At 46.9% G+C, this 57,097-nt stretch overlaps 1 protein-coding gene across 1 annotated transcript; it reads left to right on the top strand.

Moving 5' to 3' along the window:
• The first annotated feature begins 2,071 nt into the window (after positions 1–2,071).
• Positions 2,072–32,154, top strand: LOC144101801 (cytochrome P450 3A5-like). Its single transcript, XM_077635017.1, has 14 exons — positions 2,072–2,388; positions 7,890–7,986; positions 8,472–8,524; positions 8,646–8,742; positions 10,326–10,451; positions 11,103–11,340; positions 13,294–13,424; positions 15,203–15,287; positions 17,618–17,690; positions 18,471–18,579; positions 19,802–19,893; positions 20,717–20,857; positions 23,488–23,650; positions 26,889–32,154. The coding sequence occupies exons 1-14, from the start codon at positions 2,300–2,302 to the stop codon at positions 26,964–26,966; spliced, it is 1,572 nt and encodes a 523-aa protein (XP_077491143.1). The 5' UTR covers positions 2,072–2,299; the 3' UTR covers positions 26,967–32,154.
• The last annotated feature ends 24,943 nt before the right edge of the window (positions 32,155–57,097 follow it).

Raw genomic sequence — 57,097 nt, forward strand, 5'->3', positions numbered from 1 at the left:
CTATGCCAACAATGTCTTGATTCACAACTTCAAGAGCCACTCATAGGGGTGACAGAAACGGAGAGGGCCGATAGTGCCTAAAGTAGCACAGAGGGGAGGATTTCTGGAGGTGGGTGTCACCCCCCTCCCAAAGCATGAAATCAAGTAGCTCCTCTCCCAGGGCTTTGTGCCAGTGGTTTTTGATGAGGAAGATGCTGAGCCTGGTTCTTCAATTGGAAAAGCATCTATACCTTCGTCTCCATTGACCTTGGGACAGGCACTGCATGGGCCTTTTCCCCTTGTTAATCCCTGGGGAGGAGATGCTGGTTCTGTGGATGTCGAGATTACGTTGGAACAAAAATACACTCCTTTAAAAACGCCTGTGTCTAGAGCAAGATCAGAAAGTTTGTGCTTGACGACTTGTGACAGATTTGTGCTTTTTTTTATGTTTTATAGCTAATATAGTAAAGATTTAGGTCTCCTTTACTGCTATTTTCTCTTTGTTGCATTGCAGAAAATAACGTACTTTCTGACCAATGTAATGACCATGCTTTATTGACTGTGACTCGTGTGCCACTAGCAGGTTTTTCTCACCATTCAAACCTGCATTCTAATTAGGCTGCAACGAGCAGATGCAGAACAAACTTAGGTTTCGTGCACCTTGAAGAAATTTACAAACTTAAAAGTGGTACCTAATGATCAACCTCTTGAGAAAACGAAATGCAACTTACCAATTGGCTAGCATCACCCAACATGCCAGAATATTTCAGAGAACTCTACTCACCAGCCACGGTGGATCAGTGGTGAGGGCGCTCGGCTACTGAGCCGGAGTTCCTGGGTTCTAACCCGACCGCGGAGGCCGCTTTCCAATGGTGGCAAAATGCAAAGGCGCCCATGTGCTGTGCAATGCCAGTACACATTAAAAATCCCCAGGTGGTTTAAATTATTCTGGAGCCCCCCACTATGGCACCTCTTTCTTCCTTTCTTCTTTCACTCCCACCTTCCTCCCTTCCTTTATGGCGCGGTTCGGGTGCTCATTGAAATGTGAGCCAATTACTGCGCCATTTTCTTTAGCTCAAAAACCAATTTTATTTTTTTGCAACGAAAAAGTCCAAGAAAAACATGTTTCGAATGGGAATGCCTTACCCTTTAAGAAGTATCCATAAATACAACCATGTAGCACTGAAAAGTGGCATGTTTTAGATCTAGTTTAGTGCATAATAACTGATATACATGACCGCAGCTTTTCAGACTGCTTCTAGTTTAGGAGTACCCAGTGGCAGCTGCATAGGTTTCACAGAAGAGGCATAGAAAGCAACCGTGGCAGGAGTGGCAGATAGCTTGTTGGCCGAATGAGATTAAGAAGTTTGCTGGCATACGGTGCACGGCCGCAGCTGGCAGAGGACCGGGATAATTGGGGAGATATGGGAGAGGCCTTTACCCTGCAGTGGGCGTAGTCAGGCTGATGATCATATTTACTATACCCATTTCGACGGTGGCACTGGATTCACACCACCAGCCATCGTGTTTTGAACATATAGGCTTCTATGCAAGCCGCGCTACGACTTTATATCTACCTTGCACCTATTGTCTGAGCCTGTTCTGTGACCCCGCCAAGTAAAGCTCTCCCTTAAAAGCTGTGCCGGTTGCCAGTGACAACCCTGAAGATGTCTTTTGATAGAAACAATACGCAAACAGTTTTTGTGCAACTTTGAATCGAAGTTCCTAGTTGGTCGTAAACCTGAATTACAACGCAAACAGAGAAATGGCTCTACAGCAATGACTTGGAAGGGACCGACGCCCGCAGCGACAAGGTACGAAACAGGACAATAGGCGCACGTGATTATGGAAATGAGGGGGGAGGGCAGAATTTCTTCGCTTTATTCTGCCGTGTTGCTTCACGTGCTGTACCACCGACCAACCTTTTCTGTTATCACCCATTATCTGAGCCATTCTGTCAGCGGCGAGTCGACGGAGCAACTAGAGCCCGATAAGAGAAAAGACGCAACATCATCAAGAGAATCGAACAGTACAGTGACCGGCGTGTAGCTGTGTCGAATGAGCTATTATGCTCTGCCGGGTCTAATTCGTCTTGAACTTGACGTGAACTCCGCTCTCGATTATCGGCCTGCTGAGGCGACAAAACCCGATAGCCCCGCGTTTACTAAGTACTGTTTTGCTTTCTGTTCTGCCCACAGAACAGATGAGCCAGCGCAGAAGGGTGATTAGATATGACGTGAAAAACAGCTGGTTCTTCCTTTGCACAGTTGAGTGCGGCGATCAGTAAGCGGTACCACACTCGCCGAATCAGTGGATCGTGATGGAGTTGGCGTCGCTGTTGTACCTCAAGATCTCGGCGTGGGCGACCCTCGTAGCTGCTACAGTTTACGGGTTCTTCAAGTTAATCAGGTGAATATTTGTTACCGCGGATGCAAATATGTATGGGCACAAGTTACTCCACTGCCATTGTGCAGGCTCTGCAGTTTTTTTTTCCGCCACACTTAATGGGTCAAAACTCTAAAGCGGTGGTCGTTTTCTTTTGAATGCAAAATGATAGCTTAAATAATTTATTTTCTTGTTTGTTTATCCCCATCGGCCGAGGAACATGGCATCCAACATAACGTAAGAAATTACCATTTTCTTTACAACCGTGACGGTATCATAATATGTCCAGAGATGCTAAATTTTGTACACGGTATATCGATGTGTTCAATAGGGTTGGAGTGGTGTGTGGTATGCCGGCAAATAGATAATTCAAATATCGAGATTTTAATCACCGTAGTTTCATGTTAGATAAAACAAAATATACCTTATCTGCGACGGAGTATATAGCAGGGATGGGAGAAAGATCACCGTAGTTTCATGTTAGATAAAACAAAATATACCTTATCTGCGACGGAGTATATCGCAGGGATGGAAGAAAGATAGCCTTTTGATTTCCTGTCCGGCTATAAATAGAATACGATGGTACGATGGTGATATACGTGCTGCTCTTAGTAGCGGAAGGCAAAACTTTGAAGTAGGCCTAGCTCCTAATTTCACGTCCTATTTCTAAGTTGAAAACATTACTTTAAGACTGGTGCTGTGCGACGTCAGTGCACGTTGAAGAATCCAAGGTGGTCGCAATTACCTGGAGCACTCTACTATGACGTGCCTCATAGCCTGGGTCACTTTGGAATGTTGAACACCATAAAACACTTTTGCAATTTTTGAATTTTGTTCTAATTATATGGATTCTAGCAGGTACACTAATGTAATCAGAATAATCAGTATAGATACGCGAACAGCTCCATTCTGTGATAACTGCCGGGTTGTTGAGAGGTAAAATTTTTTGCCATCTTACATTGGGTGCTACTTCACGCATTCGGGCCGAAAGGGGTTTGACAAGATAATAGTTCTATGTAGCAATTTTGAGTGGTCAAGTGATCTGCAACGACGGAACTGCAAACTAAAAGCAAAACTTGGCACAAGACTCGCAGATCCGGTCTAAATTATAAAGGTTGAGTTTCTGGATTCTTGCGAAATGTTTTATGATTCATAAATGAAGCGATGTCACTAGACTGCGAATTCCAGACAGCTATTACTTTAGGAAAGAAGGAGTTGTTGGATATTGATGTGCGGCCGCTTATGTGCGCTATGGAGTTATCTTGGTTCAGACGAGGGAATGTTTGCAGAGGGCTTTCAACAATGGCTGTCATGCTTTGGTGTTACGATAAAATGTACGCAGTAGGCACAGACGAGAGACGACACGGTGCGATTGGAGTGTCGAGAGACGGAGGAAATTTTTGAGGGTGGTGACCGTGATTTGTTTGAATTAACGAGTGATGAATCGAGCTGCACGGTTTCGAATTGATTCTGCAGAGGTGGTTGGTGAGATATGGTTGCCATTGGCGCCAGAAGAGTGACGCATACTGTAGTTTTGGCAGTACGAATATCTGATACGCCGGCTGCTCTAAATACGCCTCAGTGTAGGTAGATTTATGATTCCTTCGTATGTAGCGAAGTGGAAGAGAAACGTGAATATAAATAGTGTCAGTTTGGGCGACCCGTGCAACTAGTAGTGTCATATGTACAGGTAGGCCCACAATATTGCGGAGCACGTTTCAACGTATTAAAACGTGTCAAGTTTTCCTTGTGGAAGATGTGATGGTTCCTTAGTTTCCTAGGTGAGCGCACCAGCGGCATGTGCTAACGTATGCATAAAGTAATTCTTAATTTTCGATCGGTAAGGCTTGAGAAGAGTCTGATCGCCGAATTGTGCTCCGTATTTTTCTGGCCCGGACTGCACATTGAGATATTTCTGAGATTGTGCTACGATGACACGGACTGAAGAAATGCTGTATATTAGATAAGTCAGTGTGTGTCTTCGAGTGAAGGACACTGATTTGCCCTTAATGAGGTTTGAAGACGTTTGTCATTTTGCAGACCATAACGCAATAATGCAAGGTTCCTGCTGCAAAGTAAGGTTGGGAGCTGGATATGGGCTGCATTATAAATGACACAATTATCTCTAAAGGGCATTCAATACATTTAATATTAGAAGGCAAGCGATTAACGTAAGTTATGACAGGTAATGAGGATAGGCTAGCATCTTGAGGGACATCCGATGTAAGGCCTATATCTGGTAGTCGTGATTGGTGAACATTGACATTGGCAAATGTTAACAGCGAGCATCCTTTTACAAAATTTGGTCTCCAACGAATTAGACATTTCGGTGTTTCGAGTCATGAAACTCTTGTAAGCAGAAAAATATGAGTTACGCGATCTAATCCTTTCCACAAGTCCATAGAAACTACATCTGGAGGTTCACATCCATGAGTTCAAGCATCTCGTTTGTGAACTAGGCACACGAGAGCGATTTCCTGAAGCCGTGCAGATAAAGAAAACAAAAGATTATTTAATGGAGGTAGGACATCAATATTAAGGTCATAGTGTGCTCGAGAAATTTGGAAGGAATGCTAAGAAGGATAGTTGCGCGAATGCGCGAAGAAGGAATGCGCGATAGTTGGCAATGCATATAACGTCAGTTGTTTTGAAAATGGGAGCAATTTAGGCTTTCTTTCATTCATTCAGTAAGACAGCTTGCCGTTTCTGGAGCGTGCGATTAATGTGCAATATCTAATTTGATACCGAAATAATGTTTTTCACGAGCTTACTATTTCTTTGATAACAGGAGAACTGATCCATTCGGACCGTTGTTTGAGGCCAGTGTGCATTTCCGGTTGGTGAATGGGTTTGCAAGGTCGTGATTGTAGGACTGCTAACAGACTAAAGCACTCCTTTAGAAGTCGTTTAGAAATTTTGTGCATTCCTCACTGTCAACTAGTTTGCGGTTTATTTGTTAGAGCTAGTCGGTTAATTTTGTAATTGTGGGATAGGACATGGAAAAATTTGGTAGGATTTGATGGCAGCGAGTCAGCAGAAAGGAATTTCTCTTTCGCGGCAGTTAGTTCGTGTATGTACTTTTTCACGCAAGCGCGATATCTTTCTCGTGCTTCTAGTCTTTCGCATAGTTTGGTGGATCGATAATGTGGTTATATTTTACTGTTGGAATCTCAATTGAAGAGAAAGTTTGGAATGTACTTATTTTTAAATCGAGTCACTGTTCAATTTAAAGGTCCACTCTTCACGGTCAGTGCGGTTTAGATGGAAATTTTTGAAGTCTGAGAAAAAGCCTAAGCTCATCGATGATGAAATTGAAGTTACCCCACTTATGGTCCACGATTAACTTTTCAATAGGTGGTCGACCATACAGATGCAATATGACAGAAACATGTGATAGTTGAGACTAGGAAGCAGAGTGACGCTGGAGTTCCGGAGCTATTACCTGGCTAAGATGTCATCATCATGGCTCCAGACTGCTCCATACATGGCTCCACAAACTCGTTCAATAAATCTTTCCCACCTGGCGCCTTTACATCATGGAATGAACTTCCCGATTCCATTGGGACTGAAAGAGAACCAAATGAATTTAGGAAGTTTTTAACAGCGCATTTCAAGTATTGAATTATTTTTCCCCGTTTCTGAGTGTGTGTATGTGTTTGTTTCCCCAGGTTGTTCTTGAGCCGCTGTGTGTTCTATGTTGATGTCTTATGTTAATGTTTTATCTTTGCAGAATAATTGTTACATGGACCCGGTGCCTAGTATTTCTGCTTGTTATTATTGACCAACGTAGTATGCCTCGGCTTCTCCCTCGACCCTTTATGTGATGTCCTAGCACAAGGACCTTTAAGAGAAAATAAATGATGATGATCATCATCATCTCCATCGTGTGAGCACCTACTGTGGGCTATGTGATGCCAGCTTGAAGTGGAGCGCTAAGTCGCGGAATAATTTTCATTCTTTGAAGGGAGAATTCCTAGAAATAAAACGGGGCTCAGCTTATATGTGGATAGTTAAGAAGTGCAAACAGAAAATCGCGCTAATCTGGACAGGTACCTTTAATGTTCGTAGCGAGTCACAGAATGGCAGAAATGCTTATCATTGTCTGGTGTTCTCTAGTAAATGCAGAAAATTGCTTTCCAACCCCGGTTGTATAAACACATCCAGGTTAGTTCTAATTCGGTGTCTTCACAGATGCGTGATGATGATAACATGCTCTGGATGGCAATGAGCACACTCCCACCCCTTCATTCATGCTGATCAGGACGGCACAATACGTAGTTCAGGCTCAGACGGACGATTTCATCGTCTAGACACCTTCATGAACCGACATTGTTCTGTTAACAGCACTTGACAGAAGAATGTCGGCGTCAACGTACTCAGTGACCTTATGCCGCTGCTATCACATTGATACCGTGCCCCGTACGTTGACGGAGTCAATATTAAGGGTCGTACAAGGCGAGGAAAGAAAGTTATTAATTGAATTAACGCGTGTGTTTTTATGTATTTTATTTTTTGTGGGGGGGGGGGGGGGGCAGGGGGAACAGTTGGCGTTTTATGATTAGTCTCCGTGAAGAGAGCCGGTCTGAGTTGTATTAACTAGCGGATTTGTCGGTTCGATACGCTGTCAAAGCTGTCTAAAAAAATTCGAGGGACACTTAAGATCCGACTTGAGCATATGACGCGATAGCGTTAGTGGCTCCCTTCAGAGGCCTCTAGTCCTCTTTGCATATCGCTAAGCATATACGGGCATTGTCGGATAAGACACACAAGGCCTCCTTTTAACGAAGTCGAACGAACATGCCTGGCTAGTCGAGAGGTATTATATCTGACTCGGGATTCAAAGGGTGCCGGGTTTCTCTTTTCAGTGCTATTAATTTACTTCGCATTCTTACGTATAATGACGTTTCAGTCATGTTGCGACATTTTATTAACAAGTTGTGTGATAGTTTAGTCACTTTTCAAATCCGCGGCTCCCGTGCAATGTCAGTACGTTTTAGACCAATTCACGTTTTCTTGCATGGGTACGGACTGCGCCTCCGACTTCACGTTAAACGGGAGCCTTAATGCCCCGGCGCTAATGTACACAGCCGTTAGTTCCGACGTGAATCTTGTCGACCCAAGTTCCATTGCGCAAGTTTTAGGTAGGATAAACTGTTTAAGCTTTCAGCGAGTACATTACATGTGTGCCAAAAGGCAACATCTTCTCTGCTGGCATAGTATGTGTAGCTCAGTTTAAGTGCACAGCCCGGGAGGCTTTCTGCGGAATTTCATGACATAACATTCCGACGGAACATCCTGACACGATAAAAGTGAATATGAACGGTTCATGTGACCGTTTCGCGGTTATTCTCACTGGCTTAATATTAGACCTGCTCAACAGAGCTCTTGCTGGAGCTGGGGTAAGTACGATGTAGACATTGCACTGCGACTTCAAACTGACTACGTTTGAAGCAAAAAGCTCTTTTGATCAGTTCTCACTGCAGCCTGTACTTCCTGTCTTTTTAACATCAATATTGACTCTGTAGGTGGCGTCAGAAGACTTTCAGCTATTTCAAGGAACTTGGTGTCCCTGGGCCCAAGCCTAACTTGTTATGGGGAAATCTGGCGGAGTACCACGGAAAGGTGCTCCGCTTTTTTACAGTCACTACGTTTACTTTACAGCGGAGTCGTGTTGTACACATTTTCTGGACAGAATGTTTAGTATAGTTTCATAAACCTAAAAAGAAATCTGTAACAGGCTTTGAATTGATTATTTATGGGCGGCGCGCCTAGACTGACAGCCAGTCAACAACTTTTGTTTTGTGCTATGAAATTTAAGCAGCGTAATTTTTCTGCTGTTATTTAGGCCATTCAGCATGCACTTTCCATGAATAAGCTCCGAAAATTAATTTATTGGTTCCTTTTACTCTCAAGGAAAGCAAGCAAACCTGACTGGTGCTGATGCGAAGAGAGGTTTTCGTGAATATGCAACGTTCTTGTATCTGATAGTCCATTCAATCATTAACGCAAGCATGCGGTGTAACCAAAAATGTTGCTGCTGCTTTGACTTTCTGTGCTCTGGTAACTTCGCTGACATGCGTATTGTTCTCTTATGGTCCTCTTGACAGGGTGCAGTTAATGCGCTGACTGTATGGTGCAACAAGTATGGAGACCTGTTCGGGTGCGTAGAGCTTTTAAAGAAAGCTTCTTTTCTTTAGGTGCACTCTTTTTCGCAGTTCCGAGCTCGAACTTATCTGTATTGTGGCTAATCAAGAAATGCAACCACTTTTGCCACTTCGCAGTTTCTACAACGGTGATGTGCCAACTTTGGTCATTAAAGACCTCGACTTTCTCACCTATGTCTTCGTGAAGAATTTCCAGAACTTCTCAAACCGAGGGGTAAGTTTCAGGGTCTATTTCACCATTGAAGCATGGATTCGATTCGTTAGTTCAAATTGCACTCACAAAGCATCGGTCACTTTTTTATTTAACCTTATAGCCACATTTCATCTATGCTGCACAATTCGCAAGAAAACCTTTGCGTACAAGGCTGGTTTTTGAAACGAAAAATAGAAACTTTTTTTATTTATATGTTGATAAGCCTTTATTGTCTACTATTTTTTTTTTGCCAACAAGGACTTGCACGTCGTTGGTTAAATTAGGAAGAGTGCAGATAATGCCTCATTTTTCGATTTTTTTTACATTCTGCATATTTGCATTAATTTTCTTTTCTAAGCTGTGATCCTTATACCCGTAAAATAATTCTTGCCGGTCACGAAACAATGAAAAACCATAGCTGTTGGGCACGACATTTTGAATTCATAAGCGCATCGCTTCCCTCAAAGAAATTTTAAAACCTGTTAGATACCATACGATCTAACGGTTAAACGGTAACTATGTAGTACATTCCATTCAGTTCTGATACGGACATGCAGCAGCACATAAAAAAATGTGCATTCCAGAGCTCCTCATTGACATTGCGATTTCCGCTTACCCTCTTCGTACACGATCACACTAAACAGTCTGTTGAACCAGGCATTTCTCGTAAACATAAATGTGAATCTTTCTAGTTAAGTGGCATATTCAAGCGGTTGTTACTTAAGAACGACAAAGGCAGCCTGTACTTACACCGTGCACCACCTTTTGTTCTGCAGCGTCGTGTCTCTATGACGGTCATTGCTCTCATTAAGGCTATTTATTTGTAAAATTTCCCCTAGCTAACAATCTGGAGTAGCATGCCAGGCTGACAACCAGGCAGACCTCTCCTGTTCCATTAAAGTCCTTCTCTTCCTCCTCCTAGCTAGAAAACTCAGTTCGTTTTGCGGACGGGCACTGAACCATTGTCGCCTTCTTCATCACCATAATCATCATCATCATCAGCAGCAGCAGCAGCAGCAGCAGCAGGAGCAAAGTTTCGTCTACTGCAGAAGAAAGTCTTGTTACCATTGATCCCCAACTCCCAATTGCATATGCGAGTCGCGAACAGCCCATCCCAGCCAATCTCCCTAATATCACATGTCTAAGGGAATCCCCGTCGTCCCTCTACCTACACAGACAAAGTGAACAAGAGAAAGGGGAGCCGCCGGGAGCCCCCCCCCCCCAAAGTTTCGACAAGATGTCTTGTCCAGGCGAAGACTAGTCCCCTTGTCGAAACGTTGGCTAAGCATACTGAGGCTGCGCTCTCTCTTGTTCACTTTGTGTTGTCAAGAAACCAAACTACCTGCCCTATATCTGCGTATCCCTCTCCCCAGTTTTCATCCATTAGGAATCCATCTGTTATCCACTGTGTACTGAGCATCATGCATCGCACAAGTTCGTTTTCTACTCTCCACAAAGGATAAGACTTCATATACTTGAGTTGGTTCTCTTATGCCACCTGCTCTTTTCAGCACGAACACAAACATATATTTCCTTCTTTTCAATGGCGCGTTAGGCACTGGCCTCAGCCTGGCCCGAAACGTCACTCTCTCTCTCTCACACAGACAACCATGAGGACAGACGAGGTGCACAACTTCGTGGGCCAGAGCATTCTGCACGCACGGGGCCTCCAGTGGAAGCGCATACGAAGCTGCGTCTCCGCCGCATTCACGGCAAACAAGTTGAAGCAGGTGAGGGCGCTCAGCTTGAAGGCCCGCTCGTGCGTCGGAGAATGACATCCGTGCTGGTACAGACGATGGTAACATTTTTTTAAATTGGGTTTTGGGGAAAGGAAATGACGCAGTATCTGTCTCATATATCGTTGGACACCTGAACCGTGCCGTAAGGGAATTGAAGCGAAAAGCTTCACTACACTGGGTAAAGCAGTCGTCGCATAGGCCGGAGAATGGCCTTGAACGACCTTCAGCCCAACAACGTTAGCCGTGTATGACCATATGTGGTACGGTTGTGGTGTCGATCCCTTGACCTCTGACCTTGAACCATGACCTCTAGTTGACCTTTGGCATTTGAAATATGACCTCTGATCCTTTACCTTTGACATTGTGGGACCTTTGTGTTGACCTTTGACCTTAAGAACATTCGAGGGGGTGATGCGAAGCCACGTGATGACATCTGATTGTGGTGTCGTAAGATCATGCCATACCACGTCAAAGCCACGAGGTCGTGTGGGTATATATATAGAACTGCTGTCGTGAGCGTGTAGTGGAGCTGCCATGAACGAGGCTTAGGTGCTTAGCAAGCGTCCTTGCTTTTCGCTGAATTCCAGGGTTAGCCGAGTTAAGCCACTGGCAATTTTTTTCCTCCGCAACGCGGTCCCGCAGATGATGCCGTGCTTGTCGCAAATGGCGGACACATTCCTGGAGATTCTGGGCGAGAAGGCGGACACGGGCAAGGAGCACTCAATGCTGCGCCTCTTCCGAGGGCTCGCCATGGACTGCATCGGGAGGTCCGCGTTCGGCTACGACTGCAGCTTCCAGCGAGAGCTGTCACACCCTTTCCTGGAGACAGCGCAGAGTGTGCTGCCGGGCGTCATGACGGGGCCCTTCCACATGTTCGCCCGTGAGTGTCACCGCGGACTATTTCGGAGTATGCGCGAGGTGTCCTCTCTCGATCTGGTGGCGCCCTCTTGAGAGTCTTTGGAATCACACGATTCGCCTTGGGGGAACGGCCGACGGCTTACGAGATTTCATACAGGACGAAGAAGTCGGTAATCTGGAGGGGACATAACCAGTAATTTTGGACATAAGCATTTTCGAGCGGGAAACCGTTTATGAGCGCAATTTTTTCCATATAATGTAAGATTACACTATAACAATCAATCTATCGCCAGATCACGCGACGGCAGACTTGTATTTTTTCTATTCACGTTTTTGCTATCGTCAAAAGCATTCCCCGTTGGTTTTTTTTGTGGCAGTCTTAACTGCTGGATGCAATCGATGGAAACACTTTAGAAGAAATATTTGGCTACACACCACAATAATGGACCATTGCCTTCAATACTTCCATAACAGTGCCTTAGAATATTTCAATTTTCAAAGTTTTGCCCGAGAAAGCTGAATTTGACAAAGCAAATAGAGCGCTAGTTTCTAGGCCAGCAGATGATCCATTGCTGTAGACGCAAGAATAAAAGTTAAGCTTGAGGTGCCGAACTTGAAGAAAACGCTTGAAGGGATTCCTAAGGATACAACAGCCGCTCAAGGAGTACCTTGTTTTGGGCAAGTTGGTTCATAGCTAAGGTTGACTCTGAAGACGGCACAAAAGGGGCAGGGACAAGGAAGACCCAAAAAAAGCAGCGGGACAGGAGCCTACCTCATGTGTTTTCTTGTGCCTTCCTTATCCCTCCGTTTTGCGCCGTCTTCAGCCCTAACAAAAATGGTCTATAGACAGTCTTTAGGCTTCCTATAGACTCTATTGCCTTCCAATAGATATTTATTTTCGTCTATTCATGGTTTATAGACTGTTTAAGACAAAAGTATACTAAAAGTGTATGGCCATAAATCTCTAGATTGTTTATAGACTGTCTATACGATTATATTGCCTATAGACTGTTCTCTAATGTTTGTCTATAGATAGTCTGTATACTTTATAGATAAGAGTCTATGGGCACTCTGTAGAATGTCTAAAGAAATTTTTGTGAGGGAGAATCAACCTTAACAGCAGCCGCACCTGCGAAATGCTTTTAGGCAGAGCAGACGTCGGGGGGGCCAATGTGCTTCTGGAAACGCAGTAAATTGCAATAGCTTTGACGCAGAAGAGTTTTACTGCTGTTGGCTTTTATTGAAATATAAGGTGCATGTGACAATGTAAGCAAGGAATTAATGCTGGAATTTCTAACGGAAGCATAGTTACATCAGTATACAAATATATTACAGTGCAAAAAACTGGGAAGGGCTAAATAGCGTGCACTAAGTGAACATACGGGAAGGTTTACGGTGAGGGTGCCCCTGCCCCTATTGTTTATTGATTAATATAGCAAGGATGGAATACGTGCTCGAGCAGAGAATAGCTGGAATTCACCTAGCATATAGTCCGCAAGGACAAAAAATACCGGTATGCATTCAGAGTTTAGTGTATGCGGATGGTGTGGTACTTTTTTCAGTTAGCCAAAGCTACGCAATAGACAGAAAGAATTAAAAAGGGACTGACCTGTCCTCTAGCGCACTCCGTTTTGTAATAGGGAGTTTATTCCCATGTAGGCGTACTTGTGTTTAGAATGTAGATGGGTGGGTGTGTGGGTTGGTAGATGGACGGACAGACTTAGGGTCGGAAAATGCGGTCCTATCACAAGCCAAGCTTATATCTGACAAGCTTCGTGAACCAGCTTTGGAGTGCTAAACGCGCAGTCGATGTAGCATGAAGTCAGTTGTTGGCCGAGCTTAGGTCGTATTTTGTTTAAACTGAAAAAAAAAATCAAATTCTGCGAAAACGAAAGAACCAACCGCACGTAGAGGGAGACAGCATTTTTACGAGGAACATACAATAAAAACTCTCTTTTTACTTTGTGCTTTCTAGATTCTACCACGACAATGCATCGAGTCGTCGCACCCATCCTTTGGCTGAACGAGAAACTAGGCTCGTTCACTTATGACATATTCAGTAAGCAGACTACCAAGGTTGTCCAACTCCGCATGAAAAACCCGGAGGTAAGGAGGCATTCTCTAACATTCTTGTCCCTAGCCATTCAATCGCATTACAGAGTGGTCCCGATCACCTATGATATCAGCCAAGGATGCGGAGCAACCTCGGCTCCAAGATGGGATAATGTAGCACATCCGCTGAACACATTTTCAGCCCAAACTTTTATCGAATCGCTTCCTATCTAAGAACAGTGGTCGGCAGATCATGAGCAGTCGACCATATCTATTTGGTAAACTGCCCGAGAATTTCGTAAAATGAAATCAGACTTCGAATTGAAGTTTCCAGAACATTTTCTTGAATCAGTTTGTATTGAGAGTTTATTAGCCTTGCATCCTTCAACAATCTCCCTGTAATGCCAGCAGCTTCTAGCTTACAAAACGCTAATCCGACCACTTATCGAATACGGCTCAGTTGTTTGGAATTCGCATCAGCAAGTATACTAAGGAGGGAGTAAAAGAAGAAAGGAATAAAGAGGTGCCATAGTGGAGGGCTCCGGAATAATTTCGACCACCAGGGGGTCTTTAGCGTGCGATGTCAGTGCACGTTAAAGATCCCCAGGTGGTCGAAATTATTCCGGAGCCCTCCACTACGGCACCTCTTTATTCCTATCTTCTTTCACTCCCTTCTTTATCCCTTCCCTTACGGCGCGGTTCAGGTGTCCAAAGATATATGAGGCAGATACTGTGCCATTTCATTTCCCCCCAAAACAAATTATTATTATTAATATACTGAGATAAAATTGAATCTGTTCTTAAGAAGGCAATTTGTTTTATCTATTGTCGCTATCAGAGAGAATTTTCGCCCTCGCCTAATCTTAGCGCATTGTCTCTAACTCCGCTATCAACACGGCGATACATCGAGTGCCTCAAATATATCTACACGATCATTTTACTCACCACGCCTTATGGCAACGAACACCCATGCTACCTTTTCTGTTGCATTATCTACTAGGCGCCACCACTGTTTAAACATTTCTCCACTTTACGCACGGACTGACAAGTAGTACAAATTAAGCTTTCTCCCACGTACCAGCGAGTGTTGGAACTCCCTGCCTGTGAAATTCGTTCACTTCCATTTCCGCAGTTTCTGGCTGCCATTGAGTGTCATTGATCCCTTGCTTTGTTCATATTATATCATATTTTGTTTGCACTTTTTATGTATGCACGCTTGCATTTATGAACATGTTTACTCTTGTCATATATCCTATATCCCCACTCTTGCAATAGCCACGGGAGGCTGCAGTATGTACAAATAAATAAATAAATCAAGTATGATGTGCACAGTAAAAATTTGAATAAATAATATTCATTCTTGATTGCAGAACTAAATGAAATGTTACCATAATAAAAAATTTAATAAGTGCATAAATGTTTGTAGAAACTAACTTCTCCACAATATTTATCAGAGCAACGTGAAAGCGTGGCCTGCCATAAATGCACGAGGCCTGTTGAAGGGTGAACCCATGCAAAAGCTAATCCTAACGAAACAACAACCTCAAATTTCAATAGTTTTATTGTGCACTGCCAGGGGACACAGCAGTTTTGTGTTTCGCGCCTTCATATTACGCGCCTGCATACACGCGAGAGTTTTTGAGGTCGCCGTCGCGGGGACCCTTCAATTGGCTACAGCTGGCGCGACGCTCCTCCGAAATAATCCGAGCTTACCCGAGTTACTCCAGGGCTTCACACAAGATTATTGGTTGGGACTGCGTTATGTAGTGCTTTCGCATTAAAATCAAGCGTATAATATCTCACCAACCGCCGCTTCATCTGTCTGTCTTCAGGCAAGGAAGCCAGACCTGCTGCAGACGATGCTTGACGTCGAAAGCGATGAGGCAGGGGTGCCCCAGGAGACCAAAATCCTCGACGGTGCGTTTCCTTTACATGCTGAAGCATTGGAAAAAAATAACGTTGTCTCTCATAGCAGTTTCTCATTGGTTGGAGGGAAGGGACGTTAACAGACCGGAAGTAATGTCACTTCCTCTGGTGAGGCCCTTACCGGAAGTTAAGTTATGCCACTTCCGGTAAGGACTATTGCATCGCCAATACAAAAGGCAATTAGGTGCCCTTTGTAACTTATTTCATTCACTCATCAAATAAGACCCGATGTTGCACAACTCTCGAACATGTTCAACATTCTCCGGAAAAAATTTTGAAAATTGAAAAATTGCAAAATAATGTTATGGTATTCTTGAAGGCAATGTTTCATTCATATGATATGTAAGAAAGTGTTTCTTTTGAAGTGCATCCATCGATCGAATCGAACAGTTAGGACCACCATAGGAAACCAATGGGGAACGCTTTTGACGATAGCAAAAACGTTAATAAAAAAACTACAAGACTGCCGTCGGGTGACCTGCGGATGCGGATGTGTTGATTGTTATAGTGAAATCTTGCATTATATGAAAAATATGCGTTCATCAACGGTTTCTCGCAGAATGCTTTTGTCCAGAACTGTTGGGCATGCCGAGTTTTGTCGGAGTTGCGACTGGCAGACCTGTTGACAACATGTGAGATATGTTCAGTAGGCGTTGCCTCCTGGTCTTTTCTTCATTCATTAAGAAATCAAAGATTAAAATGTTAATTTCTAGAATAAAGTATTTAAATTTGGTAACATCCTCTTTCCGAAGAGGGCGGCAATTTTTTACATAGCCTTGGCCACTAGCGATGCTTTACATTACGAAAAATATGCCTATGCAAGTGGTCGCTAAACGATAACTGAAGAGATTTTAGAATTTGCCGAATTTTAAGGCGTTGAAGATGCGAGACTTGCAGGGAAAACATGCAAAACGTTTCCATGCTAGGATTTAAAACGGTGACGTAATCTCCCATTAAGGCCGTGACGGCGTTCATATTCCGGCGTAGCGCGCAGTGTCAAGTAGAGGGCCGCATGGTGACGTCATCAATGGGGGGGGGGGGTTACATGAAACACTTATTAATAAATACGAAGCAAACTCCACGGAGCGTAAAGTCCGTAAAACGTTGCCTGGCAGCATTCGACGAGGCACGGCAGAGCACAGACGAAAGGTGCGTAAATCCCCCGACGCTGCGAGGAAGCCTGAACATTGCCGATGTTTAAGTGGTTATTACGTCAATATTTTAAATGCCAGCACCAAAAGACTTGGCATCTTTTACTTACACGCTTCATACAACGGAATCCTTGAATTTTGTCGAACTCTCAATAAAGTGATATGGCTTGTCTTTAACACAAAAAGTTGGCAGTTTAATCGTCGTCCAGAGTAAAAGTAAACATGAAATGCACTGCAGTAAAGGCGCAACCTGAATATGACGCGACAAGGGATTATTATTAATTATTAATTGGTATTGGGAGAAAGGAAATGACGCAGTATCTGTCTCATATATCGTTGGACACCTGAACCGCGCCGTAAGGGAAGGGATAAAGGAGGGAGTGAAAGAAGAAAGGAAGAAGAGGTGCCGTAGTGGAGGGCTCCGGAAAATTTTCGACCACATGGGGATCTTTAACGTGCACTGACATCGCACAGCACACGGGCGCCTTAGCGTTTTTCCTCCATAAAGACGCACCCGCCGCGGTCGGGTTCGAACCCGGGAACTCCGGAGCAGTAGTCGAGCGCCCTAACCACTGAGCCACCGCGGCGGGGCAAACAAGTGATTGCCCGATTAATGTTTCGAGACTGTACGACGGGTTCACATAATGCGACCCAGTTGAGTGAAGTTTGAGGAGAGTCAGTGTTGTTGTTCTTCCAAATAATAAAGAGAAAAGATAACAGCTGCGGTGATGGTCGACAGGTAGGAGGCATCGTTAAATAGCGCATCGCTGTTTGCACCATTGACTTCGAATCTCGCATGAGGCCGATGTTATAGCGAATCTTACTTCCCGCTACATATTAATCTCACGCAAAAGTTCTGACGTTCAGGGATAAGTTCGGCTTCACGTTCCACTTCCGGTTCGCCGTGATGTCCGGGAAATTATCGAATAGTTTTGTGAGAACGGGAGTCAAAGCCATTTCATGCTCGAAATAAGGCTTACTCCTCTGACGCGAGAAAATCAGTGCACTCCTCAGTTCTGTACAATGCTCCCATAAAAAGGAAAATCAGAAAATTTGGTAGCCTGAGGTTCGGAACCCACCGTTCTTGATACAATCATTGCATTAATAGCCCGCTGTCATCCGAGAATTTCGGAGTGTCCAGCTATCTGTTTCATTCTTTTGTGAATGCAGCGGACGCAAAGCTTTTCAAGAGGATGAGTCCTGCGGAAGTCGGCATAAACACGACAGTCCTCTTTATTGCTGGGTAAGCATTCGGTGACATTTACGTTTCCGCCATTACACCGCGCCTTTTGCTTCCTGCCATCCAAGGCGACCACAAAATTTGTTTTAGTGCCGTTGGGCTTTACCGATGGTAGGAAACAAGAAACTCGGAAGGCCGCAAATTATAAAGCTGTGAGCGCGTTAAAAAAAGATACGAATATGAGAACAAATCTTCTAGGAAACGTTCACGCTGCTTCTGAGAAAAATATCGAAATTGGTTCTGAGGAAAGGAAATGGTGCAGTTACTGTGTCGTATATATCCTTGGTGGACACCGGAAACAATCGAAGGGATAAAGGAGGGAGTGAAAGAAGAAAGGAAGAAAGAGAGGCCGCCGTGGATGGCTTCGGAATACTTCCGACCGCCTGAGGATCTTTAACGTGCACTGACATCGCACAGCACACGGGCACCTTTTGCGTCTCACCTCCGTCGAAACGCGGCCGCCGCGGTAGGGTTGGAACCCGGGTACTCCGCCTCAGTAGACGAGCGCCTAAACCACTGAGTCACCGCGGCGGGTGAAGTTGCTTCTATATGTGCAAAGTTTTGGACTGCCAGAGCAAAGCGTATATAAAAATTTTTGTCTGCTATTTACGCTTTGCTATGGCAATGCAAAAAAAAAAACTACGCAAAACGTTGCTTCTATATGTAAAAGTTTTGAATTACCAGAGGAAAGCGTGGATAACAGATGGAATTTATCCTTTGCCTGTCATTTTTTCTTCGCATAATATATGCGCGCAGGTATTCATACTGTATGCTCCGTTTCAGGTTCGAGACGACAGCCACGGGATTGAGTTACCTCACCTACATTCTTGCCAAACACCAGGATGTTCAAGAGAAGGTCCGCGAGGAAGTGAAATCTGTCAAGGAACGATACGTAAGCGTTAAGGCATTTCTCGCTAATATTTGGAGCTCACTACGACGTAAAAAATCGAGACACAGAACCGCAAAGCGTTGAGCCTGCACCTCTTGCATTTTAACAAAATCCGGCGTTGGTGTCGGCGTTGTGAGCGAAAAATCTCCCGAAAAGCAACGTAGGTGGACAACCTAGGTCACGTGAACTTGTGGCGTCATCACAACTGAATGGTGAGCAAACTAACCACCGTGGCAGGTGGCAGCTAAATTAATGAGTGATCGCGAGAAGTTGCCCACGAGGGGCAACCTGGATCACGCAAGCCCCAACGATGGCAGCCCCTGCCATCGCTGGGCCATCGCTTAAACGCTACACCACGGCGCCGGGAGGGCTATGAAGGCTTTCAGGGGTATATGAATGTAACGACGAGAATGAGCAGTTCCGGACATATCGGCATTAATTCACTAAAGCTGTCGCGTCATACTCGTAAGGCGGAGTTTAAGTGTCGTTGTTGCTGGTGGTGATGTTGTTGTAGTTGTATTTGTTGTTGTTGTTGTTGTTTCATCCTAAGGCACATGCCCACATAGGGGTATTGGCCAAGAATTGGGGGGCACAGAGTTTCCTCTTACAGGGCAGCTTACTCCCATTTCTTGTCCTTTTCTGCCTTATAAAAGTTCCGTCTTCAGTGACAGTAGCTTCTTTCTCGTTAGAATGCCGTAGTCTGCCGATGCAGGCCAACCTAAATTTCTCATCACTGTCCATTTAAAACAATCGACAAGAAATGAATAATATACTGGCGGAAATTTTCGAAAACTTTGGAGTGAACGGATTCTATGTTGCGTTTTGCATTAGGTCAGACAAAGAGTTTTTAGCTTGCGTAAATGTAGCATGAATTACGTGAGTATCCCAACGTAAGCGCCTCGACCCGCCATAAAAAGACCTTTTTCTACCGTGAAGTCTTCCTTGCATTACTCTACGCGACCTCCCCAAAAATTAACACGAAATATTTTTATATGAACCAGAGTCAGTACTCGCGCATTGTCGCTGTGATATCAGACTGCATATTTAGCATATATGAACAGCGCTAAAAAATGAGGACTTAGCAAGAAACATATGCAAATCCTCATTTCTTCACGCTGTTCAAATATGCTAAACGTTCATCGACTCGCCCATTTTTCGCTTCAGGCTGAACAGCCGCGTGACGTTTCCTGTTCACAGTTACTTGATTCTCGTTTGGAAATTTCAGGGCGTACTGGATTACGCGGCTGTGACCCAAGGGTTCAAGTATTTGTCCAGAGTTCTCGACGAAACCCTGCGCTTGTTTCCGCCCGTTGTCACGTGAGTTTCAACTAATGCCACGACTTCCTCTTTTCTTGTGGTGGAGGGCAGTGGGGGTAAATTTCTTTTAGAGCGAAATGCTCTGCACCTCCCATGCTGAGCCTGAAGGTCATCTGTCTCTTGGATACGACCTCTGACGGGAGGCGCGCCGCATGTGTAAAATCGCGCGAGGCAGTTACCTTGATCTTCTTCGTCGACGCCATAGCTGCGCGCTTGGCAGTCACGTATACGCCGCAGCGCTGGCTGCTCCTTGGCCACTCCTCCTCGCCAGTTGTGGCATGTGAAGTGTCACGTGATTCTTCCTTCCGCTTGGCAGTCACATCCGCCATTGCGCCGACCGCCGCTCTGGACGTTCGCTCTTGTACTTGTGGCACGTGATGCATCGCATTATTTGCTCTCCCTTAAGTCCTGAAAAAATATAGATAACCCAAAGCTCAACCATGTCTAACCATGCTTAACAGCTTTCGCTCTGTATATTGTGGCTCAGGTGAGTTGAGCCACACCCACATTTTTTTTGTAGCGGTAGCTACATTACGGTAGCATTCCGAGCCTTCAGCTTGGCGGCGCGATGGCGGTGGCGACGCCACCACCCTGTGGCGGCACTACCACCCTGTGGCTGCGCCGCAACGCTGTCACGTGGTTGGCCATGTGATGCGGAGCAGCTGCCGGCGGCGCGGCGCTGTGGCTGATCACGTGGTTCGTCACGTGGTTGGTCACGTGACCGAGTACCACTCGGCCAGCTGTAGCTATCGCGTCACTCCAGGTTTAACGAGAGCTAAACCACCGCCAATTTTTTTCTCATCTCACGTGCTTGCCCCCACAGATTCACAACGAGGAGTGCCGCTAATGACTTCGAGTACGACGGCATAAAGTACAAGGCCGGAACGAACTTCCTCTCTCCGACCATCCAGATCCACATGGATCCTCGAATCTGGCCTGATCCAGAGAAGTTTGACCCCGACAGGTGAATACGTTTAGAAAATATCCATGCATAAATTTGCACAACTGAGCTGAGCTCAAATAGAATGAAGGGTCTTCAATCACGGAGAACTAAGTTCACGGTCACGTGCCATGAATAGGACAAGCCCAAAGACTTTCCTTTTCTTCATTCTCTTCTTTCACTCTTTTTATCCCCTTCCCCTGCACTGCGCCTGCTTATAATCTCTGTAACTTTCTCCTATTCTTTCTCTCCATTCCTCTTGAACGCGTGGTACAAGCAGACTGTAAATAGAGACGACCGTCAAGCTTTCGCTGAAAGATTGAGCGGGTGCATGTCTACTTGATTAATACACATACACACGTTTTGTGATGTTATAAGCACAGCTCGGGCTTCTGTTTTTTGCTGTGCATTTCGTAATGTACTGTAAACACGGCTAAAAGAGAGGGAGAGATGATACAGGAAACACAGACACATGCATACTGGGTGTCCCAGCTAGAAGTAGACATGATTTCAGTAAAGTAGTGTACCAAGCGATTCAAACCAATTAAGTATTGGTGAGAGGCACATGCCGTAGTCAGCAATTTTTTTTCCGCTCTGGAAACTTGAGTGGTAAAAATAATTAGCTAACTTTTTAAGTATCTGTGTCAGGAATAAAGAGTTCGTGCGCATGTTGTGGATCGGCAGCAAGTCACCATTTGTATGGCTCTTTTACCGGGCTTAAAAGAAAGCCTTCGAAATAAAAACGTACTACGTGACAGTGGTGCTATTTAAGCGTCACAAATTCGGCTTGCCAAGTCGGTGTCCCCACCGCATTTTTTTTTTGCTTGTACTGGGTGAAAGATGTATGCCAGCAGCTGTCACGCGGTAGCTTTTGCAATTCGCGAACTTTCTGTTAAGGCCGGCAAATTAAACTGCGTAATACCTCAGCGCAAAAAATTTCAGCCAACTCCGTTCCAGGTGTATATACAACTTTAGCATAAAAGCTTTATTCCTGAAGCCAGTATTGCTAACTTCGTTAAGTAACAATTACTAATTAATTTCTTTCCCAGAATGAAATAACTACTCCTGACTAGGCCACGAGAATATCAGCAGCACTCAGCTGGTTTCCTTCTGATAGGACACTCCCTCCTTTCTAAATCATTGTTTAGTTTTGGCTAGGACACCCGGTGTTTGGAAAAAAGCATGCAAAGCACTACTAAAAGGCTGTGCTTTGTGCACCCTAGCTTATTAGGGCGGTCATGTGTTTTCCAAAACAGAGCTACTCCTGCCGAAAAGCGCTAAAGCTGCCACTAGCACCTCCAAGCTTGACGGGGCGTCAAAACCTCCTGTTCCTAGAAATGTAAACGAGTAGTCGACAAGAGAGCTTGATATAGGAAAAAACCAGGAGGTATGGGACAGCGGCTGGACTGGGGCAGTCGAATTTTTTCTTCCACTAGTAGCCTAAGCAAGTCGACAGACAAATGAATGGCAGCGAGATATTGGCAGCCCTTCTTGAGGTGTGCGAAACTTTTTGTATAAAAATGTGTCGTATCAGCGCTCACAAGTAAGCGTATTCGGGAGGTGCTGGGTTCGATCCCCAGTGCCGCCGGGTACCCACCGGTTTTCTAATGGGTACATGATTTCTCCCGGCCTAGTGCTCAGCGCTGTTCTGGGGTGAGATGCCTGGGAAAAAATTCTTGCACCAAACAGTTGCGTTGACGGATCAGAGATAAGTTCCGCCGTCAAGCAACCCTAAATCCCCCTCGTGCTGTAGAAGCCCATTCGTGGTCCCTCGTGGTAGAGGGACAACAAACCACGTGGTTGAGGTACTTTCTCTGATGCTCAACTCAAAACCTTCCAAGAAAGTGAGCATAGGAAGCTCTTGACATCTGCACCCTCTCTCTCTCTAGCACTCTCTGAACTCTACAAAATGAAACAGAATCTTTCAGAGGGCTGTAGACCACTAAACCTGTACACGCAGCTGCAGATGTGTTGCTGGGAAGAGTCCTTATTTTGTCTAAGAGACATTTGGAAGGAGTGGCAGGATAAGGGGAAAGGAGGAATAGGACGTCACGAGGTCTCCCATGACAGTAAACATCAGATGGAGTCTTTATGGCCACAGTTCAAAGTGCATAAGATTTTGTAACTGCGAGTTTCGTGAAAAAGAAATTTGACAGTAGAAACACCCACTGTCAGACGCATAAAGATGTCTGTAAAATCTCGAGGTCCAGAAAGACTCGATTCGTGCTTCCTATTTTGAATACTCTTTGTTGCCTGCAATGGGGGTTAACTAATTATTTCCGCCTATATTTAGCGGCGTCTTATTCTTTCGTTTGGGCGTTCAACTCCTTCCACCTGAGCGGGCAGTGCAAGGAAAAAGTTCTTCGTGAGATTTTTTTTTTGAGCTTGTCATTACGTTAGGTCACTGCACTTTTCATAGGTTATGGAGGTTTGATATCTTCGCTTTCATAAGGCTGCAACTTTTCGTGCGCCCCAAACAGAGTACATTGAAAATTTAACGTATTTCACTCCTCCCAGTTCCCCTGCGCCGCTTTGACGTCATTTTGCGATAACTGGTGAATCGGCAAAGCAATCGTTAAAGCCACAAAATACTTATTTTAGGAAGTAGGCGTTCAAAGTCTCTTAAACAGAACTTTCCTTCCTGATGATTCTAGATTCTTGCCAGAGAACGTAGCGGCTAGGCCGACTATTGCCTACCAGCCTTTCGGTGATGGTCCAAGGAACTGCATCGGCAAACGCCTGGCGCTCCTCGAAATCATCTACACGGGTGCAAGAATGGTCGAGAAATTCAAGCTCACTCTGGGAGAGTCTCAGAAGGTGGGCATATACTTCTTGCGCTTCGTTTGCTTCTTATGATTTATAAAGTGTTATAAAATAACCTCAAGCTAGGTGGGGATATAAAAAAGTTTTATGACAAAAAGGTGAATGTTACAACTACTGTAATAAGCGTTCATTGGCATGCAGCCAAGCGCAGCCATACGGCTACAAAGGAAAGCTACACAGCTATCTCGGAAACATCGCTGTTAAAGAAAAATTCGTCCTGGTCCGGGGTTCGAACCCGAGACAACCTCTACACCGGAGCAGTCGCTCTACCAACTGAGCTAACCGGGACGGCAAGCTCATGGTAGGGCGAGAGCGAATTGATCAATAACTCGAACTAGGAACAGTGTTGGTCAAATGTTTCGCCAACACTGTTCCCACTTCCAGTTACTGATCAATTCGCTGTCGCCCTGCCATAAGCTTGCCGTCCCGGTTAGCTCAGTTGGTAGAGCGACTGCTCCGGTGTAGAGGTTGTCTCGGGTTCGAACCCCGGACAAGGACGAATTTTTCTTTAACTTCGAAGTTTCTGAGAAAGCTGTGTAGCTTTCCTTTGGAGCCGTATGGCTGCGCTTGGGTGGATGCCAATGAATTCTTATTACAAATCTACTCGACCTTGGGGTTTCCCCTAATTATATGACCACAGCTACTGTACAAGACGCTTAGGTCAGGTTACGCAAACAGGCTTTCAGGTAGCCGACAGCAAGTGTACGCACCTATCAAGTGCAGCATTCTCGGGCAAAAATTTTGAGATTTGGAAAATTGTAAGGAACTGTCATGGAAATATTGAAGGTAATAGTCCAGTCATCTAATATCTAGCAAAATATTTCTTTTACAGCGTTTCCGTCGATTGCATCGAACAGTAAAAACTGCCACAGTAAACCAATGGGCAACGCTTTTCACAATAGCAAAAACGTTAATAGAAAAAAAAATTCATGACTGCCGGCCGGTGATCCACGGATATTTATAGATTGTTATAGTGACATCTAACATTGTTTGAAAAAATTGCGTTCATAAACGGTTTCGCGCTCAAACATGTTTTTGTCCAGAATTGTTGGGCATGTCTACAGTTTCAATACTGAAACACACAGGCTAAAAAAAAAACCACATGACGCGCTTTCTTCTGCGGTCAGTGGCGATTGAAGTGTCAACAGACGCCTTTGCAGCTTTATTCTCATCACAGCAGCACTGCTGTAATCTTGCGGAATGTCAGAGAAGGAATGTGTTTTAATTTTACCCAATAGTTTTTTTTCACTTTACTAGCACACTAAAGATAAAAGTAAAAAAAGAAAACACAACGTGCTTGCAACAGCCGCCAAGTTGTGAGAAAATTTTATAGTCCTTGTTCGACAGTAAACATAATGTAGTTGAAGAACGAAATCACTGAAAGCATACTAGTTTCGGCCTTAGCTGTTCTCATACCTTCGTTTCCAACTGCTTCTTTTATTTATGATGCCACTGCATGTAACTGATCCACATGCATGTAACATGAGCAATCACCACCGGAAATTAAAAAGCCGAGATGCAGCCCTAAAAATTCAGCGAAATACTCAAACATTTCAGATTCTGCCCTGTGTTTCACAATCGTCAGCCAGGTGTTAGTATTGTGTTTGCTTATTTTAAAGGCCTTTCCTCAAAGTTAGAAACCTATATCTAAATTCCCCAACGGCATTGTACAGAAATGCATATTTCGGAGGCCGTCCAAAAAAAACATAGCATGTATTTTTTAATTTGTAACCACTCCTTTAATGCCTTCGGCCTTGAGGGTTAAATAAATAAAATAAAAGTAATGATGACCTCTTGCGCGGTCCCTTGCAGAAAAAAGCAATGTCTATTAGGAGAGCAACTCGTACAATCATTTGATGAAAAAAAAGTGGCAGGACGATAATTGAAGCTGATGCGAGAAAGCCGTGATAGCATTTCAATTTATCTTCTATGATTTCTTTGATCACTTTACTCTTATGAATGATTTTACTCTATGAATGATTTTCCCGCTCACGACAGAATTTTTCAGGAGGGTGATTATGGGCAGAGGAGGGTGGCTGTACTGGACGATGGTGGCGGTTGGTTTCGGTAAGACATGGATAGCGGGTGGTGCTTTTAGTGGGGGGAGGATGCCTTGCAGAGTGCGGAGATAGGAGGATTGGTTGTGGGTGGCGCCCTAGAAGGTAAAGTTGGCTAGGTTGGTAGTGGATAGCGGTTTTTGTTTGTGTAAACGGTTGAGGGTGGGTTTTGGAGGTTAATGGTGAGTGTCGAGGGGTGTGCGGGCACCCGCCTGGCTCTGGGGTGGCGATTCGTGGGACGAGCTTCTGAAGCGTGGAGGCTTCACTGACCGAGGCTTCACGCAGATAACGCCGCTATTTTGTAGCGATAGCATTTCGAGCCTTCAGCGTGGCAGCGCTGCCACACTGTCACGTGGTTGGTCACGTCGTGCGGAGCAGCTGCCGGTGGCGTTGCGCCGTGGCTGATCACGTGGTTCGTCACCTGGTTGGTCAAGTGACCAAGTTCCACCCGGCCAGCTGTAGCTGTCGCGTCACTCCAGGTTTAAGGAAAGCTAAACCACCGCCAATTGTTTTTCCAAACTACCGCGCTTACTGCTATCGCACAAAAAAAAATCATGAAATTAAATACGCGTAAACTGTACTTGACAAGAAATGGCTGGGGTTTAGCGTCATTTGAACCCAGTTATACGAGAGAAAAGACCTATTAAGAATGCTCTCCACTGTCTCAAATGAAATGTCAATATCAAGGTTAAAGGTCAAGGTCAGGTATCCAATGGTCATAGTCATGTGATAACGTGGTCATACTACCATAGCTTGAGCTATACCCCCGCGCAGTTAAGTTCCGTTTGAATTTGTGAGGTGTTGAAGGTCATTGTCGATGTGGTACGCAATGTTTCAAATCAAAGGTCAAGGTCAGTGGTCAAGGGCAGGTGCCTAATGGTCATAGTCAAACGATCACGTGGTCATACTACCATAGACTGGGTCGTACAACCACGCAGTTAAGTTCTGTTTGACCTTGTGAGGCATTAAAGGTTACTGTCTCATCCACATCGAAATCGGAGGAGGAGGAGGATTAGAGCTCTCGCTCTAAAACTATAAAGCAATGCGTACAGTAGCATTACAGATATTAGCAATGAAGGCAAGATTACTGCTCTGTTGCATGATACACGCACTATGGGAGTGAGTCTTCGATGATGAAGCAACATTTTCTCGTTCACGTTTTTCTCCTTTTTCAGGACCGCATGATCATGAGCTACTATGCCATGGTCTCGTCACCAGGCGACGGTCCGTACATCATGTTCCACCGGCTCTGACCAGTCCACATACTGATCGCGAGAAAATGGGACCACTTGTACAAGCGACCTGAGTTGGAGCCAGTTGAAAGTACTTATCGTTAGGACGGACGTCACTTATCACTCATCAGCTGATTGGCAGCTTTCCTTTCAAATTTCAGGAATTATGCGCGAAAAAGTTAAAAGTGGAGCCTTAGTAGAAACATCTTTCTAAAGGTGCGAAGAACTCCATAGCATTGCTACAGCGAAAAGACAACTGGCACATGAAAGGAAGAACAAAGCGCTCAGTGTTGCCCTGAATTTACTCAGCCCGTGGACTTTAGCGGTTTTGCCGCAATATTACATTGCGCATAACTAGCCATACTGTCGGCCTTTAGGTATAGAGAACAACACGCTACTCGTGGCTCTGAAAAAATCTGGGTCCCTCCAGGCTCTGAGGTCTGACTTACTGATTGACAATTTACTGCATCGTATTGTTCGCCTTTACACCGATGAAGAGAACGATTAAGATAGTGGGGAGTTTCAAAATCAAAAGGTTTCGATTTGAAGTCTCCAACTGAGCTTCCGCACACGGACTTTAGAGCGCGTGTAACTGCCCAATGAAAAAAGACAAACTTGAAGTCGACTTAGGTCCACTCAGTAATTATGCCTTCTTCTTCTCAGCTGCTTCGACTAAAGTAGTTCATACATTTTTTCGCCCTTACCGTAGTGTTGGACATACGGTGTGCGAAATAGCAGCTTATATTCCATGATTCCATTTAATACGGCTGTATTTGTAAAAACGTAAAATTAGCCAATGTGAGTGTCCGCTCACGTAGACCTCCCAGTATCTGCGACTCCAGTAGGCTTGGTCAGTAACCCTATAAAATGTTAATTCTACGCAGGCAATATAAAAGCTAAGCTTGCCACATATTTTGGCCTGGTTAACGAGATAACTTGAAGCTAATCTAAACATTGTTACACCATTGCCGTTACGAAAACGTAACCCGGCGTGTATAGGCCGGTGCTGAAAATTTACAGCGAAATGAATACAGTCGAGGCCGGATATATCGAACCTAGATATATTTAATTAGTCTTATATGGGGCAGTCAGAACATCTCCTTGAAGATCTCATGCAAAAGTATGGCACAATTCTTCGCTTATATCTAACTCGCGTTCCGCGGAGCTATCGATATGTAGAAATGTGTGCCACGCTCCTGAACTGCTGCTTCTTGTAACGGCACTCTCAGAACCATTTTTACACGCTGAGACGAATCGATTGCGCAATCTTTGGCTGCTGCTTTGAAATCTTGAGCAGTCTGAGATCACTGCGAACAATATGCCAAATGTAAACGACAGGCAGCGAACACCGCACGACACACACAAGGCGCACTAACAAGTGGCCGGTTATTTCGTGCTGCGCATAATGCTTGCAAGCAATAAACATACATAAAATATGTGCCGACTTGCACGCCAGACAAAAAGCTCGCCATACAGCGCACTTACGCACTGAACCTACAGCACCGTGTTTGTCTCACCCAGTTTCCCTTTTTCTCTCCGTCTTTCGCGCTGTAGAATTATAGAATCGAAACAACTTGCCGAAATTTGTACTCAAAGTACGCTAGCTCCGTCACCAATAGAGACATTTTGGGATCGATGATACATAATTCACCACGTTTCTTTGTTCCAAGGCCTGTAATATTTATCTCGTTAACTGATTTTCAGCCCATTCCAGAACGGAAGTCTTTAGTCTGGTGCACATTTATGTGTCCCACAGTGGGTACTTACGTTGCCCCCAAAGTTGAATTTCATTTTTATAACAATGCTCATACCACCTGTCATTTAAACATTTGCCTGTTTTTTTCCAACGTGTATTGTGCCACATGTCAGCGGAGCTGAATAAATTGCTTTCTTTACGGAGCTAACATGCTTCTGGCCGAGTTTCTCAACACAAATCTGTTTTCTTTTTTTACGTCATGCGCTCAACTTTGCAAACATCATTCCAAGACAGTTCGGAGTGGACAATAAAACTGCGACGCCAGCTTGTGCTCCCACCTTTTTTTCAAATCGTGGGATATGGAATGAATGTAGGGAACCCCAGAAATTCTGGTCCCAGACGTGCCTGCTTGAACAGGATCAACGCTTTTGGGCGCCTTGAGCTTTCTGACCAATATCCTTACCATGGTAACACATCTCTCGCAGGAGAAATGCCCAGAAAGCTCAAGGAACACGAACTTAGAATAAATTAAAACCTTCTGCTCGTGTCAAACTAAATTGTACCCATAATGACGCCGGCGAAGTATTTCCCAAAATGGAAGCTGACGAGAAGCGAAAATGTGCCATGGTAAAACGGTCTTCATCATCATCACAAACTTGACTATGCCCACCGCAGTGCAAAGGCCTCTCCCATGTCTCTCCAATTAACCCTGTCGTTCGCCCGCTGCGCCCACCCTATGCCTGCAAACTTCTTAATCTGATCCGCCCACCTAACCTTCTGCTGCCCCCAGCTACACTTGCCTTCTCTTGGAATCCACTCCAAAAATATGCCAAACTTGCAAAAATATGCGCCCGCTGAGTGTTATACTGGACGTATGCATACACAGTAGATGTACTTACGTAGATATTTGCAACGAAAGCAAGGTTGCCCTGGAAAATGACAATGTAATTTTTTAAGTTGGAATCAAAACATTTCAGAGACATAAATGCTATGTATTACAAGAGCCTAATCGAAAACTTTCGGATCCTTCTCACAATCAACGTGGGCGCATGCACACACACACACACACACACACACACACACACACACACACACACACACACACACACACACACACACACACACACACACACACACACACACACACACACACACACACACACACACACACACACACACACACACACACACACACACTGTGGGGACCTGCCCTGCAGCCTTCTGGGTTTGCTTTCCCGCAAGGCACCGTGCAGCGGCAGTCTCACCTCGAGGCTGGGCGCATTCCCTTGTCAGTTACATTAACTGGCAAGAGAGGGCGCCAGCATCGCTGCGCGGGAGACTGCCAAAGCCCGCGCGCGGGAGAGGGGGCATGGGGCGCTTCGGCTGGGATCGTCGGCGCGGGCGGACGTGTCGCTCGCGGCTCCGCTCTTCGCCGGCGGGGCGAGGAAGAGACGGGGAGACAGGCTCCCGTACTCGTCCCGTCCGGCCTTCGGAGCATCCCTTGCCCTAGCGCGGGCGAACATTCGCTCGGAACCTTGCTGGTGAGTCGGACGACCTCGATTCATTAGCGCACCTTGTTGCTAGCTGGCGTTATTGTATCTGTAGCAATAAATGCCTGTTTGTGTCAGCCAATGTGTCGTCCCTTTGTTCCCCCAGAGCAAGGCCCGCCGTGGTCGGCGAGCGCTCGGTAGCGTACGCGATCACGGGGTGGGGTCCTGGCGGCTTTGAACCGTGTCAGCCGCGATAGAGTGGGGAGAACATACTTATCTCCCCATTCAACCCCACATCTGGCGCCCAACGTGGGGCCTGCTCTTGGAACAATGGACGACTGTCGGTTCGGTTCGAGGAACGTTCTTTGTCCGGACTTGACAAGTGCTAGGCCTAGAGTGAATTTTGATCGCTAGGACCTGCGGCATGCTTTCTTGAGTGCGAGGTGTATTGCGCTGCAGCATGTTTGAACTTTTCGACACGCTCAGCACATTTTTAATTAAGATTTCCCTGGAGTTTCTTCATGAGAATCACTTGGTCCGCATCGAGGGAGCGCGAGGCCTAGCGCCCGCGGAGTCGCCAAGCCCGAAGCGAGTGAGTACGGAAGCCACGTGGGTGGTCAGAGTTTCTATATATATTCTCTCTTCTGTCTCTTTTTCGACTCCGGGAGCCGGTGGCCTGGGGCCACGGGTGCCGCTACGAGCTCGCTGGTATTGCCGCTCGGCACCGGGCGCTCCGACACCGTCCGATACGGTGGGCGCCGACCGCTCAGAAGCTGCTTTGTGCAGTGAGCGGGGTAGGGCCACCCCACAAAGCTGACGTCTCCTCGCGGCTGCGCGCACATAACCCGCTTCGGGTCTTTGTTGTGGTCACGGTCGTTGTCGGATTGGTAGTTAGGCCTGAGGCTTTTCGCAGCTGCCTGCACCACGTTAAAAGAGACACGACCACCGGACCGTGTCGTTGAGAGGGGCGCACTTTGCTGCCCGCCCGTTTTTTTTGTAACCTCGCACGAACTGAGCAGTCTCGTTCAACTCAAGAAAGGGCTTTCTTCACTCGAACTTTGTGTTTGCACAGCCGCCGGTACGTTTTGCTAGCGAGTTAGGCATTGTGCCACGAGGCCCTTGCGGATGCCGTTTCCCCTCCCGTGACCTACGTTAAAGGCACGCCGAGAGCGTTCCGGCAATTTTGCAGATCCGGTGGAGCCACCCAGGCTTGCTGACCGGTGCACATCGTCTCGCTGCCACCTGCTGCGACGGAGCGGCCTGTATCCTGTTCGCCGCATCCATCCGGGGCAGCTGTGGCGAGACCAGTCAGCAGTCACCTCCGGCTGCTGCTGCCCTGGCGACTACTGCAGGATCCTGGCCTGCAGTTTTCCCACCGGCCTTCGATTCGCGGGCCTGCGGACACGGTAGTCCGAGGGCCATACGAGTCGTCCCAGCGGCGACCTTCACGTCACCTTCGGAATACGACGGAAGTCTGCGTGGACGCTGTCGGCGTGACCTCCGCTGCAAGACGTGCCTCAAGGACATGAAGACCAGGAGACTCCTCCATAGCATGTACTTTTAGGCGCGTGGGTCTATTTAAGGTTGGGGGGATGTGGGGACCTGCCCTGCAGCCTTCTGGGTTTGCTTTCCCCCGAGGCACCGTGCAGTGGCAGTCTCACCTCGAGACTGAGCGCATTCCCTTGTCAGTTACATTAACTGACAAGAGAGGGCGCCAGCATCGCTGCGCGGGAGACTGCCAAAGCCCGCGCGCGGGAGAGGGGGCATGGGGCGCTTTGGCTGGGATCGTCGGCGCGGGCGGACGTGTCGCTCGCGGCTCCGCTCTTCGCCGACGGGGCGAGGAAGCGACGGGGAGACAGGCTCCCGTATTCATACCGTCCGGCCTTCGGAGCATCCCTTGCCCTAGCGCGGGCGAACATTCGCTCGGAACCTTGCTGGTGAGTCGGACGACCTCGATTCATTAGCGTACCTTGTTGCTGGCTGGCGTTATTGTTTCTGTAGCAATAAATGCCTGTTTGTGTCAGCCAATGTGTCGTCCCTTTGTTCCCCCAGAGCAAGGCCCGCCGTGGTCGGCGAGCGCTCGGTAGCGTACGCGATCACGGGGTGGGGTCCGGGCGGCTTTGAACCGTGTCAGCCGCGATTGAGTGGGGAGAACATACTTATCTCCCCATTCAACCTAACAACACACACACACTTGCGACAGTAATTTCATTCGTTGCAGCATTTAGTGCACAGCACACGTAGCACACTCAGGTAAATCCAGGGAACTCATGCAGTGCCCAAGATTTCGAAGGAGGTGTGAGTCCACGCAAGGTCGGCGACATTAACAACTTTGTCCGTTGCGGCAACACCTTCGCATTCTTCGTTGCCCACTGCAACGTCCGCACCATGATCTCTCTCTTGATCGCGGTTCGAGCGGCGAACTTTACGTTTGGTATCGCATGGCTCCTCTTGCTGCCGTCTTTTTCTTTGGACCCTTGGAGTCGGAGTTGTCTTGCTCAAATAGACGGGCAGCTTCGGGAGAAGGGTTGGAACTGCATTAGGGGCGAGCTTTGCAGTCCCCCTCGGGTATCTGACTTCCTTTCCATCTATAACGTGGACACAATCCCTCAAAATGAGGTGCGGTTCAAAGTGGAGTTCGCAAACTGCACAATCGGGGCCAAGCGGCCTGTCAAGCCTGCGCAGATTTCGCTGCCAAACAAGCCTTTGGGTTTCATCTTCGGGAGCCTTGAAAAGAGATAACTTCCGCTCTTGGGCTGTTCTTGCGTGCCCAGCTGTGCAGCCCGGCGCGTAACAGTGGTTTAAACGCCGCTTGGGCGGCTTCATCAAGACACTGAATAAGGCACGAAAGAGGCGAGGTGCCGCGACGAAAGCAATGCGTAGCGATGCTCAGTAGCAGACGAGGAGCGCGCTCGCTTCAAGTGCGGGCGACGACAGCGCCGCCGCTACTTTCTCCCGAAGGAGGCACGCGATGAACGGTGAGCCAGGCCTCCGCTCGAGCCACTGTAAGTACATGTTCTAGTTCACTGTAGCGCCGCTCCTCCTCTCTGGTGTGTGTCGGCGGCAGGGGCACTAAGGTGAAGCGCACGGTATACGAGTGTGCTGCGCGGTCTTTTGTGCAACGAAGGAGTTGAAAAGCCTTTTGCGTCGATAGATGTCGCCACGAATAGAGTCCCAGGGTCCTCCGGCTACCACAGTGTTGTCGGCTGTAGTAATTATCGATAGTGTGAAAAATGACCAGTGCGAAGAGCATCGACAGCCCCGGCATGTGCGCGGGCGCCGGCTGCTTCATTTGCACCGCTTCGCAGGTGAGGGGCGTTATTGCGTTTCAAGCATCAACCAAACGATTTTCATCCCGTCGGTCGCGTCTCATGCGTGCTCTAGACACTTTGTTGATGAGAGCGAATGTTCCACCACGTAATTGCACGGAAGGAACAATTGGCAGCAGAAGTTTGCGGGAAGAGGGTGAGCGGAAAAAAATATTTTGCTGCAGTCACACAAGCCGATCGCCAAGAATTTATGAACGTATGAGGACATGCATGTTCCACCCCTGTTAATAAAACAAGGCGACTTGGCCGCAAGACAGCGATAGAACATTTCTTTTCCGAGAACAACCGCCCCGTTCATTTCTGCTGCCGATAGTACGTGTGTAGCGGCGCTGATGAAGAAGATCTGCCTCACGCATCAGAGAACGCTCTCATCAACCAGCCCGGCCAGCCAGCCACGTCAACAACCCGCTCCACCGGCTCACCAGCCGCGGCTATCGGGACGTCCAATAAATGTGGTTCACCCTCCACAAAGCGACGTTGTTAAAGACGTCCTGCGATGCTGCAATGACGCACAGCCGATGAGTCAAATTCAATTCCGATTGGAGGACGTGCAATCTTCAGATCTTTTCGAACTTTATGTACGGACCGTGCCGTGCCGCTGAAACTGTAGCGTGAAAGCAAACCTCCAACTCGATCTGCAATGAATTGAAAGGACACACAATCATGCTGTGGACTGGGCATTTAGGGCGGGCGTGTATCCCACGTCCAAGTAAATAACGAGATGCGGTGTCCTTGTAATGCACAAGGACTCTCTTCGCATTGCTTTTTTCACACCTGTTTGCTTTTCAGCGCTACAAACGCCGTTTCTAAGGCGATACGTTGAACCTACACCTCTCTAGACACGTTGTTTTCTTTACTGGCTCAAAGAGAGATAAAGAGAAAAAAAAAGCTCCATTACGACGTAGCATTAAGTGTCAAGAACGCCCTAAGCAAGCGACCTATGGAAAGAAAAATGATAGGTGTATTGTTAAGAGACCAGAAGCGGGCAGAGTGGGTGAGGAAACAAGCGCGGGTTAATGACCTCCTAGTCGAAATCAAGAGGAAGAAATGGGCTTGGGCAAATGATGTAACGCGTAGGCAAGATAATCGCTGGTCCTTAAGGGTAACGGAATGGATTCCGAAAGAGGGCAAGCGTAGCAGGGGGCGACAGAAAATTAGGTGGGTGGATGATATTGAGAAGTTTGCGGGCATACGGTGGCCGCAGCTGGCAGAGGACAGGATTACTTGGAGAGACATGGGAGAGGCCTTTGTCCTGCAATGGGTGCAGTCAGGCTGATGATGATGAAGGGCGACCAAAGCCAGCTTGTGCGTCTGCTGGTCAAATGTCAGCAACGCCCACCACGGTGTTGAAAGAAAGGTATGGGTAATGGTGTCAATGAATGGCAATGGGGCATAACAGGAAATGTTACAAATTAGGATACGGTTAGGGACAATTTAGGCGCGCAGGGAGGGTCGGCAACGATAGAGGAAAGAACGGACAGGCTCGAGCAGTGCATTTAAGCGGGTGTGCCAAAGTATATTTAGTTTTTTTTTCGGGGGGAGGGGGGGGGCTGAGAGAACCGTCATGAACAGGAAAGACGCGAAATGTTTCTCTGATGTTGTCGCAGGTATACGACGATATAAATTGCGGGTACATATAGCTTTCATCCAATGGGTGTGTATGGCAGAGCCAGACAGGTTAGCGGGTGCTTGGGAGATGTCTTGCATACTGGCGACTATCAGGAATGGGATCAGTTTAAGGGCCCAGGGTGTACGACATGGCCTGGTTTTTTTAGACATAATAGGGTTTATGTGAAGGGGGTGCGTTTTAATTTTGCGCAAATCCTAAAATTTCACTTCTTTCTTGCCACTGCAGAAACATCTGCCGGCGATGTTTTTTGCGAAAGTCTCCATTTTCCACACACAAGCGGCTCCTTGCAAAGTTTCAACAGCGAACACTTAAAGTAGTGTTTAAGGTGGGTTGCGGCAAATAAAACTAATTTCATTTATATTCACAAAGTTTAACTAAATTGGCATGACACGGCGCGACATCGCTTAGGTATTGCACTCCCTTGGAGGACTTAGCCCTGCCGGCCATTTGGCCACCACTGGCGCCTGCCAGCAACGAAAATGCACCGTTTCCGTTTCATCGCTTTTCGGCATTTCACCCACACCGAAGCTTGACGGCGGCATTTGTTCTCATCTGGCAACATGTGCCAGACCGCTGCAGGTCGACGGCCAAGGAAAGTCCTGCAAGATTCTTCTTTTATCAGTACCGTTTGCGCTGGCATTGATTTAACTGAAGCAGGAAGTCAAACAGAGCATTCAGAGAATGGCGACTGCCTCGTCGAACCTGCAATCAGGGCTCAACAAACACCGCGGCAGTCAAAGTATCAAGTCTACATCTCTGCTCAGTGAAGACAAGCAGAAAAGATCTCCTTCTGCCATCGAAGGCGACGTCATCAACGCATTCCTTCCGCCTCCAAAGTACATAATACACGTGAGCGATTTAGGAACCGTCCGGAGAACCGTGCGCGCCTTTTTCTTGAAGCTGAGCTCAACAGAAACCGCCACATATCTTCTTGCCTACATGTTTCTGCCAGAGGACTTACTCCTCGCGTTTGCCAACAGGAAAGACCAGACCGTTTGCTACAGGCTACTTCGTTCAGTGTTTAACGACTTCTGGAGAGGCTTAGCTACTCGTCTGTCCCTGGCGGTAAGACACACTGGAGACGCCCTGCACATGACTGAAGTCATCCTGGAGACGCTGAAGGACTCGCTCTCGTGTCTGGACGGTGACCACCGTCCGTCAGTTTCTGCGAACACGGTAGCGTAGGTCATGAAGACATTGACGAAGAATCCGGATGTGTATGGCGTAGCTGAGTTGGATGTCCTGGACAGCATGATTGTCCGAAGTCTGTACAGAAACCTCATCGAGGTGGGCACATTTCGAAGCGGCTATGAGAAAAACAACACTAAAAACTCTGACAAAGGCAGTGGTGAACGTTCAACAAACTTGCGGATTCCAAGGGATGGCCTTGTACCGCCTTCGTACCGTCAGGGGACTTACAAGTTTCTTAATTACGCCACGTTTGGCGTGCCTGTGGCCCGCGAGGTGCTAAGAATGTTGGGAGACACGTTCACAGACGCCATGGGGCAAAGTGGTGGTCCTCGAGGGAACCTCACCTCGTTCAGGTCCGGCGTCGCCGGGATTCTCGCGTCTCTGAGCTCTCAGGCGCAGCGCGTCGAGTCGGGTCAAAGCGACGTGCTCCTGGACGAAGTGGTGTTTTGGGCGAAAAGCGTCCACGTCGCGTTTGCTGCTAGCGCAACCGAGAGAGCCCGAGAGCCGACGGAGGTGGTGGAGCCGGCCATGCTGCAGACACTGTTCGCACGTTACTGCTACCACTTGTGTGCGCAGGCCGACGATCCGTTCTCTGCGGAAGACGAAACAAGATGGCCAGACATTAAATGCAACGCTGCTGTTATGAATGTGCCGTCGTTCGCGGCGCTGTTTAACTGCCGGCAAGGTCAGCTTCTTTACACGTCTGAGCATTGTACTGTGCTATGAACGTCTGCACGGCTGGGAATTTGCATTACGTGTTATTGTTCGTAGCTTCTATACTGGGGAGTATTCTCGCGATGCTATAACCACTGTATTTTTGTCATACTGCCGACGCCATTTTGTTGGAACAATCGGTTAATTTTTGTGTATTCGGTAATCATATAGTTTTTAGAACGCCAGCTGGTACTCATATGCTCAAATTTTAAAATGCGTTGAGTCAATAGCAGCAAGCGCTAAATTAGGTTGCTGTGCTTTTTTAGGGTATTAAGTTATTGTGCCACTCATTGAGTTCTCAAACTTGTTAAAGTTCACTTTATTATATGAAGGAATGCACAGAAAGCGGATACTACGGCACTGTGCTTGTGTGTGTTTTGTATTGAGCAAGCGACGCCTGCTCAGTCGACAGTGTTGGTTTTACAGACACGCGTCAAAAATGCAGTCACGGCAGGCTACCAGCAGTCATTACATGAAGCAGCGTTTTCTTGTTATTGTTATATTCACTTTCTCTCTGTTTAACGCAAAAGCCTTTAATGGCTCATACTCGCGGTGTCCGTCCGTCCGTCCGTCCGTGACACTCTTCAACTCAATAAGAAAAAAATCTTTGTGCATGATGTCCATATTTTATTTATTTATTCATACTGCCGGCAGAGGCCAAGGAAGGAGTTGCAGTTTTACAAAATACACATGTTCTTAGAACTTTTGCATGCAAAATACAATCAAAAACAGAAAAAGAAACTCTTTGAACATTAGGAATTTTTGCACGTCACTGACGGCAGTAAAAAAAGAAAATATTTGAATAGCGCACAAAAACGTCAGCCGCTGTGGTGCAATGTGAAGAACAAAAGGCGCGTGGCCGTAATAGCAAAGTACAACAATTGTAAATAAGTGTAGGTCCTACTGGCAGAAGTTAAATAAAAGAAAACAGAGACCAATGTACATAGATCACTTAGAGGGCGACAGGTGACAAGGCTAGTATACAAAACATTTTTGTAATGCACTCACAGAATATTCCCGTAGTGCAGTTTCAAAGCCCGTAGTCTCAGAATTTATAACTTCATTGGGTAGTTTGTTCCAGTCATCTATTGTTGATGATGATTATGAATTTTTAAGGCGCAAGGGCATCTACGGCCAAAGAACGCCATGGCACAAGGTATTGTCCATTTCTCAAGGTGGGGTCAGAGACCCATTTCCCAAGCATTTCACCCTAAAGAAGCCGAGCACCAGACCAGGGGAAAGCTTGTACCAACTGTGTCACCGGTGGGTACCCGGCAGCACTGGGGATCGAACCCCGCACCTTCCTGCATGCGAGGCGGATGCTCTACCACTTGGCCACCGCTGCGGTCATTCATCTAGTGTCCTCACGAGAAAAGAATAATGAAAAGAGCCTGTCTTGTTAGGCAATGGTTTGGTATGTTTATTTTGCTTTGTCCTTGACTGGATGGAACTGTCTGCTACAATGTACCTTTCGAGGTTTACTTTGTAATAGCCACGTAAAATATGATAAAATAAAACAATCCTATTGTGTTCCATTTTCTTCTTAACTGTGGTTAATCCAGCCTATATTCTTAGTTCTGAAACTGACTGCATTGTAGAATAGCATTATAAATGAACCTAAGAGCTTTGTTCTGCATAAGTTCACATTTCAAAATATTCTGCTCAGTGTATGGCTCCCAAATGGGGCTTGCATAAGTAAGTAGTGGTAGGACTGTCATTTTATATGCTAACAACTTGACATCTGGCGTGGCATCAGTCAGCTTCTTCCGTAGCGTCCAAAGCTTTCTGATCGCCTTATCACCAACTTGATCTACATGCGATGACCAATTTAGATCATATCTGAGACACAAGCCAAAGTACCTGAACTAAGCGACATCTTTTAGAATGACAACATGAATTTTATAAGAAAATACAAGGGGTTGTTTCTTACGCGTCATATGCATAAAAACGGTCTTCTCTGTGTTCATGTCCATTTGCCACCGTTTGCACCAGTTACTGATTATGTCCAGATGGTCATTCAGTCTTTTCTGATCATCACAATATTTTACATTACAATAAATAATAGTATCATCTGTTTAATGTTTAATCGTTATCTCTGGTGAAAAAGCCGGTGCTCATATCGCTAACATACAAAGAGAAAAGCAAAGGACCTATCACAGAGCCTGGTGGAACACCTGATCGTACATTTTTATTTGAGCTGGCAACGTTATTAAGAAAAACAAACTGCTTCTATGCGTTAGGTACGCCTCAATCCATTTTATTACAATATTATTTTTCGTTAAGTTCTGAAGTTTCAGTAGTAGCTTTTGGTGGGATATTCTATCAAACGCTCACCTAAAATCGATAAAGATGATATCTATTTGCCCTCTTTCGTCGCGACATTTGACAATGTCATCTACAACTTCACCTAATATGGTAATAGTGGAATATCCGCGCCAGAAATCATGCTGGTGGCTTCCCAGCACCCGATTTGCTTCAGCAAATTTCATTAAGTGTTCAGTTAAAATGTGTTCAAACGTTTTGCAACACGTACTCGTCAAAGATATTGGTCGGTAGTTTGTTACATCATGTTTTGCTCCTTGTTTATGTATTGGTATTACTTTGGCATACTTCCAGTCGCCAGGGACGTCACCAGATAGAAGAGACTTGTTAAATATTTCTACAAGATAGTAGGAACACCATTCTGCGTACCTTTTTAGGAAGGTATTAGGAATTTCGTCTGGTCCCACGGATTTTTTCGTGTCCAGGTTAAGAAGGTTAAGAACTCTGTCGTGACTAATTCTTATATCCGGTAAAGACGGTATGTTTGGTGAGTCTTCTAGATGCGGTGTTGTACCATCATCCAAGGTAAATACGGACTCGAAATATTCGTTGAAAAGGCATGCCATTTCACTACTATCACTAACTGTGCAAGTAGCATTTTTTAAGAATAGAATGGGGGATTTCTGTATTGACAGGTACCGCCAGAATTTTTCCGGAGATGTTTTAATGAACGTAGTCAATGATTCATTCATAAACCGCGGTTTTTCTCTCGCAATCTCTGCTTTAAATGCCTGGAAAAGGTTTTTAACCCTTTCGTCTGTTGCATTTGAGGTTGTATTTGCGCATTTTGTTCTCATACGCTTCAACTGGCGCTTCATGTGAATAATATTCCGTGATATCCACGGATTTCTCTTGCAAACTTTCTTGATGCGCATAGGAATGAAGGATTTTATGCATTTGTGAATTACTTTTTTAAACCATTCCCAAGCCTGATTTACAGATGTTGATTCAATGGCTGAGGTAATGTTTTTACTAAGGGCAAGATCGGGGTTGTGGCCATGCTGACGCTGTTGCCTATCCGAGTAGGCGCTTTGACGTCGTTAAGGATCGTCATACCCTCGTCTTGTATGAACTGCTATAGCGACGTTCCTTTTACGTGCGCTATCCGGTATCCCTGGCCAGGCCGGGTGTTGCGTGTTCAAATCGCCTACCACTACATGTTGAGATTTCCCTGATAGTTTTACGGCCTTACGGATAATGTCGGAGGTTGCTTTAGTTCTGTCCTTAACTCAGCCATATGGACAAATACAGGCCTCACGTTAGGAAGCGACCATTACAACCTTCGAGAAACAACCTTCGAGACGGCCCCATACAAACCTCCCCCGTGAAAAACGAGGCTCACAGATTGGGACCGCTTCCGCAAAATTAGGGACAAAACCACTCTGAAAGAAATCGGCAACCTGAACGAGTGGACCCGCGCCTTGAAGGAAGATGTAAAAGCCACCACAGAGGACACAGACCGACCCCAAATTGAAACAAATGTTGGAAGCCCACCTGAGCTTACAGCTGAGGTGGAAAAAACAAAAACACAATCGCGCCCTCAGAATGAGGATAACACAGCTGCAAACGAAGATAGCAGCGTACGCGTTCGAGCTGGAAAGACAGCAGTGGGGACAGGTATGCGACAGCATGAACGGGCACCTGGGTAAGAAAAACACGTGGCTTCTGCTGCGACACTTACTCGACCCCACACAGACCAAATCGGCTCAACGCAATAGATTTGCTTAAGTAGCAAACAAGCATGTAGGTAACACAGAAGGCTTGATCAAAGAACTCAAGGATATATAGCTAAACACCACGCAATCCACCAACCCCCTTCTCTGGTATAAGGGCGAGCCGAACCCAGAATTAGATCAGGAATTCAGCACGGCGGAAGTGTGGCAAGTCAGGAACCAACTAAAAACGACATCAGCCGTTGGACCCGACGGCGTCACCAACAAAATGATGAGAAATCTAGACCTTACGTCAGTGACTGTCCTAACTGACCTAATCAACAATCTCTGACAGGAGGGTGAAATCTCTCAAGAATGGAAACACGCCAGAATCATCTTCATACCTAAACCAGGCAAGAACCTAACAGCCGAAAACCTAAGACCCATCTCCCTTACATCTTGTTTAGGGAAACTAATGGAACACGTGGTTCTAAACAGACTCCAGGGATACGTGGAGGATAACGTCTTCCAACTCCCCTTCATGCTAGGCTTTAATTAGAGCCCAACTGTCCGCGCAGGATGTCATGATTCAACTTAGTGAAGATGTACTCCCCAAAAGCAAGAACACGAGAGCTATCCTCGGATTAGTCTTAAACAAGGCCTTTGACAACGTGTCACACGAGGCCATCCTCACTAACCTATCGAGGCTAATAGCAGGATTCAGAACCTTCATTTACATAAGATCGTTTCTGGACCAAAGGACGGCAGAGATATCGCTCGGTGGGGTGATCTCGAATCCTATACGCATGGGCTGTCGGAGGACCCCGCAGGGCTCGGTACTCTCCCCGTTCTTAATTAACCTGGCACTCGCAGAACTACCGAAACACATCGAGGCCATCCCTAATCTCAGACACACTTTCCATGCCAACGATATTACCCTCTGGATTACGAAGGGAAATGATGAGTAGATAGAAGAGACCCTGCAAAGGGCAGTCGATACCATAGAAGCCAACGTTAAAACGGTAGGACTAGAATGTTATCATCCCAAATCGGTGCTCCTTATTAAAAGAGGCATTCCGAGAGGACAGAAATCCAACCTCCCGCCAGCCAACATAAGCATACAAGTACAAGGCAAAGTAATTAGACAAGTGAGTTTTATCCGAATCCTTGGAATGAAATTCCGAGAGAAGCGCCAAAATGCCGAAATGATTGAAAAATTAAAAGCCTCAGTTCACCAAACCAGTAGACTGATCCGACGAATAGCTAACAGGAGAACAGGTGTTAAGGAAATTGAGCTATCTCGGTTGGTGCAAGCCTTTGTCATCAGCATTATGAATTACGCCCTCGCCTATCTACAGTTATGCAACGCTGAGAAACTCAAATTTGAAGAACTCATCAGGCAGGCCTACAAGGCAGCCCTAGGTCTACCAGTCAACACCTCCACTGAGAAGTTACTGCAATTTGGCCTACACAACACGCTAGACGAATTGGCTGAGGCCCATCGTAGAATGCTAGAGCTCAGGCTAACTCGAACCAATGCGGGTAGAGCAATCCTAGAAAGGCTCGGAATAAACGCGGATACTCGAAAAATCCCGTCCAACCTCCAAAGGACAATCAAGGTAAACCCATTACCGAAAAATATGCACCCCGTCCATCACGAAGGAAGACGCAAAGCCAGAGTAAAAGCACTAACTAAGAAACTTGAGGGCCGACAGGACGTAGTCTACGTAGACGCGGCAGCTTACCCAACATCCGAGAAAGCATTAACGATAGCCGCGGTGTCCGAGGAAGGCCAACTCATAGCAAACGCGACAGTACGCACCAACTCTTCTGAAATAGCCGAAGAAGCGGCAATCGCCTTGGCTTTGACAAACCCGCGAGCAGAAGTGATTGTCAGCGATTCAAAAGCAGCCATTGGCAATTTCGGCAAGGGCAGAATATCTCCCATCTCCTTGGGAATTCTCAGGGATTACCCGAAAGGGAGGACAGACGTGGAATTGGTTTGGGTACCGGCTCACTCGTCAAACCGGGGAACGAGGCAGCCCAGGATAAAGCTCGAGGATCTATCGGCCGAGCTGTGGATGCTAACTCGGACGTCGAAATGGCGAGAGACGGCCTTAATACCTACCGTGAGATTACTCAGCATTACAGGCTAGAATGGCTAACCTTCCCTTATCCGCATAAAAGTCTAAACAAAGAACAGGAGGTACTGTGGAGACAACTTCAAACAAAAACTCTCCCTAATCCAGCTCTCCTAAGCCATGTGTACCCGGATAGATTTAAGCCAGAGTGCAGCAAATGCAGGGGCAAAGCCACCGCAGACCACATCCTCGGGGACTGTCCAAGAGATCCCCCACCAATATCGCTCAAGAGGCTCGCGCTACCGGGCCCGTGGGAGACCTTGTTGCTCAGCTCCGACCTGGAAACCCAAGTCCAGGTGATGACGAGAGCCGAAGAGGTCGCCGCCAGTCTCCACTGACGGCCACCTAACAAAATCAACAAACCCATGTATAACTCAAGCCGATAATAAACGTTTTCCGATCCAAATTGTGCATGATGGGATTCGAACCACCACCCCTCTGTTCCGCAGCTGCGCGTGCTAGTGACTACGCTACTTTCTGCCAACGTATGGACCTCCTTCACCCCGCGACGTCACGAAGATGCGGTGGCGCTGATGTTAGCAGCGACTTTCGCATGGTAGGCAAAAACGGTTCCGCTTGCCCGTGCCTACCGCAGCTGCCCCAGCTACCGGCGGCTGCTTCAAGCCTGTGCACTGCAGAAGCAGCATGTATTGACCAGCTGCGTCACTGCTGGATCCGCGTAGAAGCATAAAAATATTAAATTAGCCTCGATAGGTTTCTCGCGCATAAATGCCGCATTCAGAAACTGGCTAACAGGCATTGGGCCACGGTAGTAAAGCGCGAAGTCTGGGAGTCGATAGGCACTGCCACTCAATGCACTTAATAACTTGCAAGTTACTGCGTTCATTCACCTGAACTTCAGGATAGTAGGCTGATAAATGCTCAAGGAAAAAAAAAGACATATGCAGCTGCACACGTACTTATCACCTTGAGCCGGAGTGCACGGGGCGCCGACAGGTTCACTCGCCCCCAAGTAATGCGTTTTTTTTTGTTGATAGCACACCATGTTTTAATGGCGCGTTTTATGACATTCAATATTTACTTGAAACTGTTTCTTGATATGACGACGTAATTATTTCATTCGAGTAGAAAGAAGTCTGGTAAGTTGTGTCAATCTTGCGCGGTCGCGTTGGTGTGCTTAGAATAGCGTACCTTAAGTGTGCTAAACGCCATATGCTTTTACATTGCATCATCCATGTGTCATGTTTCATGAGGTAGTACATGATCACGAAGCTTGTTTGGAAAGAAGGAGCCGAAGGCGTGCTACTAACAGACACGTGGCGAGATTGAGAGGGGACGCGGCAATGAAATGTGTTTTCGTTATTCATGCATGCGATATGTAATTAACTTGGTGCAAATATGAAATTCCTACGCTAGTTTCGCTAATTCCCTTTATTTATAGCTATACCTGGTGCAGTTCTGGGCAATTATAATTAACACCGTCGTCATGTCCCCCCAAGGTCTCAGATAATTTAGTAGATAGTGCGGTTTTTTTATGCCAGCATGTACATAAAGCCCTGTTCATTACGATGACGCGATTAGTTCTTTTTCTATATGATCAGTACTTACGCGTGCATAGTTATATGAAACGTTTCTTACAAGAAATAACTAAAACAGTACTGCACGTGTAGGGAAAAAATCGAGAGATTTATTACGTTCCTCAACGTCTCAGGAATAGCTTGCGACAAATGGAATCATTCGATTTTCATGCGAATTACGAAGGTGAGTGGTCCAGTCGCAGAAAATGTGAGAGGTCACAAAAGGAACCTTAAAGTTTATTCCCTCGTTTATGGCATCTTCGCTTTCGCTTTGGTCAAAGAAATGCGGCACTGAAATCAAAGAAATTACCTCACAATTTTTGACGACCACACTTCTAAAAAGCGTAATTTATAAATTTGTACTCAATATTTTGCTATAATTATTCGTCACGAAACTAGACTTCAGGGCTAGGAAAGAAAATAATTCTAGAAATCAAAACTTTTCACCAAATCGACCAGCTTAACAAGAGGACAAGTCGGCCTGGCTGGTGCGTGGTCATGCGGCTAAAAACAGCGCTAAGCGAGACAGGAGATGAGGGACACGACGCTGTCCCGACTTTTCGCACAGCGCGACACGTACGTATGTCAGCAGACGATGAGCGCATGCCTGCTCCGACGAAACAAGGCCAGCACTTCCCCTCACTATTGTCCCGAAGTAAAATCAATCCGGCTAGTGCAGAGTGTCAAAACTTGTTTTATTCAATGCCTAGCGCATAAACGGCAGGAACGCTTTCTACATGTTTACTACTAACCATATATAGGCTGCGTTCCAATACTCTAGACGTCTAACAAGACGTCTAGTGTGACGTCTAGGAAGCAGTCTACATGTCCATATATTGGAACTTGTCTACTGCTCACGCCGCCTCGCGGCATAATAATGTAACTAAAGCTTATGAACAGTTGTACTACTATTTTTCACAAACTGAGCAATAACGATAATTAAAAACGTGTTTTCAACAAGTTTACACATTTCTTCTGCAATGACTTTGCGCGTAAACCGGACTGGTGGATGTGCCTATCGGTCAGTCTACTTGTAGCAGACGGGGCCGCTCTCCAAAGACGACGCTAAAGAGATATGCGATTATTCTTTTATTATTCATGCTAAACTGTACATGCTCCTCGAACGTGCTCGTCCAGACGGTCCTGTAGGCATAAGAAAGAATACGAAAGACTGTAATCAGTATGCGCGAAATGCGATACGGCAAATATACACTGCAACAGGAAAACACATACGTGACATTGAACCTGCTGTCGGCCGTACGTGGCACTCGGAGACAGCGAGAGACCTAAATACAGCAGCGATCTTTAATCCTGCAAAGACTAAAATCAATTCGCAACATGCCGGTGTATTTGTTCTGTGAGTGTAGAGATAAAAAAGAATGCACGCGAAAGAGTTGATGCAACTAATACAGCAACAGAACACATTTGTTAACCGTCACGCCAGCCGTCCTAACGCCCGTCGAGGAAACCAACGACAGCGACGAGCATTAATCTCTAAAATAAAGGTGCTAATTAAGATCCGGCATCGTCAGATGCCGGATCACGTAAACAGACCTACAGCGTCCGCTGCTGTAGCAAAGCTCTCAACTGCACGATTTTCTCCTGCGTGATTCACTGCTAGGAATCGCACGTCCACGAAGATTAATTAGCCACTAGTTTGCGTACCAAATAACATAATGGAATGACTCACATTTTTCCTTTCCTATACTCCGTGTACAGTCCGACGCCTGCTAGAGCACGACTCGCTCATCCGCGTACATCAGCTCCGCCATCTTTATACAGCAAGTTAGCCTGCATCGATGTGGACTTCGGAGAAGCAGTCTTATGAGACTGCTTCGCCGAGAAGTGGAACGCGTCCCAAGATGACGGCTGTCCGGCTAGACGTCTAAGTAGCCGTCTACTTGGGAGTATTGGAACGCAGCCATACAATACAGTGGCAAACTATTTCTCTTTATAGGCCGCACGTGGCCAACGCGAGCTCGTGTACTTCGACAAATTACTAAGTTAGTAGCATCGACCATTGCTATGATTCGCAGAAACTGTAAACGCGCCTACAAGCCTTGAAAACCCGCGCTAAACACCTATCCGCGACGCCACTCCCCGACCTTTTGCCTACCACGAGCTCGCTAGCGACTGCAGCGCCACCTCGTTTGTTTACAAACATGCAGGAGGTCTATACGGTAGTTCTCTTTGTCTAGGAAGCTGGATAGTGTTGGCAGAAAGGCGTCGATTCAGATGGATGCTTCCGAAATGCCCTCCAGTGTCTCCAGCATTTAAGATTCACAAACAATTGTGTACCTAATTAACATCTTAACCACACATCAGTGACACAAGCAGCAACACCGCCCTAAAGGCTAGCGCGTCACCGCACTTTAGGTCAACAAACTGCCCTCCCTGAATTTTGAACCTTTCATGCTATCTGATTTATTTTGTATTTTGTACTATTTACCTGCCGCTTTTATGCTCTATTTTTGCTTTTGTAACCCACTCCCCTCTACAATGCTTCGGTGATTGAGGGTATGCGAAATAAATAAATAAATAAACAATGTAGGTGATGGTGCTTATGGTATTAGTTACATCACAAAAACACCTTAAATAACAAACGACCCCTTATCCACCGTCATCGTGTGGCCTGCGTATTTCAGCTCAAAGTGCTTTATACCTCGATGTGAAAAGCGGAGCTCCGCGTTGTCTACGGCAACGTTTGCACGCGAAACCACAGAGAGTAGTAGATTCGAGGGTGTTATGAGGAGTGGGTCGCTTTGCTCGAGATCCGGAGCACTATAGGAACACATTACTAGCCACAGTATAGACAGTCTACCTGCCCCATATCAGCTTATAGCAAGACCTAACATGCGTACGTGTAAAAGAGGTAGTGTCGACGGGACAGACAACCTTCCTGATTACTTTGGGCGCGGAAGTCGACAGACTGCATGCGACAGCTGCAGGCACTTTGAATTCTAACAAAGAAAGAAGAGCCCGAAGCTTATAATCATGTTTAAAGAATTTTGAGAAATATTTTTAGTGGGACTCGCTTTCGCAAGTTCGGAGTTGGTGTAGCTGGGTTTCAGAAATTGGAAGCGGATTTCATGCTTCGCAGAACATTCGCGGCATTTACTTACTCTGGAGCCATAGTTCAGAGCAGGGAAGGCTTCGTCCAGCCAGAGCAAAGGTTGTCCCCAGCTGATCGAGAATACAGCTGCTGCGCAGTATACGTCACCAGTGGTACACTTAATATGTTTAATCGCCGATTCAAGGTGTTCAGTCAGCGCTTGTGTCGTCTTCCGTCTCCCTTTTGTCCTAATTTCAGCGCAGCTAAAGCATGAACCCATACCAACTCACCCAGTTTTCTGTTCTCGTGAAGATATTGGGGCGCCTTATGCTCTCGCGCAATGGCCAGCTAAGCTGGTCTCTTCGCACCGCCGCTGGTTCGAATCTCGGTTGCGGCAACATTTATTTGATGTACCAAAATCTTCCTCGAGGTTTACCCATCGGTGTAGTGCTTTTGCACTAATAGAATTCTCTATAACTGTACATATACAAGGTGTCCCAGATAACTCTAGCCAGACTTTAAAAATACTCCGAGGCACTCTAAGGCGACCCGACCAAATGCATGCAGCTGGCTATTGCATGCAGCAACTCACAGTCATTTTTTTCTATTGTGCCTAATTGCATAATTAGTCGAGATAAATTAACCAACTTCGCAAGCAACGAAGATAGGCGGAAAAGGCCAATGATAAAGTTGTAGAACGGTCCACGAAACTTCCGATTGAACAGTTTTTAACTTTCCATTTATTACGTGTCAGCTTTTTTTCGCTCACTGAGACGCCCGCGAAATACAAAAAATAAAACGTGACATACACGCTTGCGCACCGCGATCAAATGTCTCCCCGTCGTAAAGGGTGCGACCACGACATCATCATCATCATCAGTCCGCCCATTATAAATGAATAAGCCCCAAATTGAATCTAATCGAACAGTCATCTATCACGACCCTCTTTCTTCTCCTCTTGCCCATTCCCAATCCAGAGTAGCAGAGCAGATATTCATCTTTCCGTCCGACCTATTTGCCCTTAGATCATTAAACTTATCTCTATCTCAGCGCTCTTCTTTTCCTGCCACGCGGCGGCAAAACACCTTTTGCTACCTTGCCAATGATCAGCATCATTTTTGCAGTCACGTTCCCACGAGCCGGCGGCCTTTGGAACACAGAAGAAGCATTCCTGGCGCGTGAAGGCATTAACGTTGTCGCCTCAAGGACTACAAGGCCTCTTCTTCCAGGACCAGGGCATAGCCGACCGCACTACCAAGCAGGGACTCGTGAGCTTCCTGTTGAGCCGTTCTGTCGCCTGGAGAAGCTCCTTCAAAACGCAAGACCACCAGGGCAAGACCACCAGGAGGCTCCGGTAAGCCTCGTTTTCCTTTCATCGGCGCATCTTGAATCTTCATCGAGATATCCGCGCAAATCCAATCCCAGCCGCAGCGTCACCGCACGCTTAGCAAGGTGGCTAATTGCGGTACTCTTCGCTTTAACAAGGATTTTCCTTCACTTGGCGGAAGTGTCTACACGATGCGTGGGCGAGCGAGTGAGGGAGGCCCGCAGCGCCCGCGTGGTAAACCCGGCAGTCAACCTGAAGTCTCGGAGACTCCTGACGAGAGTGGCCAGTATGTGGACGGAAACCTCCCTGCACCATGCTCGAGGGCGCAAGACGCCGTGGGGACCACTACGGACCTGCCGTCCGTCATCAAGCAGCCTCCGGTTGGGAAGAGGGCGTCCCAAGCTAGCCTTCTCCAAGGAAAAGGAATACTCAAGTCCGGCACCAGCTTTCCGACAAAGGAAGAAGCTTGGCAGAAACCAGATTCCGTTCCTGCAGCGGAGCGACGCCCCTCGCAGAGCGCACCCCCTACGCCGATTGCAGATGTCAAACCGGCCATAAGCGGTATGTAAGGGGACATTTTTACGCGCGCGGCAGAGATTCTGTGTCGAAGGAGGTTGCGTTATGGCCCGGGTGGTGTTCGCAGACACTTGAGGCATAGAGCGGAAAGCTCTAGTTTACTTTTCATGAGACTAACGCAGCTATAATGTATGACCTACTGGGCAGTGATCAGCGCCTGCTGGCAGCCTCATTTCTCTCCTGGGTGCCTCAGTGACCAAGGCGTTGTCGATTCCGGTTTAGGCCTACTTTAGTGAGAGTTAGTAGTCTCCTGTTTGGTCCTCACAGCCAGCCCACTAGGCCTAAACCGTCCTCGACATAGTGCCACAGAGCCGAGGTTGGTGGTCCTTCAGTGATGGTGATTATGGATTGTTAGGGCACAAGGGCATCTACGGAAAAAGGGCGCCATGGCACAAGCTATTTTTCATTTCTCAAGGTGGGGTCAAATACCCATTTCTCAACCACTCACCCTAAAGAAGCCGAGCACCAGACCAGAAAAAAGCTCGTACCCATTGTACCACTGGTGGGTACCCGTCGGCACTGGGGATCGAGCCCCGCACCTCCCGCATGCGAGGCTGATGCTCGACCACTTGGCCACGGCTGCGGTCCTTTAGAGATTCCTCTACAGACGTATTTGAAAGCAAACGGGCTTAATGCTGCCGTGAGCCTTGGATAAGGATTGAGGAAAGCGGTAGCCTATTGCGTGCGTTTCCAGTGACGGGCGATCATTTATTATAATTTGGCCGTCTTATAAATGGGAATAATGACACTGGCTGGGAAGGCGGAACCGCTTTGAAGGCCAGCCTCGAAAGGCGAAGGCGCACCCGACATTCGAGGTGAGGGCGTTCAGAGCGCGCTTATCAGACAGGGAGAAATGACTGTTTATCCACATGTCATGCGAGGGTTCACGTTCATTAGAAAGTAATTGCTGTGCTCTTCCGTAAGTGTGAGCAAATGATGCAAGGTGGTGCCCAAAGAAGAGGTCGCACGGCCCGGACGAGTTGTCGACGCCTCTCTCTCAGGCGTATTGCGGACAAGTGAGATGTTGTTTTGTGCTGGCCATAGGGCACTTTCAGTGTGTTTGTAAACGTTTGCGTATGTAGAACACCAAAACTTGGAGACGTGGTCAATTAGGGTCCTATAGCGTTCTGTGCACCATGAGTTCACTGGGTACCCAGTATGCTTGTTTGTGAAGATCTGAGAATCGCTTTCATTAGGTCACCTGAATTTGAAGTAAAGAGCTGCGAAGCGTGGGACAGGTACCTTCGCGTGAGCATATTTGTAAGTTTTCCTCCTGCCTTCTGCGTGAGCGTGGTCTTCGCTTCACCTCGACTTCCTGCGGCCGTACATATTATCTCTACCCTTCAGATACCGTGGACGTTCGGACAGATTGGGCGTGACACGTAATGCGAAAAACGAATAGCCAGCGGCCTCGGGGTAGCAGAATGAATATCGCGAGTAGAGAAGCGTAGATGAAGACGTCAGAGTAAGGTGAGAAGATGTATATGAATTTGACTTGATAAGGTGACCGCGAAGATGTGTCACAAGGGGGGGGGGGGCTAATGTTTTCCTTCAGCAGATTTGAGCTTACTGATAAAAGTGAGACTTTCACTATATGACACCGTGCGCAGCTAACGGCGCCATCGAAGGTTCTGCCGACGTTACGCTCCACGTACATCGGACTCATGTTGCTGCCTTTCAGAGCCCGCAAGGAAGACCTCCCTTCCGTCTTGCCTGCCGGCGGAACCAGCGAGGCGTCTCTCCTTCGCAGACGAGATCTCCGATCAGCGGCCCAACCGGGGGAAGCTCGAGACCGTCCAGCTGTACTCCGTCCATGCGGCCCCGGCTACCCCCACAGGAAGCAAAGAGAAGGTGACTGAGACCCGTTTTCAGCATTTCTAGTACTCTGGTTTGAACGCCACCGCGCCGGCCGCGCTTCAATGGAGGCGAAACGCTAAGGCAACCGTGTGCTGTGCGAATGTCAGTTCACGTTAAATACCCACAGGTGGTCGAAATTATTCCGGAGCCCTCCACTACGGCACCTCTTTCTTCCTTTCTTCTTTTGTTCCCTCCTTTATCCCTTCCCTTACGGCGTGGTTCAGGTGTCCACCGATATGTGAGACAGATACTGCGCCATTTGCTTTCCCCAAAATCCAATTTTCATTTATCTCTAGGGGGCTTGCTGTAAGGGGTCAGTCACACAGACGGGTTCTCTGCGCACTCCAGGAACTCTCTGAAAGCGGCAACTTTCTTATTCCTTTCGGGATTTCGGGCTCTCGCGATGCTGAACAGGCCACTTTTGCACAGTCATGCAGGGAGTCAGTGGCCTGTATCTGTTTGACAGAGGTTTTACACTTATTCAAGCCTGCGATGATGTTCCACAAAGAGCAATGACTAGCGTTCCACTTCAAGGACAGGGCGCTCGCTTTCAATACCTGCACAGCGGAAAATCTTCGTTGGGATGCCGTTTTTGAGGGGAATAAGTGGATTTTTGCCAGTTTAATGGCGGAAAAAGTAGCACCAAAGGCTGTGTCGTACCTGCACCCGTTTCCTCTCCGGCGGATACGCCTATTTTATGCATTAGGCGGGTTTACTGTAAATAGCTGGAAGGACAGGAACCAAGTGTAGGCGAGCACCATTGCCACTGACAGCACTGTCCGGAGCGACGTTGTTCCTCTGCTGTCCCAACAGTCACGCTGAAGCCAACTATAGGTTTAACACCAGCTAGCTGATCCTTAACGCCCGTTCTTAGTTGGCTCAGCTGCCTCTCGTGAGGCGATAAGAACATTTAGGAAACCCCCGCTTCCCCGTCGCCCTCGACCCAAGAGTCACTAAATGAGTCATGTTGTATGAGTACGTTCCGGCTTGCATGCTACAACTAGGTTTCGTTTAGTTTATCGGATTTAACGTCCCAAAGCGACTCGGGCTATGAGGGAAGCCGTAGTGGCAGGCTCTTGTCAATTTATACCATCTGGGGTTCTTTAACGGGCACTGACATTTCACAGTACACGGGCCTCTAGCATTTCGCCTCTATCGCCACAATTAGGAGTTGCGTTGATATGGCGGAAGACTCTTGGGCACCTAACTTAAGTTTTTGACGCAGATGGGTGTACACGTGGCGTAAATGGGGCGAAAATGCTGGCATGCGGACTGGCGAGAAATTACTGACAAAGTGCGACTTCGATCCCTGACACAGATATCTATCCTATTTGGATTCTTCTGGTGTTGCCTCAAATGGGGACTCCTAGATTGGCAGGCACTAAGCCAGTCTAGTCTGAGAAGTTTACAATCGATATAAATTGAAAGTGCGTCACCTATTGTGACATCAGGGTCAACGTCAGGTTTTAAAAGGTCGCGGTAGGAGTTCATAGGTCTCTGCATGTCTAAGGTGGTTATGGTGTTACACAAGATTAGCTTATGTTGCCAGTTAACAATTATGTGCTCACGCTACTAATTTGTCAGAATGCCTTTCAGGAGAACGCATAAATAGGTGATGTGACCGATTTACATGTATGACTTAGTCATCAGTGACGTTCACGTGAGGCTGACATAATTTCGTGCGAGCAGAGCGTTCCGCGCACAACGAGCCTTTGACAGCTGACACGGTAAAAGAGAAAGGCTGAATCATACTTCTGTTGCTGTCTGTATTTCGCGCAAGCAGCGGAATGAACGGGAATCTCCGACCGAAACGACCGCCGCGCCGCCAGCAACAATTTCCGCACCGGTGGAGCCAGTCGGTCGAGGGAAGCGGGTGTCCATCGATCCCGTCCACATCGTCAACATCCTCACCCCGGAGTTCACCTCATCTCTTACGTCCGAGTCGCCCGAGACACTGAGGACTCTGCCGCTGACGCGCCCTTCATCCGACAGGGGCGCTCCTGCCGCAACTCCGAGACGTACGTGCGAGGAGACAAGCTCGAGTCCTTACGGATCCGAACAGTTTATTTTTGTATTTTCGAGATTTAAGAGACTCCAGCGAACGAACAATTCATGACCGAGAGGAGATAACGGCTAGTTCTTTGGGCAGGGAGTGTTTTCTAAGAAAAGAAACATTGCCGGAAATGGCAGAAGTGAGGCTTTGAGATGAGATTACGAATTCGCTCGGAAATGGAACTCTACGCTAGCGCAGGCTAAAACTGGAAATTAACGGGTAGGGGATTTTGTGCTTAGAGCGGCCACATCATCTGGCTGATGGAAATGATGAATCTCTCAGCGCGCACACGCACACACATACACACGCACGCACGCACGCACGCACGCACACACACACACACACACACACACGCACACACACTTCGAGATGCTGAGTCCTGCAGTTACTTATTAGGACCGTTACTGTTACACCGTAAGCTTTCTGCAAGCTTGGCTCAAGTTCCATGGTACGCCTCCCACGAATGTCTCTCACCTTTTAACGACGTGCCTTATCATTGTGCACATTGCGCATGTGCAGATATACCAGCGGCTGCAGGCCACCAGGAGAAGTCGTCCTCCTCGTCCTCCAAACGCTCTGACGAGGAGCCACTGGCGAACGAGTTGCGAGCCGCCGTTCGTAGTTCACGCAACTGGAGCGGCAGAAAGTGGCCGCTGACTGGCGGCAGCGCCTCGGCTGAGGGACTCTCGGGGACCAGCTCTGCGGAATACTACAATGAGCGACCGGCGCCACGTGAGCAGAAAGCCATGCTGGACGACACCAACTCATCCGTTGGCAGGCGTGGCCTACCAGGCTTTCGGCATAGCGTGAGTAGTTCCCCCCCAAAAAAACCGAGTTGTGCGGGTTATACTGTACAACTAAAGCATAGCAAAGCATGTATGTTTGAGGAGATGTGCGGACCGCATATTCGTTTAGAAATGCAGGAGACACAGTGGTCTGTTTTCGATGTCTGCGGCCTATTTGGTTATTGCTGACTTGAATCGAACACGAATGGTCCGACCTTTACACGTCCCTACTACTTATCGGCGTCGTATAGTTTCGGTTGTTTTGGTCATCCTCAAAGTGATTACAATCTAATCCTTGTTATCATTAGTTGAACTAATCTCTGAGTAATCAAAGTGCCTCTCCCACTGATCTCATATCTCCAGGAGGGTTTCTGCTGCTACTGACTACGTTTTTCCTAACTTGGATTACCCTTAAAGATCCCCGATGCCGCTATTCAATCTGGCCTAAGCATTAACCACGGAAATCAGCATTTTGCAAAACGGGGTCTGGTACGGAACGGCTGATGGTCTATACGGTCCTTCTTATTCGACTAGGAGCCGATCGAGCACGGACTCTTCAGCGACCGCCAACCGCTGCTGTCGACTACGCTGGTGGCCGTGCAAAAGCCCCGCCACCCGCGGCTGATGGCGGTGGGTGTGCTGGCGGTCGTCGCTGCCCTGGCCGTAGCGATTGTGTCGCTGATCGTAAGAAACCGCGCTGTGGTGCCCGTGCTCACCAAGACCGCCGTGTGCTCCACCGACGACTGCATTGAGCACGCTCGCCATCTCATCGCCACGCTGAACACCTCGATGGATCCTTGCCACGGTGTGTCTGGGCATTGAACGTGTTCTCGAACGAATGCTGCGTCGGCCACCGCATGAATTCGGCCTCACGATGCAGCGTGCATTTAGAGAACTGTGGAAACCTCGTGACTAATACACTTGGATGCTGTCGGAAGTAACTGAATCTGAAATCACTGCAAGACACTATTGGTCTGCAAAAGGCTCGTAAAAACGTGCAAGGGACTAATAGGCGCTGTGTAGATGGTAGGGTAGCGATAGAACAGGATATTGGCAAGCCCTTTCAAGAGCCGGAAGGCCTGATTAAGAAACTTCAAGGCATGCTGCCTCTAACCTTACAGGTATGATTGAGCTGATGGAGCTGTCATAGCTTGTCAATAAGCATAATGTAAACGACATGAAGAAGCATATTACAGGGAGTAGGTAGCACTCTATAAAGAAGGGAGGTAGCTTAAAATCCGTAGCTTTCAGGATAACGGAGTGGCAGTCCAAGAGAAGACAGGCGTATTAGGGGCGGCAGAAAGTTAGGTGGGAGGATGAGGTTATGAATTAGAGGAGCTAGCTGTTGGCCAAAATCAGATTTACGCCCCATAGGACTAGGGTTATGACATCATGACCAATATGAAGAATACAGTTGAAATAGCCGTGAAATCCTACAAAGATCTCTACCGTAGCCGAAATAACCAGCAGGCTAATGAAGAAGCCAGGGTTGCGGACAAATTGGGCATCCTGTCTCGAAAGAATGAGAAAGTAAAGAAATCCTTATAGGCGGTGCAAAGATGGAAAACGCTGTTGTGGGTGAGCAAGTAGCAGTTATATTGTAGGACGTTGGGGACATAGTGCTAATACAACTTGCCACGTTGTACACGCTGTGTCTTATCGAGTTTGAGAATACCGGATTCTTGGAACCACGCTAACACCGTTATAATTCATAAGAAGGGGGTGATGAAAGGCTTGATAAATTGCACATCGATCAGTTTACTGTTCTTGTTTTAGACCAAGCTTAGATTTTAGCCATCCAATAATCCAGACTGGCTTTCGGAAAGTTTGTGCATATTCACACCATCAGTGAGGTGATATAGGAATCTGGAGAATACAACCCACCTTTATACGATTTATCTTTCATAGACTACGAGAAAGCAGTCGACTGTTGAAACCCGCAGCAGCCATGCAGGCATTGAGTAACCAGTGTGTAGGAAAAGCCGATGTAAGGGTAATGGAGAATATCTATGGCGGCTCCACAGCGACCACAGTCGTTTACAAGGTATAAACGGTGGCAGCCAAGGAGACATGATTTCTCCTGTACTGTACACCGCGTTTTTCCAGGAGATATCGAGAGATTTGTATTGTGAAAAGCAGGGGATGAAATGTACCGTAGAGTACCTTATCAATCTCCGATGTGCTTTTGACATTCACTTGCTAAGTAACCCATAGGTGGAATTTAAAAGCTTGATCGAGGACCTAGACTTGCGGATCAGCGGTGTGGATCTAAAAGTAAAGTTGAGAAATTCTAAACTAATGTTCAGAAGTCTCGGAAGGGAGCAAAACATTACAGCAGCCTGCGAAGCATTGAAAGTGGTAAGGAAAGAAGTGGAAAGTGCATCGATTTGGAGCATGTACTGACCTCATATCCTGAACGCGATATTGTACTAGGGATACGATTGAGACGAAGTGGATTTGGCAGGCGCTGTCAGTGTGTGCCTCAAGAGGAAAGTGAAAACGGCTGTTTCTTACCGCACTATTGAGAAAGGTGGAGGCTAACGAAAAGGATTGAACTTATATTGAGGACATCGCAGGAAGCTTAGGAAAGGAAAATGACAGGTGTAACGTCAAGAGAGAGCGCTGGACTGTAGGGCATAGAAGAAGAAGCGACAAACAGGGCGCTGAACGTTAAACCGAGGTTACAACACGTGTAAATGTGTGCCAATCTTTGATGATACTGAATGCTTTTTTTTCCTAACGTCCAGACCATCAAACACGTTGCTCTGGCCTTCCATATTTTCAGAAAATCTAGCGAAT

The sequence above is a fragment of the Amblyomma americanum genome, chromosome 8 (assembly GCF_052857255.1).
Source record: "Amblyomma americanum isolate KBUSLIRL-KWMA chromosome 8, ASM5285725v1, whole genome shotgun sequence".
Taxonomy (NCBI): Eukaryota; Metazoa; Arthropoda; class Arachnida; order Ixodida; family Ixodidae; genus Amblyomma; species Amblyomma americanum.

Coding starts and splice junctions, on each gene's coding strand:
- LOC144101801 (XM_077635017.1), top strand. CDS start 2,300: ATGGAGTTGGCGTCGCTGTTGTACCTCAAGATCTCGGCGTGGGCGACC. Junction 2,389..7,889: donor GGGTTCTTCAAGTTAATCAG/GTGAATATTTGT, acceptor TTGACTCTGTAG/GTGGCGTCAGAAGACTTTCA. Junction 23,651..26,888: donor CTCTGGGAGAGTCTCAGAAG/GTGGGCATATAC, acceptor CTCCTTTTTCAG/GACCGCATGATCATGAGCTA.